Here is a 72,089-nt window from a genome sequence, read left to right as displayed (position 1 = left end):
TGTGTTCATTTAGTAAGTCTCAGAGGGAGTATATGGAATATGAGGTAGGCCTTAAATTGTGAGTTGGAAATAGATACTGGAGTGGAGTGTATGTGGGAAATGTCAAGCAGTTTGCTTCATTTGACCGTTTGGAGGCATGACCAAAGAAATCTCTCGGAAATGTGCTATGCATATTTGACTTCTACGTGGACTGCTGAACAGTCAGTTTGATTGCAGTGCTTATGGTGGGTCTGTGGTGTGCATGCTTGATATTCTTGTGGTGAATTTTCATTCTCAAGAATTTGCTGGGAGCAGTATGTAAATGCAGCCTCTTTTGTATTACCAAGGTCTGCCTCTTTCTCACAAGAGAGAGTACAAATCTACATCAAAATATCACTTGACTTCAAAAGAACAATCATTTTCCACTTGTTTGTATCAAGGGGCAGTGAAGGGTTCTGCATTTATTTCCGAAACAAGGCTTATTCCTAGTGGAAAGAGCTGCCCAAATCCTCTGTGCATATTTGCAAGGCTGCGGATAGACTTAGAACCTCCCAAAATGGTCTTCAGATGAGTGCGACTTCTGAATTTCAAGTGAAACAGATCCCCCAGAAGGGGATATGGCTTGTCACTCAGTGGGGCAAATTGGCTAAAAGCGAATTTTGGAACTGTGACGCTTTCTAAACAGGCTGAACTGAAGCAAGGATTTTGAAATGAGATTAATACCAATCTTAGCCGGAATGCCCTGTGCTCATGAGCATCGGCAGCTGTGAAATCACCACCGTGTGCTCAGGTTGGGTGTGTTTCCCTTGCCCTGATCTCTGCTATGTTTCAGCTCAAACAGACATCCACATGTAAGAATGGGTTACTCAGGGGCATAATGGGCATTTCCCATACCCTAAAAGGACCTTATATTTATAGCAAATGATTTACAATAACACTCAGAGAAAATATATTTCCATCTGTGGCATGAAGATCATTGACATTTAATGTGAACTGCACACAGTTTCATTTTTAGCAACCTTAAAAATAGAGAAACAGAAGCAGTAGCTCTAGTAAAGGCTAATATTTGGTGTATGTTGTCCTTGTCAGTTGTGTGCTAGAAAAGAAAAGAAAGGTATGGGCCCAACAACATCTTTAAAAAATTTTTTTTCCAATTACAGTTGACATACAGTACAGGGTGGGGTAAAAGTAATTTTACAGTTGTATGCAAAACAAAGAGTTTATTCTTGTATTATTTATTAATTATTGTAATATATTCCATAAGAACAACTGTAAACCTACTTTTACTCACCCTATGTATTAGTTTCAGGTGTACAACCTATTGATTAGACATTATATAACTTACTAAGTTTTCACCTCTGCTAAATCTATTACCCATCTGACACCATACATAGTAATTACAATGTTATTGATTCTATTCTCTCTGCTATATTTTATGTCCCAGTGGCTACCAATTTGTACTTCTTAATCCAGAGGTGTCAAACTCATTTTCACCGAGAGCCACATCAACCTTATGGTTGCCTTCAAAGGGCTGAATATAATTTTAGGACCATATAAGTGTAACTACTCCTTAACTAGGGGCAAGGAGCTTGGCACTGCCACCAGGTAGAAACAAGGTGCCGGGCAGGATAAAACCAGGTGGAGGGTTGGATTCGGCCTGCAGGCCTTGTGTTTGCCACCTGTGTAATCCCTTCGTCTTTTTCACCCCTCCCCCTAAACCCCCTCCTATCTTAAAAAGGACCCTTAAACATCTCTTGTAATACTGGTTTGGTGATGAATTCCTGTAGCTTTTCCTTGTCAGAGAAACTCTTTATCTGCCCTTCCATTCTAAATGATAGCTTTGCTGGGTAGAGCAATCTTATGTGTAGGTCTTTGCTTTTCATGAGTTCGAATAGTTCTTACCAGTCCCTTCTGGCCTGCAAATTTCTGTTGAGAAATCAGCTGGCAGTCTTATGGGAGATCCCTTTGTGGATAACTAGCTGCTTTTCTCTTGATGTTTTTAAGATTCTGTCTTTGTCTTTAACCTTTGGTATTTTAATTATGATATGTCTTGGTGTAGGTCTTTTTGGGTTCACCTTGTTTAGGACTTTGTGCTTCTTTTACTTGTATGTCTATTTCCTTCACCAGGTTAGGGAACTTTTCTGTCATCTTTTTCACATGGGCTTTCAGTTCTTTGCTCTCTCTCTTCTTCTGGCACCACCATAATGCAAATATAGGTATGCTTGAAATTACCTGAAAGGTTCCTCATACCTTATACTATCCTTATTTTTTAAATTCTTTTGTCTTTTTGCTGTTTTGTGGGGTGTTTTCTGCTTCCTTATCTTTCAAATCTCTTAATTTGATCCTCTGGTTTTTTTACACCACTGTTGATTCCCTGTAATGTTGTCTTCATTTCAATTAGTATATTCTTCATTTCTGACTGGTTCTATTTTATGTTTTTTAGTTCAGTTTTTATGTTTTCTAGTTCTATTTTTATGTTTCCTCTTCTTTGAAGTTCTCACTAAGATCATTGAGGCTCCTTATAACCAATATTTTTTTAAAATATTTTATTTGTTTATTTTGAGAGAGAGGGTAAGAGAAGGAGAAAGAGAGGGAGAGAAACATCAGTGTGTGGTTGCCTCTCATATGGCTCCCACTGGGGACCTGGCCCAAAACCCAGGCATGTGCCCTGACTGGGAATCGAACCAGTGGCCCTTTGGTTTACAGCCCACGCTCAATCCACTGAGCTATACCAGCCAGGGCTTTATAAGCAATATTTTGAACACTGCATCTGGTAGATTGCTTGTCTTCATTTTTTAAGCTCTTTTCCTAGAGTTTTATTCTGTTTTTACTTGGAGCATGTTTCTTTGTCTCCTCATCTTAGCAGCCTCCCTGTGTTTGTTTCTGTGTGTTAGGTAGAGCTGCCCCATCTCCTGGGCTTGGTAGAGTGGCCTTGTACAGTAGGTATTTTGTAGGGTCCAGTGGCATAGCCTTTTTTATCATCTGAGCTGGACACTCCAGGTATAAGCCCATCCCATGGGCTTGTATACCCTTTTGTTGTATTTGAGCCTTGATTGCTATTGGCAGGTGAATGGCAAGTATTTATCCCCAGGCCAATCAGCTGTGAGGACTGCTCTGCAACTACTGTGGAGAATCAGCTGTGGGGGCTCATCCCCACTGAGTAGGACCTACTTCATCAAGGCTCTAGTGCCCACTGAGTCTGTTCCTTGAGTGTGTCATTTGTGGAGGTAAGGTGGCTCTGGGGCCTCCCAGAGGGTGCAAGCCAAGTTCTGCCACCTCTTGTGTTCTGCCCGTGGCCACTCAGCATGAGTTACAAAGTAAACTGCAGGTAGCCGCAACTTGCGCTGGGCTTAGAGGATCCCAGGTGAGGTCAAGCTGCAAATCAAGGCCAGCTGCTTCTAGTGCTGGCTCTGGGGCCACTTAGTAAGAGGTAAAGGGCATACTGAAGTCAGATGCTGCTTATTTGAGAGATGTAGGGAAGTCCGGGACATGAGCAAAAACAGGCTGTTTGTATGGAAAAGCCACTAGAAAACAGCTTGAGTGGGCCTGCAAGTTGGGTGGGGTAGGATCTCAGCGTGCAGCAAACAGTGGTTAACCAGGCTGATGGAGACTCAGATATGAGTCTGCCAGCTCTGCCAGCTCTGTGCAGGAGGGCTCCAAAAGGGAACACTGATCTCTGCCAGCACTTCTGTCTTGGAGAAAGCTGCCCCTCGGCTCTCATCCTGATGCCATACAACAGTTCCTTCCAGCATGTTCCTGGTGTGTTTTGAGCTGCTCCTCTAGTGCTGGAGTTCAGGACGAGTGATTCCAAGTAAGTCTGTGCTTCTTGATGTGGATGCTGGTTACAAAGGTATGTTCACTACAAAATCTCCACCAAGCTGTGCATTTATGATGTGCACACGTTTTCCTGTGTTTGCTATACTGCAATGAAACAGTTTTAAAAATCCAGGTCCTGTAAAACTTTCTCTTAATAACCACATCAGTGTCTACTTCAGCGGTGAATCCTATGGCTGTGCAAAATATCAGTGGTAATGCCACACGGTAACTGTAATGTACCACAAGTCCTTGCTATGCCAGAGATGCTTGACTTTCAAATACTCGACATCTTAATTAATAGGAGTGAGCCAAATGTGCATGTTAATAGTGCAGAAAGAGGTGGAAAATCCAAAAGTACCCAGGACCAAATCAAACATCCACAAAGCAAGTTTCAGGGTCATTTGGGAAATCTTACTGCCTCCCTTTAAAACCAGAATTTTATTATATTTTCACTACAAAGTAAAAAAATACAGGTGTATCAAGGGAAACATACAATTTCTTCTGAAATAATTTAATAATTACAGTAAGAACATTATTGGGGGGCAGTTTTTCACTCAACACTATTTTTGATGTCAAAATGAAATGAAAACTTCCTTTTGACCTAGAAACATTATATTTGGGGACCTGAAACTGCCCCCTGGAAGCATGGGACATGATTTTATTTCTGGTTTGCTCATTTCTTTACCTAAAGGGACCGCTTTCCGGTCGCTATTTTGCAGGCACTGAGGGAACTTGTGTATAATTCTCGGTGCTGGATACACGTCCAGTCACAGGTAGAGCAGCATTTTACAGTGTGGGAGCGCCGAGCACAGCTCTGCAGTGTGACGCCGACACTTTTCTACACATAGGGCTTTCTCTGCAGACTTGCACACCCGGCTTTAGTATTAAATCTGAAACAGAGAACAGATTGACAGGGACCAGAGGGGACAGGGGAGGGAATTTCAGGGGAAAAGGGGAAGGATTCACAGGAACAAGTATAAAGGACACATGGGCAAAAACTAAGGGGGGTGGAAATGGGAGGGAGGTGAGAAGCACTAGGGTGGTGAGCTGGGATGGGAGTAAAAGAAAACTGTACTTGAACAACAATTTAAATAAATAAATAAATAAATAAAAATAATCTGAGTCCAGGTGCTGCCACTGACTGACCAAAGAAGGCAGTCACTTACTGTTCTTTGTGTAAAACTACGGTTTTTCTGTCATTGTAATGCGATAATATCTATAGAACTTGTGACGGATGCTTTCCCCATATTAAGTATGTGGTTGACACCTTTAGGCCTGACAGTCCTAATGCTACTGATGATGATGGTGATTTAATAATAGTAGCTAATATTTGTATGTGGCACAGCTGTTTTTAGTGCTCTTTCTGCGTATTAGTAGAGGTGGTGGCCATAGTTGCATGCAGATTTAGAATCTTGTTTCAACCTCAAATTAGGATTCATTTAACAATTTTTCTTATTTCACTCAGTTCTATTTCTATATATAAAACAAGAATATAATGTCATAATTCTGTTTTCTTACTTTTTTCATATGTTCCTTGCAGAAGATGGTCTTTTTTTTTTATCAGCACTGATATACATGTTAAAATGTTGAAAAACACTTCCCATTTACCTCTTATTTTAGAACTTACCCCTTCAGCAGACAATTATAGGCCAGTCATGATTCTGGGCCACAGTGAATAAGGGGAGCAGGGTGTTGCCCTCTTGAGAGTTACATTTCAGTGAGGGAGAAAGAAAATAAACAAATATACACAATCCTTGCCAGTTTTGATAATTTCTGTAAAGGAAATCCACAGGGTGAATTGATGAGGGGGCAGCAGAGGTCAAGAGCTACTCTAGACTCAGAGTTAGGCTGGCCCGTGCACTGAGATTGGGAAAGAGTATTTTGGGGGAAAAGGAACAGGGAGAGCAAAGGTTCTTAGGCTGGGACTTGCTTTGCACGTGGAAGGGAAGTTGAGGTCGCTGGGCATCATGCAGGTGTGAGACGGGGAACATTGAAGGAGATGCGGTGAAAGGCTGGGAGGGACCGATGATGGTCTTGGGCTCCTCGAGTGTGACTGGGGTGCTGTGAGTGGAGGGGCTCAGTGATGGAGGGCTTGAAAATATGCTTGTGGATGGTGCCCGGGGAATGAATGGTGCGTAAGGTGCACGGCTGAAGCGCTGGCTCTGGTGGGAAATGGCAGGTGGTCAGGAGACAAGAGACTCCCTGCATAGAAGACTATTTTGATTACAGTATAGAACATCCACCTTTTCTTTATCTTGAGTGAGGTGGGTTTAGCAAAGCCAGCTTTCCTGGTTTGGTGGTTAGTAGCTGTGCTAGTAACTACCACTTTAGTGACCAGTTACTAGAAACTGTCCACGTGGAGGATTTCACAGATGCCCCTGATTCATCACAAGAAGGGCGTTGATGAACCAGCCAAATCCTCTCCTCTGCTCAAGAGAGAATCTCAAACTGACCCTCTACAATAGAATAAAAGTCATTTTTTATGAGAACAAAAATGAAAGTTAGGGTTAGGGTTAAATAATAAGAATAACTTGCTACCCGTTAGTGTAGCCCATAACTCTCTTAAGTAGTTGCTTATGAGTTCATTCATTTGACCAACATAGTAACAATCATAGGAGGTCCATCCCAGGGCAAAGATTACTGGATATTCCATGTTATAGCTGAGAAAAGCAGGGCTGTGAGAGGTTAAGTACGTTTCCAAGTCTCTACAGCTAGAAAGCAGTTGATGTGAAGTATAAATAAATGTTGTCTCCCAGCCCCTGTTACTAAGAGCATTTTCTGTGAATGCTCTGAAAACTGCCCCTTGTGGGGTGCAATCCTGCAGGGATTTTCAGAGCATACACTCCATTCTGGCGCCTGTGCTGGGGCCTGCGTGGGCCATCCCTGGTCCCCATGGCCAGTTCCAGTTCTTCCCAGCTCTTATCACTACCTTTGTTACAGAGGACGAATTTCGGAAATGTGAATATGCACTCCTTATATATAAAATGAGCTGTGATGACTCCTCAGTATTTGTTGTGTACGAATAGGAAGCAGCAGGTAAATGTGAAAGGAGTTGGTGTTGAGCCTTCTTAATTATCGCTCCTGGTTCAGACCTTTAATACAGCCCTGCTCTCGCTGCTGCACCTAAGTGAGGGTTACAGAACCTGGGGCTGTGAATTCAGTGCTTGTTAACAGAGGGCCGACAGGACTGTGGAGTTCGCCTTTCTGCCCTTTCAGAAAAGAAAGCACCTTAGAGCTCAGATTCAGCTGTTTTATGTTACATGCAGCTTACCTGCTGATTTGAATTACTGTAAGAGCGCTCCTCTAAAGAAAAGCCTAAAATGAGATCATAGAAGCATAGCGAGAGAGACAGTGGCGGCTGTGCTCGGGTAGGCTTTCTGGCTTTGCTAAGTCATGTCATAGCTGCTAGGACTAGCATGACAATGCAACACGCCATTGTAAATTGTGCCGTCCCAGGAGTGGTACTGAGCAGAGGTTCATGTGTATGGTGAGTTCCACCTGCATGGGTACCACTGCCATTGCCATCCTTTCTGGCTGCAGGTCTTTAGACTCAGTCTTTTGACCTTTAGGGTCTTCTCATTTTTTTAAATCCTCACCAGAAGACATGAGGACATTTTTTTCATTGCTTTTAGAGAGAGAGGAAGGAAAAGAAAGAGAGAGAGACAGAAATATCGATGTGGGAGAGAAACATGGATTGGTTGTTCTGTTACATGTGCCCTGACCGAGACTGAACCCATAACCCAGGCCTGTGACCTCCTAACCAGGAACTGAACCCATAACCTTTCAGGCTGCAGGAGAAATATTCCAACCACCTGAGCCACACTGGCCAGGGGTTGGGTCTTCTTGTTTTGAATTTGTCTATACCTCACTTTCAGATTTGCCTTCTAAAAGGGACAGCTTTGATCATGTAAATGGTCCCCGAAACTTTGTTGCCAGTGTCCCATTTTATAATGAATTACATATAAACTCCTTTTACTGGTTATCAGCTTTCAAATTATGGTGTCAGAACAATTAGCCAGCTAGATAATCTCAAAAGGCAAACATCACATTAGTAGATCTGCTTGGCCTGATGTAGTTTGCATATTTAATGAGCGTGAAATTCTCATGTAATAGACTTTCGCAAGAACTACGTGGTGTCCATGTCTTTGGTTAGGTTTCCCAACAAAAAGAAACTGACTTCTTGTCTCTATTGTGTGGGCGGAGAACAGAGCGTGTGGAAGAATGAGGTTTTTGGCAAGAAACACATAGAAAAGGAGTCATGTTCCAGGGCAATGCAAATGAAAACAGGCATCATGACTGAGCTAAAAGTGTATGGTGGCAGGTGTTTAGCCAGCACAGTAGGCAAACTCTTTATAATACAAATAGTGAAAAAATCCGGGTCAGGAATGTTAACTCCAGGCAATTACAAACAGAATAAGAATTTTCTTTAATAAGGAACTTGACACAGGAAGCAATTATCCCTGCACAAAACCACATGAAATAGGAAAGTGTGTGGAGACCAGAGAATCTCTAGGATTTAGATTCTAAAATAAGAGCAATTCAAAACACAGTAAACAGAAATGACAATGTCTGGACTATGCCCACTCTCTATCATTAACCTGCTCTCCCACAAGAAGAAATTTAGACAGATATTGGATCTGTGCAGTGTAGTCATTCTGCTATATAACTGATGTTTATATTGACTCATACTTCTTATTTCAGCCATTCTCAACTCAGTCCTCTCTTCTGTAATGCATATAAAACTCTTGAGAATAAATATGGAGGTGGTTATAAACCGATATTGTGCTCAAAGTGCACGGATGTGGAGTGATAAAGTGCACGGCATGCCGGTTACAGAGTTTATTTCTATGTGAATGAGCTGTGTATTCCAAATGCATTCTCAACTTAGTAGTCTGATTCTTCCTTGTATGGCTGATCTTATTAGGGGCCCCTCATATTCCAGCAGTTTTCCCCCATCTCCTAACATGCATGTGATGTTCGCACCTTCATACTTCATAGTAACATAGTGACCAAGAGAATTAGAAAATGGAAAAATTGCTAAGAGGGAATATTCACTTAGAAGAAATAGTACTGAATGTAAATTTTCTGAATCTCAGGGACCTCAACAAGGAAAAGGTCATTTCTTAAATGTTTCATTGAATAAACAGTTATTTATGTCTCATATACCATTTACTGGGCTTGGCCCCAGGGACATTTACATGAATAAAGTAGTGTTACTGTCTTCAAAAAGTTCAGAGTCTAGTTCAGGGGTGTCAAATGCATTTTTGCTGGGGGCCACATCAGCCTCATGGTTGCCTTCCAAGGGCCAAATGTAATTTCAACTCCCTAACAGTTAAGGACAAGTTACACTTATACAGTCCTAAAATTATTTCACACACCTGGTCTAGTAATACAACACAAGGAATAGATGCTCTAATGAGAAGAGTTACAAGATACTCTGATCAGAGATTTGGCATATTGAAGGGTGATTAACAAACATCTTCAAGAAGCAAATGACCTCATATCTTAAAGCATGGACTCGGGAAAGGCATTCAAGAATATAGGGAAGCAACCTGATAAAGTATGAATGCCACACACACACACAGCATTGTTTTAGATAGATTGTTCTCAGGACATTTGCATCAGGACCACCTGTGACACATGTTAAATATGCAAATTTTCAGATATCCCATCATACTTCCTAGATCTAAGACATTAGGAACCAACTTAGAAATCTGCCTCTGTAACAATAATTCATATTATTTCCAAATCCACACTATACATGGAGAAATACTGTTACAGAAACTTAAAATAGCTCATTGTAACTGGTGCTTGTAGAGAATTTTACAAGTTCTATGAACATTGTATCTTAGATATCATCCTGGCAGCTAGCCAGAACATATATTGAATAGAGGTATTTTAAGATTATGAAAGAATGGTTATTACCTAATACAAAGTGGATATGAATCTGGAAAAGAAACAATAGATTTCAGAAACATGTAGAAAAGAAAATTTATAAGATTTACTGCTAAATTGGGTTGGGTAGGAAGAGGTCAGAGAGGTGTGTTCCACATTCTTGGATGACTCACAGAAACCTGGGGGACACAAAGTTTAAAAGACTTTAAGAGGAGATAATAAGTCTCAGATGCTGGTGGTGTATCCAGGTGGAGATTAGCAACACACAAGTAGGTGGGTTTCTAAATTTAGGAGAAAGACCCAGCTGTTTGGAAGTTAGAGGCTCAGAGAGGTAACTTGCATTGATGGGGTTGGAAAAGGCATGTGCGTAGGGTGAGCCAGGCTCAGTGCAGCTGTCGGGGCACTAGCATTCGAACCGTGCTCTGAAAAAACCAGGGGAGTTCATGGGTGCAGCCCAGCTGCCAAAGAGAAGTGGGGCAGAGGGCCTGTTGGAAATCACATCTGCCAGCTCTGCCCACAACTCACTCTCTTTAAACACTAGCAGTAGCTCATTGACTAGGTAGGACCAGCCGTTGGATAAGTATGAATCATGATCTCATCAAAACACAACTTCATTTCTGTCTCTAATTGCCCCTTTAAAATATCAATTTGGAGTCTTCTTTGGCCCTTCCTGAATGCTGCTATAGACTGATGACTTTGCTCCTTAGTCGTAGGTACCAGAGAGATCTTGGTTAATATTAAATCAGGCACATAATCTCAACTACGTAATTAGAATGCTCAGACCTAAACCTTTTAAAAAATTCCAGATTTGATGTAGAATCAAAATCTTTCTCTTCCCTCTGCTGGGCCTGTTTTATGTTGGAAATCTTGAGTGGGGAAGGGGCTGTAACTGGCTTGTGTATTTCTCATCCTTGACTGCAAGGCAGGCTTCTTGAGGTTCCATTTCCCCTGGGATGGGCAAACGGGTAGGTGAGAAAAGGAAAAGGGGGGAAAGTCTCTGGTGAAGCAGTTCCCTGGCCTTCCCCATTCTCTGGTCCTAAGACATTAGGACTGGCTTCCTCTTTTGATGGGGCATGTACATGGGATTTCCAGCAGCTCTCACCTTGAGACCCTCCATCTGTAATGTTCTTAACACCCAGGGGTGCAGCTTTATTGCAGGTGGTCCACTGCACCTCCCTCCTCCAGTCCTCAGCTCACCTGCAGCTTTTTGTTCCTTGGCTTCTTTTGGTGGTCCTGCTGATCTGGACACAGGGCCCCTCATCGTAACTCCTTTTCTCCTGTGCGTACCACCTACAGTCAAGGAAAAAATGCACGCTCACTCTTAGTTTGCATCCCTTGCAGTTGCACCATGACTCCAGGGCAGCAGGACTATGGCTCTAAATTTCTATCTTGTGCAAGATTCCCTAGCAGGACCCAGCCCTGCCCTACTAACCCCACAGCTACAGGGACACATGGCACACTCTCTGAGTGGTGTCTTTGGTGGTTCCCTCCACAGCTCTGTGGTGAGGGTGCCAAATGTGCTAAAGCCTTCCCCCCAAATGGTTTGATAGAACCTCAGAAATCTAGCAGCAGCTATCTCTCCAAAATGCCTTAGCATAAACTACTGACTCTCTCTAGATGCTGATCTCTATTTATCTCCTTTGAGAAAATGGGTGAAAAAGTGAGGAACACGATTGCAAAATTCTTCTTTAGCTTCCGTTTTTGGCCATATGACCGTGGAAGTTCCTGTCTCTTTTATCTTGGTATCTCAGTTGTAGTTTGAAGTTTTGTATCTAGTTACATGGATCATATCAGATTGAGTCGAGAAAGTGACAGTAGTTCCAGAACATAAAGGATACGGCTGAACCAGCTGAGCTCAGGTGACTGCAGCTAAGGGAATGCCCTAGACCTGACTCCTATCCAGCCTCTCCAGACTATGGAGACCTTGACAAGGAATTATCGGAGGTCCAGTTGGTCTTCTCACTGACCCCTCAGAGGCCCAAGAATGATAGTGCGAAGACACACAGACCAAGTCAGAGTCCCATGGGAATCCTAGCACAGGCACTCTTGGTATGATTTGTGACTTACTTTCAGTTTGCTCCATATTTCCTCTAAGTGGCTTGGAGGTTCATGAAGGACAGTGACCAGCACTAGAGAGAACAACCACTGGTGGAAAGAAGGAAATCTTATGGACGGTGTAACCTTAAGGACAGGTAGACTTACCCTTACGTAACTTTTAGATACTTGTTTGTTACTTCTGCAGGTGACTCTAGAGGATCACATGCTATTTTTAAATATATTTTAAGGCCTTAGTTATTATTGTATTTTGTGCTTTAGGAGAAAAACGTCAACCAAGAAGCGAGGACTGTCGTCTTCTGCCATTGGTGCCCTCAGCAGGAGGGCAAACACACTCCAGACTGTAATTTTAAGAGGTATTTAATTTCAACTCACCAGCAGCATTTTGTAAGGCTAGGAGTCTAAGTTTAGACTGAGTTATGGAATCCAAGATGATTACTTGGAGGAAACCCTGGGTAGACATAATAATTGTTTTGCTTCAATAGGAGTCTGAAATCCTTCCCCCACATGTGGTTCTATTAAGACATTGCTTTGTGTTTTAAATTAAAATTTTTAAAATTTTCATTTTAAAAATGAGATTGATTAATTAAGAAGAGAGTCTTAGCAGGAGTGGATGAAGTGTTATAGTGATGATGATGATGTTGATAATTATGATTCATGGAGTAGTTAGCAGTTTTCTAGAACTTTAAAGAAATTTACATGAATACATTTCTGTAATTTTTTAAATGGTAGCACGCTGTGAATAAGGGTTAAAATCATGGTACTAACTCAGGTTGTTGAATCTCCTGGGCTCCAAAACCTAGGCTCTGACCTCCTATTATTCTGCCTGGTTTTGTAGCTGCCAATTCTATGTCACACTCTTTCCTTCCAGTATTCACTGTGTGCATTAGCAGTTCCTTCGGTTTCCATTGTTCCCACTTTGAGGTCTCTGAAACAAAATGGCAATTGTTCTCTTCATCAACAAAAGATAATCTTGAGAATCCCTCCTCCACACACAGGGGTACTTTGACAATTAACCAGCTACCCTCCTTACTCCCCGGTGATAGGCCTCTGTTTGGCTCAGAAGAAAATTATTCTCCTGGCAGTTTGGCCAATGAAGCTGCTGGTTCAAATGACTTTTCATTGTTAGTAAAACATGGGACGCTAAACTTTGGATACTGTCAGAGGTCAATACCACCAGTCTCTCCTGTGATGCCCTTCTCAAGTTCACTATTATTGTAAACCCGAGAAAGGCTGTGCATTTTCATAACCCACAAAATTAAGGAAAGATAAACAGTTTCTGAGTGCTCTGTGAGATGATTTCATCTTCTCTTTTTTTCTTCGTTGAATGAAGAGATTTATTTACATAATAATATGCTTATTAACAATTGTAATTACTTAGCTCTATCTTTCTACCGTTTCATAGTATAGCATATAAATGTCCCCCTTGATATAATGGATATTCTAATACCCGCTCACATTGCACAGTAATGTTCTTTGGGAAGTGCAAGACAATAATGATACATGGCTGCTCAGCTGGGATATTCTCAGCCGGGATAATCCACCGGTACAAAAAGCCACATGCCAGTGCTTGCTTTTCCCTCCTTCTGATCCTCTTCCACAGTTTCATGCTTCTGTGTTATGATACTAAAGGCTAGAAAGGAAATTATCTCACTATTTAATACACCGTAAATTTTCTACAGAATTGATGCTGTGTCATTCATAGATGAGATGCTTCTTGGTGAGGACTGGATCGAGAAGCTAGCTCGGGTGGAGATTTTCTTAAACTTAGTTTGGGACGAAACCCGCTGTCAGCGTGAAAGCCGGTTTATCAGCGAGTGGCTTCCAATTCACATGTTCTTTTTCTTTCTTGGACGGTTGTTTCTCATTTCCATTTCTCTCATCACCCCAGACACAGACAATATAATCATGTCCTAGATGACAGGGAAGAGCTAAAATGAATTTCAGAAAACCCATTATTTGAAATCACCATAAAATAAAATTGAGTATGAATAGCGATACGAGAAATTAAAAGGTAAAACAATAAAAATCCAATCTTGGAAGTTTCAAAACCAAGTAAAGCATACAGTTCTTTCTCATGTAATTCTTTAGCAAAGAGAAAAATAAAATTGTAGGAGTAAACCATAAAAACAATGCCTTTGAGGACTGCCAGAGTGACTGTGTGAGGATCTCAGTGGACCCATGTAATGTGAAAATAATTAAACAAAAACAAGAGTGAAAACCATGTAAAGTCTCTGGAAAACATCATGAGGACATACAGCAAATGGAGACATATTTATTCAAGAAAATGAACTAACTCTCCGTGAAAAGTGTGTGTCTGTTGCATTTGAGCAAGGTCCGGCTCCCAGTCTCTCTCCCCTTCCCTGACTCCATGCTGTGATGTCTCTACTCTGGAATGTGTGGCTGGGAGGATGGAGACTCACCTCACAGCTCCCGGGCTAGGTCTGCAGTTTCACCCTGGTGGGGGAGGGGGGTGGGTAGGCCATGGATATCACTCATTTCTCCACTCTCACGCCAGCCCCACGTTGTGGAAACTCTATTCCAAGCAAGCAAGGCCGAGAGGACTGGGCTCCCTTCTCCACCCGCCCAGCCCTCATTGCTAGGGGGCAGCTCTATCCAGGCCTCATCGGTCGAGAATCCAGCCCTCAACTGCCCCATTCCAGCTTGCTCATCAATTTAGGTTCCATTCTGAGAGAGGTTAGCCAAGATCTGCAGCTGCTGCAGGGACCACTTGCAGAGCTGGAGTGGGGGTCTGTGCTGGTTTCCTCATCCAGCCATGACTCAGCAACGTGGGAGGCTCTGTCTGGGAGAGGAGGTCCAAGAGGACTCAGACCTCCGTGACTCTGCCTGGGGGCACTGACTGTATTTGAAACCGGGCATAGAGAAGGTCATGACAAAGGGCATTTTCAAAAACAATGGGGATCTTGGTGGTGAATGAAGAGGGGTGGGGTAGCTCCACAATACTAACAGCAACCAGTAAAGGGGCAGCCCAAGCAGAAGGTTCATAGAAAGAACCAGGGCAAGAAGATCCACTGGATTCCACTCAGCCCCATGGGTCCAGAGGGCTGTGCACAGATACTAGGCTGCAGGCTGCCGTCTGGAGCCGTGGGCGTGGAAAGTGAGGCCAACTTGAAAGCATTCTGAGTTACTCACAGGTCCATCAGCAAAGGACCCCGAGCCTTATTGGCTGGTGGGGCTGAAGAACAACCTCTGGCCAAATAGTGACTGAAAACAAGCTACTCTGTCCCATGAATGACTCCTAAGCAGCTGGGCTTAAAAATAAAAGCATCGTCTTCCCTGGTTGTCTGGAATACAGCGTGCATACTCCAGGCTGTTCCCTTACGAAGATGGCTGGGGAGAGAACCTCCAGGCTCCGAGACCCTGGAGAATCATCAGTCCATCATCATGGCCCTGAAGTGTGAAAGCAGCCTCCAACCTACAGACACATCCCATGGGAAAGGGTGAGACCGCAACAGATGAGGAGGACTTAGGCATAAACTTAGACCACAGAGTGATTTATGTGGACCCAGGGGAGATCCCTGGTAAGCCAGGCTAGAAGATATACACAAGGGGAGAACAGTGAGCTAGGACACTGGAGGCTGTTTGCCACCGGGGGTGGGGGAGAACACTTCACAGATGTGTTCCAGCCAGACAACCACAGCCACAACAGTGTGTCCAAGGAGAGAAGAGACAGCAGCACCCAGAGTCCCTGTGGTCTCTAAAGTGTTGAGTTTTCCATAAAAATTATGAGGCATGAAAAGAAACAATTCTAACACAGGGCTTTTCAATGTCTGCTGCCATGAGGGAATGGCTATATGATACCTAAACTGAAAGATCTGGGAATAATGGAAGGGTCCCCGGGAATCCAGAAGAAGCACACAATTGGACCTCAGAGCTGGGCTATCGTTCCCTCTTAACGGTGATCCAGTAAAGCCTGACCTCACCATGTGGCCCTTCAGCGGCTCGTGGCCTCGGAAGCCCATGTAAATTATTTTCTTCATTGAAATGCACATAAGCTGTTGGGGTGAAATGCAGGGGAGTGGAGGGAGCTGCTAATAAAGGAGGTGGCGGGACATGCCCGCTAGACCTGCGGGCAGGAACTTAGCCATTTGGGTTTGGGGAAATGAAACACAGTAATAAAATTTTCCCTGGTATTCTGGGCAGTAAGCATGGGCTACACAAACATTATCTATGTGTATATTTTATGATAGCTTTCATTTTGTGATTGATATTTGATACCGTGAGTTTACACCGAGTTTATTTGGGAAGAGGCCAAGTGAAGGAAAAACAGTGACATGGGAATGTTACTTTATAATAAAATAATTTACATGTACCTGTTTTTTTTTTCCTACAAAAAGTAATTTTACTAAATGCACTGTGGTGTGCTGAATAAGTTCCTGGAACAGAGAAGAAAAGCATTATTGGAGGAAATGGTAAAATCCAGACAAAGTCTGGAGTTTAGTTAATAGTGATGTACTGATGTTGGTTTCTCAGTTTTGACAAATGTATTATGGTGAGATGTTAATAATAGGAGAATTTGGGGGAAGAGCGTACAGAACACTCTTTGCAAATTCTCTGTAAATCTAAAATAATTTCAAAGTAAAAAGTTGATTCATAAAGTAATTATGACTCACATGGTATCTTCAGCATGCTGTTCTGCTCTAAAATTTCCATCTGAGAATTGTGGAAGTTTTAGTAAGAGCCAATTTATGTGACATTCTAACAGTACTATAGAATCAAATGTTGGTACGTGGTTTATACAAGTGGTCGCTCTAGCTGCTGCTTATTCTAAGTAAAATTCAGGATGATTTAGTATTTCCTGTAACTGATTAAGTAGGGACCTCAAAGGGACACAGTTAACCTACCACGGAAAAGAAATCCATCTCTCAGCATTGTTAACGTTGACGCACACTCTCAACTGCGAATGGGCTGTATCATCACTCTCTACACTTTGCTTAGGATTCATTTTTCAACTGGAAACTCCTTGTATTGTTTAAGCAATGTTAAATTTGCAGCAATTTTACTATAATTTTTAGTTTGGTGGCCAATGAAAACAAACACCAAAGAACTCCTGGCAAGGTGTTCTGTCACGTAAGTCATAACCAAGGTCTCCTACGGGGATGAAGTCTCCAACCTTCATTTTTCCAGGTTATCTACTCAGGAAGTGAGCAAATGCCTCATAAAACAGCTTGATGGGGCAATTATCACTTTAGTGTTAGAGAGACACCAGAAAGTGCCAAAATCCTATGTTAGATAAAACATTTTATTATAACTATAAACTCACAGTGGCCTTAGGTATTCGCTACAGCATTAGTCATGATTCATTCTCAGCATTTGCCAAGAAAGGGAAGGATGTCTGCGGCCACATTAGATGAAGCAAGTGTGAAGGATTGAGGGACGGGTTCAGGGTACATCGTGTGAAAGATGATGATGGAACAGCCAGGGCCTCACTTCGGTGAAGTGCTGGCGATTTAACATGTTTCACAGAAAATGTGTTATTCCACATTAAATATTACTGCCTATGGTGTTCAGAGCACATGGTGATACCCTGAGTGGTCTTCTCCCAGGGGGGAATATGCAGCAGGCCCTCTTTCCCTTTTTTGATTTGTACCAAGAGTTTGCAGGATAATTCTAAGTTACCTGGTTGCTCTGAACCCACAAGAAAATGACTAAAGTTTGCTGTGCCTTTTGCTTAGTGTAGATTATGAAATTTTTGTTTTGAATTAATTTTACCCTTTTCTGCAATTTTTACTCCAACTATTCCTTTTCCTTTTTTGATAATATAGAAAGTCAAGGGAATAAAGGATTAGTCTGTGAAAAGAATGAAATCTGTATTATTCTTACTGCTTTATTCAAAATACTATTTATGTCAATGCCTCCTCACAATTTTACTGGATTTAAAAAAAAGTTTCAATATCACTATAATTTTATTGTAACTTTTGCATTTCAATTAATATTGCCTATTAAAGTTTTCTGTTTTCACGTGGACTTTTTAATTCTAAATATAGTGGATAAATAATATTACATCAACTGAATGGCTATGCCAGAAGTGATTGAACTGTTAGATTTCTTTCAACATTGTAGATGACATTGTAATCAGCATCTTCGTGCAGATTTATTTTAAAAAATTACTTTCTTAATGTAAGTTTTTCGGAAGTGAGATCATTTCCTGAGAACAGTATCTATGTTTCACTCCCGAGCTGCATCTACATACTGTTCCTAAGGTGTCGTCACTTTGCTCTGCCACTCCCACTCGCAGACACGGAACGAGACGCACCGTCTGTGTTACCAGGACTCCTGTTTTCATTATAGCGCCCCCCCCCCCACTCTTGAAGGACTTTTCTCCTGATGTGATTTTTATTTGCTTAGGTAAAGCTGCATAGTGACATACCGAATAACAGGGAACATTGTCACACAATTAGTTGTAAGGAGTCGATTCAATTAAAGGAGATTATAATCGTAAGACATTCAGGAGTGCCCTTGTTAGTGGCAGTGATAGCAGTTACAGAAACTGGGAGCCTTGGGTTAGTATGGTCCTTGAAAATGATAATGGTCATATTTGCTTCTATTATTATTAGATAAAATGCATTTGGTACTGATTAATGTGCTGATCCTGAGGGTAAAATGAGGTGAATTTGCTTCTAAAATACTTGCTTTCTCAGTGGGGGGCCTTAGTATCACCCACTTTCAGTTTTCGGAAAACTGAAAGTTTGGACTCAAACTTGAAACCCACCCTGTATTGATCTATATTTAGTTAATCATTTTAGTTATTTAGTCCTGACTTACTGAGCAATTAACACATGTCATGTAGACAATGGGAGGGTGGGCTAGACAGATCTGTGTGAACTGTTCCCAGATGAGGCCGAGGCCACTGCAAGACCCTGTCAGTTCCTGCCCACAAGTGCGTGAGGCAGCGGCCGAGATGATTACAAGGTTTTTGTCTGGTAATAAGTAGGCCCAGAGGAGACCCCATGAATTTTCGGTGGGTGCTGAAGAGCATCTCAGAGTTTCTGGGTCACCAAGAATGATGTAGGGTAACGGTCTCCATTTCCTCATTTGTGGAATTGATGTGAGAATTAAATGAGTAGAAAGACTCATACTCAGAATACTTTATAATTATTTATAAATACTTAGAGCATGGAATAGTGCCTGGCATAGAGTAAGTGATCATCATGTAGTATCATTAGTAGCAGCTGTATAGAATTAGGAAAAATGGACTGAAATCTACCCCAGTTCCCCTTGACCATGGGCACCACAAACACTCAGAGAGGAACGATTATAGGAAAGTAATAAGCTGACACTAACCCTGCATAGCGATTATAAACCCCTCTCTGTGTTTGGTGTGTGTGTGTGTGTATATACACGGGCACTACTACAGTTTATTTCAAAGATTGAACATAGCTCTTTGCCAATACTTTTTATAGAAAGCCCTTAGTTATAGAATTCATCTCATTATATTTAAATAAAAGTACCTGAAATGGATCCATTCCTATATTATAGCCACTGATTTCCTGTGTGTTCCCCAGCTGGGTGAGCCCTATCACCGAATTTCAGTCAATGAATAGCCTGGCAGAAAACACAAAAGGGGACTTGATTGGACTCTATTTCATTCACCCTCCAAGGGATTAAAGAATAATGCGGATTCTCTGTGGTTGTTAGTGGGTTCCCTTCTCAGTCTAGAGGTCTGGATATCTTCCCCTGGTTATGCATCAAATATTTCTTACACATAGTTGTATATTTCTATTAAATGTCTGTTGAAACATATGACAAAAAATCTCTTGGTCTACAATTATTTCATGAAAAGAAAAATAAGGCATGTATTTATTTTGTAAGGTCAATTTAGGGAATTTTAATACTCAAGGGTACACGCATCAGAGGAAGAAAGGTGGTTATGATCCAAAATTTCCTATTCTAGCTGTTTCAAAGACCTAACATTACTGTTGTTTATTTTCATGCTTTCTCAAAGTGTGAAAACTCAATTTCCAGAATACATCTAGCTGAGTCTTTGTCTTTGACCTGTTGTGTTTTGGGAATGGGGAGTCGAACATACTTGTAGGAGTCAGGCTCAAGGCTCAGCCTCACTGCCATGTCCGTAGGAATGCTTCCCTCTACATCGTGCACAGTCAAAGGGGGCTCTAGGAGGAACTTGTCCAAGAGTGGAGACATAGGGTGGAATGTGGACGCATGCTGGGGACAATGCGACAGTCTCGCTGTTTGAGAGAAGGAATTCCTAACTTTGAAGCAGCAGGGTATTTGGGTGGAAAGGAAGTCTGTGGAGGGAGAAAATTCTGAATGTGAGTGTAGACTTTCCTTAGCAGTAGTGGGATAGAGACTAAGGCAAAACTCTTGAAGACTTCATGGAAACGATTGGCGCTTTTGAACTTTTGTAGATTTACTGGTTGGTCATTGCCATGGCAGGCAGGTGAGAAGCTTTGAGTATGAGGAAAGGTATCCTACATGAAAAAAGGCAGCTGCAGATTCGTGTCATTTGGTACCATTTAATTCAAAACCAAAAGTAAAATAGAATAAAAATGGAACAAAACAGAGCAAAAGTCCTCAGTGCACTAGGTAACAAACTAGTTGCATTCAAATCTCTCGGTATTGGCCAGAGATAGAGGAACTTGAAGGAGAAAGAACTAATGTATTGCCCTCCAATGTATGATCTAAAATCAATCTATATATTGGCTTGTGTTGTGCTCGTGAGTGAGAAAGAGAGCAGCCATTTGCAAAAATAAGATGTTATAAATAGGCCACTGGTTGAAGGTGGGGAGAACGCAGGCCCACCGCTTGACACAGACCTGTGGCTGGCAGCATGGTTCTCCAGCTCTCAGGGCGTTGTCACTTGTCAATCGATAACATCCATCTAATGGGCCTGTGCAGAAAGTAAACTGCTGTGTCAGGGAATGCCATGGGATTAAAATGAAAGATAATGAACCACCCTTTACTTAGTAACTTGCCACTTTTAGCCCTTCTTCATAATTCTAGAAATTTCTCTGGCTCTTTTGGATTCAAGAGCCAAAGTAGTAAGTGGCTCTGTGGATATTTAAATGCTCGTTATATTGGTTGTCAGACTGAAGAAGCAGTGGGGAGTAAGAACCAGCAAAAGGGGAAGAATGCCCACGTGTTCCATACTCAAGGGGCCCACAAAAGGCATTTAATTATACAGTTTGGGGGCAGTGCAGTTTTATTGGATACATTTCCTATCAAAACATAATTAAAGTATTCTGGAAAATTAGGAAAAGTGGGAAGTAAAATTTATTCCTGATCCTGTCACCTCTCTATTACATTTTGGTGTCTATACTTTGGTTTTCTCTTTTGTATACGTACGTACACGTACTTACAGTGGGATCATATAAAAGACCTGGTTTTATAATTTGATTTTTCCCATATTAATTAATTTTTAAAAGAGACTTCATATTTTAGAGCTGTTTCTGATCTACAGCACAATTGAGTACTACCTTAACTAGAGTCCTCTCAATCGTCATCTTGTCCTTTCAGTGATGCGTATGCCAATAAGGAGGGCCCATTGTTTACAGCGATTCATCCTTCCCACAGTGTTGATTCATCCTTCAGAACTGCTCTGCTGTACTGCACATCCTCATTTCCTTTAAAATGAACACAAGGTATGAATCCTGGTCCTGTGCTGTACAGAATCCCACCTGGAGCGGTCATTCACCCTGCAACGACAGAAAATACTGGAGAGCCTTCTTATGTGCCCCTTCCCTTCCCCCATGAATTTCATACATACTCTGTGGGTTACGTCTGAAATGCTGCAGTACTATTTTAGGACTGAATGTGTCCCTGATCACAACGTGGCAACCACCAAATCACAAGTGTAATCACATCAAGGAGGGCTTTGTCGTTCCATCTGTGGAGCATGTCTCTTGAAACCTGCACCTGCTCCAAATCAGGAAATGCTTTCAGGTTGTCAAATATCAACCGTCAATGACTTCAATGGAATTGTATGGAAAACAAAGCTAATGTGTTTCTTTGAAGACTTATCTGAATTGGCTTGTCCATAGTTATGCTTAATTGTTTCATGGGGAGGAAACCTGCACCATATCACAGAAATAGAAAAATGGCAATGAGGATTTATATACATCTTTTGCTCATTTTCCATTTGAAAGAATAATGATTCTTTTGGTGGGTGGCTGTTTAAAGGAATAATTTAAGGATATATGTATTTGTCTCTCTGAATTATTTAATCTCAATATACTTAGACTGTTGCAATTGGAATCCTCATAGAATCTGAAAGATTAAAACCAGAGTAGGTGAGAATTGACTTCATAACTTTCATTTGGCATTGATAGAGAAGTCGTAAATCACATAAATCAAAGTTATCCCCACAGAATAAGTTATTGCTCTACACTGATGTTATTATCCTTCATGTTGAAACATAAGACATATTTCCTATGAAAATTTGATATCTTCTCATTCCATTCTATGCAAAGAAGTCTACACGATTATTTTTCACTGTGTCTCTAAATTCCTTTTAATCAGTAATCTATGGGACATTACTTTTTAATTCCACAACACTTTACTATTTTATAAATCTCCTTCACCTGAGGTATATTAACATTTCTTATCAGTTAAGAGAAGTGAGATTTAAAATGTGTAACTCTGACTCTCAGATAAACAAATTAGTGGATGAGACGTTGTAGGAATTCCAGGGACAAGACCTGCTTACTGTCCAGTTTTTTTTTCCAGGCTCTGTCTAATACTTTCCTCTTTTTAATGCATTGACATCTTCTGTAACAAAAACTGCCATTCAGATTGATGAGGGCTCACCATAGATGAGACACACACATGGGGTAAAGAACTGAGTGAGAAAAGGGATGATGATGAGCAATCAGAAATTCGGCATAATTAAATGATGCTCTGCTGGCTTCAGCTGAGAGCATTTACAATGAGTTTAATAGGCATTAGGGTCCTTGATGAGATTTCACTTGGCTGTGATGTGATCCTTAAAGGAAGCCTTCTGTGATGTCGGCAGAAATGGCCTTTCAGAGATCAAATTGAGTTTCAGCTGTGATCATTTCTGTTAGCAGTCAGCTTGAATGTTCTCTCTACATGGCAAATTGGGGGTCTTGAAAATGGGAATGACTCTCATGATGAGCTTTTTAAGATATCAGAAGTCAGCTTCTAGGACAGCCTTATGATTAAACAATTATTTCTTGGATGCTTACAATGAACTAATCATTGTTTTAAGACATAGAGGGTCAAAACAAATGGAAACATTAATACCTGCAAATATTTCACACTATATTGGTGATAAACAAACATCAGTAAAATAAACAGTACTAAATTATGTAAAAAGTTGGAAATGAATATTGTTCTCTACTCAGGTAAACTTGAGTTGTTTATATTACTGCTGTTTGGCATCCATTTTTAAAGTACATTTTATTGATTATGCTATTACAGTTGTCCCATTTTTCTCCATTTATTGTACTCTGCCCTACACCTCCCTTCCCACCAGCATTACCCCCACCCCTTAATTCATGTCCATGGTCGTGCATATAAGTTCTTTGGCTTCTCCATTTTCTATACTATTCTTAACCTCTCCCTGTCTATTTTGTACCTACCATTTATGCTACTTACTCCCTGCACCTTTTCCCCCATTCTCCCCCTACCTCCCCACTGATAACCCTCCATGTAATCTCTATTTCTGTGGATCTGTTCCTGTTCTAGTTGTTTGCTTAGTTCATTTTTGTTTTCGTTTTTTTTTTTTTTAGGTTCAGTTATTGGTAGTTGTGAGTTTGTTGTCATTTTACTGTTCATATTTTTTATCATCTTCTTTCTCTTAGGTTAGTCCCTTTAACATTTCATATAATGAGGGCTTGGTGATGATTGAACTCCTTCAGATTTACCTTGACATTTTTGGTCGGGAGGTACTTTATCTGCTCTTCCATTCTAAATGATAGCTTTGCTGGATAGAGTAATCTTGGATGTAGGTCCTTGCCTTTCTCGACTTAGAATACTTTTTTCCAGCACCTTCTTGCCTGTAAGGTTTCTGTTGAGAAATCAGCTGATATTTTTATGGGAACTCCTTTGTAGGTTACTGTCTCCATTTCTCTTGCTGCTTTTAAGATTCTGTCTTTATCTTTAATCTTGGGCAATGTAATTACGATGTACCTTGGTGTGTGCTTCCTTGGGTCCAACTTCTTTGGGACTCTCTTAGCTTCCTGGACTTTTTGGAAGTCTTTTCTTTGCCAGATTGGGGAAATTCTGCTTCATTATTTTTTTCAAATAAATTTTCAATTTCTTGCTATTCCTCCTCTCCCTCTGGCACCCCGATGATTCAGATTGGAACATTTAAAGTTGTCCCAGAAGTTTCTAAGCCTCTCTTCATTTTTTTTTGAATTTTGGTTCCTTCATTCTGTTCTGGTTGAATGTTTATTTCTTCCTTCTGCTCCAAATTATTGATTAGAGTCCTGGTTTCCTTCCCTTCACTGTTGGCTCCCTGTATATTTGTTTTTATCAAAGTTTTCACAGTCTTCACTTTTTCCTCTATTTTGGTTAGCATCAATTTTCAGTGGAGAAGCATTCTGACAAAAATGTCAAGTATCTAATTTTGTTTGTGTCCATTTGTCTCATCTATGATTTACAAAGTATCTCTTTCTCTTTTTTTATGATAAAAAAATGCATACTCCCATTCATACCACCGGTATAGAAATGATAAACTCTGCTTCTATCTTTGCTTAATTCCTTTCCAAAAATCAGTTTCTTTAACTTTACTATTTGGGGCTGTCCCTGGGGCTCAGGAACAAACTTTTCTCATGTCTTTGTCATAATTTTAATTTAACATCTGCATGATGCTAGTTATTGATTTGTTTGCTTGCTTATTATTTATGTATTCCTTCCTCACCAGCCCCAGCAAGAAGGAATTGTTATGAAGGCAGGGACTCTGTAGTTCTTGTTCACTGATGTCTTCATTGGCAACAGCATGGTTCCTAGAACACAGTAGGTGCTCAGTAGTTACCCATTGACTAATTGAGTGGCTAGCCTGTCTAAAGAATGTTCCAAGTTATAGACACTGTGATGTTAGAAGCAACATCACCTGTCTCTTACCATAGTGACATTTTTTATCCATATCTGCCTTCATTGGCCATCTCTTCCACTGGGATGACTTTCCTCTGGATGGTTCTCAGGTGTTCAGGCAAATGCAGCCCATCCAGCCACGTATGATCCTGGGAGGCATTTGTAAAGACAGCTGTGCCTCCAGGGGCTGGTCAGTTTCCCAGTTTCCAGATCTGACCGTAGAGTTAAACATGGCTCCATCCTATGCCAGCTCTCTAACGCTGGGCACTCTCACTAGCCTCCTGCTGCTGCTTCCCCTCAACTACCTAACTAACAAGAACGTCTGCCTCATCTAGTCAGTGTGAGGATTAATAGAGGTAATATATGTAAAGCACTTAGAGCAGTGCCTGACACATAGTAAGTGCTTGATAGATGTTATTATTACATTAGTCTGGGCAGAGTTATGTGCCTGTCTCCCTCTGTTGAGGTTAACAAGGGATCTGCATATATAAAGGTGGTGGCTGAGGTAGATAGGGATTGTTTGCAAATTACTGCCCAAGAGTTATTCTTTTTTAAAGCCCTTTTATGTGAAATGCCAGATGGTTTTAATCCTGAAATTTTTTTTCTACAAATGCCCGTGATGGGAATAGGCATTACCCTATTTCATAGCAAAGTCTGAGGCATAGAAAGGTTAAACGATTTGCTGAAGGACGTAACAAATGAATAGTGACTGGGGGATAGAAGTGATATGACTTCGGTCCTGTGCCCCAGACCAGGCGCTTTCTCCTCGGACGCTGTGTTGATACTTATTATTATAGGCCCCAGTGACCCGGGGTCCTCCCACACCCCCGAGTTGTAGCAGCACGCAGATGGCGCATGTCTGAGGAAGGTTACAAGTCAAATGTCGTTCCATGGACAGGAAGGCTATAAAAGTGAAACACGAGCCTTTCTTTCATTCCACTTTCATCCGAGGCCCATTTTTCTCTTTAGTCACAGGAAAATACAATTTATTTGCTTTGTGGAGATGGCATATCCTGGTTTGAAATTATTTCTGTCAATTGCAAAATAAAGTTATCAACCATGTAAAATGAAAAAAGATCACCGTGGCAACTTCAAAAATAATAAAGTACGCTATTATAAGAGGTAAATTTTTACACTAGCAGCAATTTATAATAAAACATTAAATCCATACTTATTTCATGAAAAATAAATTGGACCGTATTTGTACCCACTACTTTTATAGCCACAGACTATATTAGAGGAGAAAGCTGTAATGCGGAATGAAAATACACAAATAGAGAAATATTCCCTAGAGCTGTTTTTGTGATGGAGATGAAGGTAAGCTTCTTTTGTTAAGGTTGCAGAATGATGCATCACGAATTGAAACTTGGAGTAGAGGCTTTGAGAAAATGGCACTATAGGTTTTATCCAGGGTCGTGGAGGGGGATTAACGGTGTGGGGCTGGGGACAAGGACCATGTAGCTGTGGCACCAGGCAGGGCATCTGGAAATATGTGAGATGTGGCAAGGGTGACACTTCTCACAGGACGTGGAAGGGCCAGGAGCCGAGAATCACACACAGCAGTGAAGCCCACAGATGCACAGAGCAAACAGCCAGTGACAGTGATGACTCAGAGGAGGAGAATGGCTCTGTGCCAGCTCCTCCCCTGGGAGGGCCACAGAGCAGGTCTGAGTTGCCTGGTGGCAGCTGTGCATGAAAAAACCCTAGTGAAGAGCCCTGAGGCTGCAGACAGGGGTCCAGTGGGAGGGACAGAGCCCCGGCAATGGCCCCAAGGGTGGCAAAGTGCCTAAGAGACACTGTTCAGGTCCCCCTCTGTTCTGGAAGAGGAAGGAAATAGTGAAAGGGAAAAATATCAAACAACAAAGAAATCAAGCCCAACTTGTAGCGTAAGATAATCCAGGCTAGTAAGGCCTTTGACCTTTTCAGTTTACATAATAATTTTTTGCAGCAAAACCCACACTACTCTGGCTAATAAAAAGCATACACAGTGTTCTGTGATTTATTGACCATTTATTAGTGTATGTTGAGCAGTTCTTGTCTCATACGACTCTCACAAAAACCCTGCTAGGGGACATTATGATGCCACTCACAGACCTGAGGAAACTGAGTTCCAAGGATGTTTTATGATTTCCAAGGTCACCCAGTGGAAGTGTCCAGACTCCAGCAGGACTCATGACCTTCCTACCTGGCCTACCCATCTCTCCCACTCAGGAGCCCACATGCCTCAGAGGTTTACAATTTAGAATCTAGATGCAGTCATTAAAGCTATACAGCCAATTTGAAAAGGCAGCAATTTCTGGAATACAGACTGTGGATCTGCCTCAAGTATGTTTTTTTTCTACTGAGTGTGTAAGCCCTGCTTTGCTTGTACCTGTCTCCCTCACAGGGGTGGGCGTTGCTTGGCAAATCCCCCCTGTTACATAGGAGGACGCTGTCAGTTCAGGCACTTTGTGCAGTGAGTACACTAAGCCCAGGTTCACACTGACTTAAACAGGAAGTTGGCTTGTTCAGGAAAAGGTACAGTCACTGGGTGAGTCTGGAGCTTCAGGAACAGATTGACCCAGAGACTCAAGTCCTGTCCCCTGAGCCCGACTCCTCCTTTTTGCATGTTTCCCAGCTGTCTTCCCCTGGCCATCAGACAGCTGGATGTCATTTGCTGGTTGGCCTGGGACTGGGCAGAGTAGGAGTAGAGCTCCACTGCGTGGAGAGTGGAAGGGGATGGGGTGGCTCTGGACGGTGAACACTGGGTTCTGGGCAGCAAAACATCCAACATCTCTAATGACACATAAGACACAGCAGGTTTAGTAAAAATCTGAACCGCAAAGTCAGAACCAGGCGTTTTAACGAGGGCTCTGTGTGTGCACCCTGGAAGCTACCTCTAATGTTATAAAGGGCTTCATGGGATGCATTTACTTTATACTCGTGGTGAATAGAGTCCATTCATTCCCCAACACTTTAAGATAGGATGTAATATGTGAATGTGATGAATAGACCCAACAGCCTGGGAAGGTTGCAGTGAAACTAGAAGGCTCCCTCTCCCCCATGATCGCCCTCAGTTCCCCAAATTCTTATTCCTCTTCCTCAAGGTGACCACAATAATAGATTTCCTATTTGATTCTAAAAATAAAAATGCATTAATCTATGTGTGTGTTATTCCTCCAAAATTTCATAATAGAAAAAGAAGAAACATTTTCGAACTCTTTCAAGGAGGCTAGTACAAACCATTTTTATTTTTTATTTTGTTTTTTTTTAATTTTTTTATTGATTATGCCATTACAGTTGTTCTATTCCCCCCCTTCGTTCCCCTCCACCCTACCTCCCCGTCCCCATTACCCCCCTTTAGTTTACGACCATTTTTAAATGTAAAAATAGAGCCCTGGCTGGAGTAGCTCAGTGGATTGAGTGTAGGCTGTGAACCAAAGGGTCACAGTTCGATTCCCAGTCAGGGCCCAGTCCCTAGTGGGGGCCACGTGAGAGGCAACCACACGTTGATGTTTCTCTCCCTCTCTTTTTCCTTCCCTTCCCCTCTCTCTAAAAATAAAAAAAAAGAAATAAAATATTTTAAAAAATAGAAAAGCTCAGGCTATTTTGCTTCTTAATATACTTGCACAAAAAATCTTAACATAGCATATTAAATGCAAATATGTATAAAGAATATACCATGATAAATGAATTTATCTCAGGTACACGAGAATAGTTTCTATCATATAATCCATAAATGTTATCATATTAATACATTAAAATAGAAACATTAAATAATCCCATTAGATGGAAAAGACCCTGATACAATGACTTATTCAATGCAAAACTTTTTGTAACTTAGAAATAAAAGGGAACTTCCTTAACATGATAAATACCATCTATAACAAAAGCAAACATCAGTCTCAAGTATAACTGTCAGAGCATTGTTGTTAAATTAAGGAATTAGACAAAATGTCCCCATTGCCACTACTTTTTTGTTATTTTATTTTTTTAAATTGTTGTGCAATTAAACTCATCCCCATTTTCCTCCCATTACTCTCCCCTGCCCTACCCACACCCCACCTCCCACATTCAACCCTCCCCCCTGTTGGCTTTGTCCCTGGGTCCTTTACACAGGTTCCCTGATGACCCTTCCCCTTCTTTTCCCTGTTACCCCTCTTCCCCTTCCCCTCTGGTCACTGTCAGTTTGTTCTTTATTTCCATGTCTCTGGTTATATTTTGCTTTCTTGTTTGTTTTGTTGATTAGGTTCCGCTTATAGGTGAGCTCATATGGTATTTGTCTCTCACCGCCTGGCTTATTTCACACCATTTCTCATGGCAATTCTAGACAGTATAATGAGAAAAGAAAAAGGAATTAGAGGACTAAAGAGTGAAATGTAGGAAATTAAAACTTATGTGATGAGGATGTTTTCATGAAGACCTAGAAGAGCCTATAACAAGTCATTAGCAATTATAGAAAATATTTCCTCAAGAGGATTAGATATAATACCTTTATAACCAATATCTAATTTATTGCATTAATAAGATAGTATTAAAATTTTCATAGAAGAGCAAAGGGCCAAAACTAGCTAGACTGATTTTAAAGAGAGTAGAAGTTATCCTATCGGAGACCAGGATTTACTAAGAAGTTAATAAAAGTGAGTCAGTCTATCATTGGTGCAGAGATAGACCAATTGACCAATGGGATAGAGAGCCAAGAAACAGACTTACACACTGATGAAATTTTGGAATATCATAAATGGGGCATTTTAGCTCAGTAGAGAAACAAGGTACTACCCAATGAATGGAGCTAGAAATTTAAGTTAAATATATGAAAAAAGATAGATTTCCATCTATATTTTGTGTAATATACAAGAAAATTTAGAAGGATTTAGGGTTTAAGTGTCAAAACAAAATCTTAGTAGAAGCTCTATATGATTCTTTTAAAAATACTGTTGTCTATTTACCTAACTAAGAGATATTATGCAGTAGTCAAAATTAATGAATTAGGCACACACAACAATATGGATGATCCTATGTAATTTAGTATTAAGATAAAAAGTAAGTCTTAAAAATATCTATATCATGATGTCCTTTTTTAAATTTTTAAAATTTTATTTATTATTTTTCAAGTACAGTTTTCTGTCTATTTCTCCCATCCCAGCCCACCCTGCCCCATTCTCCCCACCTCCCTCCCATTTCCACCCCATGATGTCCTTTTTAATAAAGATGTAAAACTAATATTATACAAACACACATAGAATATGTTAAGGAAACTTTTATAGTTCTGTGTTTTACATTCAGGTTTGTTTTCCATTTGAGTTAATTTCTGTAAAGGGTATAAGTTCTGTATCCACACTGATATTTCTGCATGTGGATATCCAGTTGTTCCAGCACCATTTACTGAAGAGAATACCTTTGTTCCATTGCATTGCCTCTGCAACTTGGTTAAAGATCTGTTTACCATATTAAAGTGGGTCTGTTTCTGAGCTACCTATTCAATTGATCTATTTGTTCTTTTGCCAATACCATACTGCCTTGATTATGGCAGTTTTGTAGTAAGACTTGAATTAGGGCAGTGTCAATCCTTCAACTTTGTTGTTCCTCTCTCTTCAGTATTGTGGTGACTACTGTAGGTTCTTTGCCTCTCCATATAAACTTCAGAGTCAGTTTGTTGATATCCACACAGTAACTTACTGGGATCTGTAGATCCACTGAATCTGTAGATCAAGTTGGGAAGAACTCACATCTTGTTCATTTGAGTCTGTCTGTGATTGTGAACTATTTCTTCATTTATTTAGTTCTTATTTGACTTTGTTCCTCAAAGTTTTGTAGTTTTTCTCATACAGAGCTTTTACTTTTTCTGTTAAATATGTATCTACATACTTTATTTTTGGTGGCACTCATATAGATAGTACTGTGTTCTTAACTTCAAATCCCACTTGTCCATTGTTGTTTCTTGCAACCCTGCTATATTCATCAGTTCCAGGAGTTTTTTGCTCAATTCTTTCAGATTTCTACAAAGATGCTTACGTTATCTATGAACAAAGATGGTTTTTTTTCTTCCTTCCCAAGTAGTAAAACATAGGTACAGCAATCTTTATCTTAGTAGCTACTGTTGGCTGATGCCAGCAGCTACCACCTTTTACAAATACAAGTCAGGTGTGTAGCAATGACCTTTTGGAGCCCCTCCTTGTTGTGTGAACCTCTAGGTGTCCACTATATATACTTATTTTTTAATGTTGGAGTCACAAGTTGTCAAAAAGTCTCAAGGGAAGCAGAACCACATAGAAGTGCTCTTCATTTTAATTGTCTTCCATTTGCAAACTAAATCCAGAACCTGCATGTTTATACAACATAACCCCTATTTCTGTCATGCTCCATTATTTATGTAATATATTCTGCCATCCCTGGTTAATTAACTGTCTTTGTCTTTGGTGTGCAGGTGAGTGTGTCTATCGGTCACAGTTTGCTGGTAGGCACCTGGAGAACATGAGAATGCAAACAGTGTGCCTCGCCATGTTCTGCATAAAGATTCGGCTGAAGGCCACTAAAGGGAAACGCAATGCGAGGCAGTGCTTCACTGACAGGAGATGTAAGGAGAAGTCTTAACCAGTCTTTTGAACCTAGTTTGTTGAATTTAATTAAATGAAGTCGGGTTAGAAAAGCAACTATTACAAGGTCTGTGGAGGTTACAATGGTAAGTAGGATGCAGTTGTCTCTCTCCGTCTAAAATCAAGAGAGGCAGGCGGATTTGTAACTAACTATAATATAGTCAGAACGTTACAATAGAGAATATGGAAGAGTGGGTTGATTTCAGTTTCAGTTTTATTTTTGAGGTAGGTTGTGAATTTTTTAGAACTTAAAAAAATAATTACAGACTCTTAAGAAGTTGCTCAACGACATGGAGGGATCCCACGTGCTCGTCACCCAGCTCCCTCCACGGTGCCATCCCCTAGACTAGTACAGGCACCAAAACTGGCCAGTTGATGGCTAACTGGACCACAGACTCTGCTGAGTAGACTTTTAACATATAGAAAGGGGGGCAGGAAGGGTAAAGGAACTCTAGGTTGGGGAAATAGCACTTGGGTGAGGACAAGTCATGAGAGATTTTGAATTATTCAAGAAATCTGTTGAGATTGGTGGTTATCAGAGGGGAAGGGGATTGGTGGGGGTGGCCAAAATGGGCAAAAAGGGCCAGCTCTATGGTGATGAATGATAACACTCCTTTGGTGTTCATCACTTTGTAGTGTATACAGATGTCGAATGACAATGTCATGCGCCTGAGACTTACATAAGGTTGTATACCAATTTTACCTCAATACCAGTATTTTAAAAATAGAAGAGAAGGAAATCTGCTGAAAGGGACTTGAACAAATAGGCCAAGTCTCCACTTTATAAATGAACTAATGAGGAGGCCCAGGAAGATTAGACCACTTATTTATTTCATTTTCTTTCCTTTGTTTGTGACTCAGTCCTGGTACATTTGTCCCCAAACCATGGTTTTCTGTGATGGAATAAACACATGGTCACGCTTTTGTAATCTCTAGCCAGATCCTACTTTAGGCATTTTTTTCCTCTGAGTCCATAGAGGCCAGTGCAATGTCTGGCACATAGTAGATGCTCAATAATATTTATTGCATAAATGAACCAGTGAATTACCTGTTAGCCCCTAGAAACTGGAGGGGGGCAAATCAACAGAAGATAACAAGAAGATAACTCACACTCCATAATTAGCCCACTACAAGGGAAATTCATTACTAAAAGCCAATTTACAGTTAGGGAATATACCAGCTAGAAGAAGGAAGTTAGGCAGAGGAACGTTGTTTTTGAATTCTGATGAATTAAAAATGTACACAGGTGGTTACCCCTGTTTCAGCTACCCTGAGAAGTAAATCTGTAAATAAAAGGCATGCATATCCAGTGCTCAAAACAGTATATCCTCCTTTTCTGCCATTTGAATCTGTGCATCAGATGAACCTTCATAGGGATCATTAGAGTTTTAGCTTAATTCCAAGCTTAAAACCAGAGTCATTACAGAAATGCTGCTCTTCTTGAACAGTCAGTAGGATAGCTTGTTGCCAAATTAAGCCGCACAGGGCACTCGTTAACTTCATCAGCAACCTAACCACTGAACCTCCACCTGACAAAATGCACGTCATGGTGTGTGGAAATCGCAGGGAAACTATAGCCACTTCAAGAGAAGCACAGTCCTGCAGATATTTTGCCTTTCAAGCCAGAGGAAAACCTGATTGCCTGGGAAGATCTTCTACTTCCTTTTGAAGGTGCAGAGCATTACCATGTCAGCACCTTGAAGGGCCGTGAAACAGACCTCTTTCACAGGCTGCGCCAGAGAACTCCCCAAAGGCTAATGGATATGCTCATGCCTCCATTAATAGTGCAGAAAGCAAACTAATTAATTAGAGGATGCACTGAATGAACTCCATTTGTCACCAAATGGCACAGGTGATAAATGAATCTTTAAGAGCTTATTGAAAGCAGGAATCAAGAAGGCAATTGCCAAGGGTTCAACCTGGCGTGTGTGTGAGTATTGCCAGAACAGCAGCAGCAGCATCTTCCAGATTTTCTGCTGGAGAGGAGCATGGAAAGTCTATGGGTTGGGGGTCTGGAGAGGCTGACTCACCAACAGATCTCAAACTGCGGTCGGGTTGCCTCTCTTCCTTAAAATCTGTGGATGTCCCTCTGGCTCTGATGTAACCTGGTGGGAATAGTCCTGTGTTCTGATTCTTGAAAAACGGGCTCAGGTCTGATATGCTGATGGACAATGAGCATGGGCTTCTTCTTGCCATTCCTAGGGAATCTTAAAATGCAGAAGTGTCTGCCTTCAGGCTACTGTGAACTTGGAGTGGGAATGATTCCCTTCGGGTGGCTATGTGAGAGAGACAGAGAAGAGAGAGATTTAGAAGCAATGAAGACTCTTGTAATTTTCATTACATACTGAGAACATCTACTTGACAGGGCTTAGGGATTTACTTGAGTATGATTGTTAATTTCTATGACTATTTTATATATATAGGGTGGGTCAAAAGTAGGTTTACAGTTATGAGTATGTGAAACACAGAGTTTATTCTTGTATTATTATTTATTGATTATTGTATTATCCATATGAACAACTATAAACCTACTTTTGCCCTACCCTGTATATAAATGAATTTTTTTCCCTTTACTATCCATTTGCTCTTTGGCATGCCTTTTAGGTGTCTGGCATATGGAAGAAAAACAACAACACATAAGAAAAATGGATTTTCCTAACAGGCCACTTGTTCCCATTTTCTCCTTTATTTTCTTTATATGAGCCTCTTTTCTCCTGTAACCTGTCATATCACTGCATTTTTGCCAAGGCCTTAAAAACCCACACTGATTCTTCTCTCTCTCTCTCTCTCTCTCTCTCTCTCTCTCTCTCTCTCTCTCTCTCACACACACACACACACACACACACACACAGAGGCTGACTTGCTTGATTACATTTTGTGCCACTAAACACTTTGGAGAGGTCTTGCAAAGGGAGGGTGACCATATTGTAAGTGATTCACCCAAATTGACTCCAAGGCTTGTCTGCAAACCCTACTGTGTCTGTGAAAGTCTGCTGCTTGCCTTAGAAGTTACAGTAGCTGCTATTGAACTACCAAAAAGTGTTCCTAACACCTTGGGGGTTGTTCTATGGAGTCAAATAATGGGGGTAAGCACACTGATGTTGTATGTGTTGCAACTGGAAAACATTAAGAGATGAGTTGGTGCTTATGTAAGGATGCCACACGTCTCGTGTCCTCTGTCTCCATTTTATGGCGTTTTGTGTCTATTTTGATGAAACAGCTGATACTTTACAGATGGTCTTTCTGTGATGCGACTCAATGAGAATGTGGATTCCTTGGCAACGGGGACCATGTCCTCTTCACCTTCTCAGTTCAGCACCTCGTACAAACTTGGCACTCCAGAACCTGGTGATGGATTCGTTAAGTGAATTAAAAGTTCTCCTGCTCCCTGTGTACCCTGAAAGTGGCATTCGCTAATATACATACCTTCTTCCAAGTCGAGTTTTATTAACTGAATCAGAGTGAAGCACGCAGTTCTGGGGACAGCGCAGCTGATCTGGTCTGAGACTTCACAGGCCTTCTTGGGTGGCCTATGGGCGTGGGGACAAATGAAAATGGTCCATGTTAGGACAGCCTCTAATTTGGTTTGTGTCTTATCTAAAAACAATTCTAATCCATACCCAGCATTCCTGACAGCACCACTAACGTTGTTTATATTGATGTCAGGGAAGTGACATATGTATTGAAAATTCCTATTGATTAAGGGTCAGTGGGTGGAGGTTCTATAATTCTGTCATCCCTCAGGTCTATGATTTTAGGAAAGGTTAACTCTTCAACTTATAATGACTTCATGAGTCTGGAAAGAACAGCTTTGTCTCTTCTTAGAGCAGTGATCTTATTCATTGTTTAGATCTTTGTTTTGATTATAACTGTATTTGGCATGTGCTTTGTGGTATGAACAGCACAGAACAGTGGGAGGGAATTGTCAGCTGGATGGCAAAGGAAACACACACAACACAAAGCGCAGGGTACAGATCGTCTCGTGTTTCCCACGTGGGCACCACATTATTTCTGCTGAGGCCACGCACAGACGTGTTCACAGTACAGTTCTGCAGGGGGCATACCTAACACTTGGGTTAAGTTTTCGGGCTGGGTGATGGTGCTTTTGCTCATTGGGTCCTACCCGGACAATCAGAATGGTTCTCCGTCTGTACTGCTTTTTAGTGCCGAGGGATGGCCCTTGGGCTGGACAACCTCAGGGAGCCAAGGCTGGAGTTGGGTCAGCACCAGTCTTCCCTCTCCCCTGCAAGAGAGCACGTCTGAGCCTTGAGTACATTCCAAACTGAAACCAGCTAAGTTTTCACTCCTCAATGCCAGCAGCTTTTTCTAATTAAATATAAAGATATTATATCTGATTATCAGCAGCTTGTGCCTTTTCATAAACCAGAACTACAGATGCTTTACAAAAATGATTTTTACAATGGTTAGGAATTTACTCTCTCCATCATTCGTGATATTTAGTATTTGTCTTTCGGAGGTACACGTCCATGCATTTGTTTTTCTATAGACTCCAGAAACTGTTGTTGACATTGGCTTGGCCTCTTCCAAGGATCAAGCTGTTGGTTTGCAGCTTCACACTCCCCCTTCTGTGCTCTGCTCCATCTTGGTGAAGCCAGGACTCTGAAAGTCACGCTCCTGCTTTGCCATCTTCTCCTGGCAAGACTCTGCCAATAGGGGTGCTGAGGGAGACCGCACAGCGGGGGGAGGAAGAACAGACTTGTTCTTACGTGTTTTCTGCTGCCTTTATTTCTTAAATGCATTCTTCTTGAGATGTAATTGGCATATAACATTATGTAAGTTTAAGGTGTATGGCTATTGAGTGATGCATTGATATAGTATGATACAATTACCTCTATAGGGAGCCAACGCCTACCATGTCACATAATTATCTTTTTTTTTTTGTGGTGTAAACAGTTAAGGTCTATGCTCTTGGCCACTCTGAAATTTATAATACGTATTGTCTTTCATCACCGTGTTATGCGTTAGACCTCGAGGCCTTATTTATCCCCTGGTTCCAGGTTTGTCCCCAGAGACATCTGGCCAACTCCGCCAGTCTGACTTCTTCACCCAACAGCAGCAGTTCATCGAAGCAGCTATTAACTCCCTTTTGGAACTTAGCAATTGTGAAACTAGCCTTAGAGACATCTAAGTGTCCCCTTAGAGCATTAGCCCTAACCAGCCAGCTAGTGTCCCCTCTTGAAATGTCTGCGTTTCGCCCCCCCCCCCAACTCCTCCCCAGCACGGCTGTGGCGGCTGCTTCTGGCAGGTGCTGCCTCCACCACGTTGCAGTGTCTCGGGCTTTGCTTTGACTTTTCAGTTAATATAGTTAGCAATTCTTTATACCAACCTAATTCTGCATGTTATATCCTCTCTATGAAAAGAGCTATTATGAGTTGTGTCTCTTGATGGCATTGTGGCTGACACAGACCCGTTAGTCACTCAGCCCACGTAGCCTTTTCTGGGTCCCTGCCTGAAGCTGGTCCTAGACAGTGCTCTGTCCTGCTGTTCTGCCCTCACGACCGAGAGGCCTGGGCAATTGATTTGATGGGTTTTGGTAAAGGCCTCATGGGTACATGTGATGAGTCTCAGTCCTTCGGTAAAAGGCCACACTTTCCTTACTCTCAAGGCTGGGTAGCCCCCCACATCTCCAAAGGAAAACACTCAAGGTTGACAGCATTTCCCTGCATTTTGTGTTCAGTCATCTTTCACACAACTTAATTAAGTCATAGGCCTTGGAAGGAAAATTGAGAAATCATTTAGTTAATTTGCTTCAGGCAGGACTAAATCTCAATACTTGTGTAATTTAGTTGTTCCATCAAAGCTAGACAGTAGGCGCTCATAAGATGAGTAAATGAAAGAAATCCAAAACCTAGGCGTAATAGATTGTAATGACTTGATAAGAAATTTCTTGTTTGGATAGATGATTTTTTCCTCCAAATCTATATTTTTTCTAAATTTACCTTATGTTTATACTTCCTTTAGTTAATACAAATATTGAATAATTAAATATTCAACTATTTAAAGAGATATGAAAGAAAATACTATACAATAATCTTAAAATCTCTGCATCATTATCTAAAATAGGCTATTTAAATTTTTATTGGCATTTTATAACATACATAAGTTTCTATATTCTTAAATGTTACTGTTATTTGTGGCTAAGTCTGTGTAACTGTAGGATGGATAGTTAACCAAGGCAGGGAGGAGGATGGAGACGTGTCTCACCCACTAACTCAGCAGACCCAAGTCTGGTCTGATATGAGTGCCAGGTGTTCTCACAGCACAAGGACCACCACGCTAGTGCAGGAGGAGGGGAGTCCTTGAACTTCTGTATGTAGTGTTTCCACTCTCTGGGAGAGAAAGCCTTTGAAACTGTGCTTTCATCCCAAGGTCTAGAAGGGGAAGAGGAGGGGGCCCACAGCGCCCAGAGAAGAAGCCCATGAAAGAACTTTGGTTGATTGCCTACCTCTGGTCACTATCTGTTGTACAAGGGATCCCTAGTGTTTACAGAAACAGCCCATAAATAACTTTGGGTAATTGCATCAACTTTAATTAACTGCCTCCTGTCACATAATCTGTTTAATAGCAAGATGAACAAATGCAGTATGGAGCAAGATAAGAATTCAGGCTAATAGACCCTGTACATAACTACGTTTGGGTAATCACTTTTCCCCGAGAAAGCTGGTATGACCTTCACCTGTCGGTCAATATGTAACTCCCTCACCCCCATCCTGTGACTACATAAGTCCTCAGAACAAAGGATCTGATGCTCTTGCTGCCCTTACCTTGCCCTATCCTGAACCTATGCCTTTCATGCCCACCTTAGCAAAGCCTGTGCTATTCCATGAGAACATAGCACTAATAAACCCCGCTTGCACACTAGTAGACTTGCCTAGTAGACTTGCACACTAGTAGACTTGCTTGTGTGCAAGTAGACTTGCCTTGTAGACTTGTACACTAGTAGGTGTGTTTTTACTTTGTCAGCAAGATGAACTGAGTTTCTCCTGTAATATAAGGGCACTGCAACTTAGATGTACAAAATATACAGCATGAATTTCCCAATAATGGATTACATCATGCACCGAAGCTCACATTCATGTGGTTGTCAGAAATCCTTTAATCTTTTTCATTAAAACATCTCAGTCTCTTCTTCTTTAACAGTCTTTGTGGGTCGTAACTCAGAGGTAACCTATGTTTCAGAGGTAAGGGAGGTGAGGGGCCCTCCCTTGCCTGTTCTCCCTCCCAAGATACTGATGCAGGGAAAAGTTGACAGAGCCTCCTGGCACGAGGAGAGTTGGCTTTGTGTCTGGTGTTCATTCTCTCCTCGGGTACAGATGCTGTTTCTTCTGCTTTCTCACCATTGTCCTAGGTTCTCATTGTGTCCACTGTAATGTGACCTGGCTTGTTTGCTCAGTGCCTTTCCATGTTGTTTTTGCCAAAGTGAGCTGGCCTGAAATTTGGTGTATGATTTGGCAAATGATACTAGTCCTTAATCTTACAGAGTGTGTGGTCCCGCGATGAGACTTCCTTCTGCATGTCCTTCCTCCGCTACCCATCAGTTAGGCCGTGCCATTCACTTCCTCTCTCAGTCCTTAATGTCGTAGTGACCCCATGAGTCGTCTGCCCAGACCTACGGTCTAATTCAGGATTTCTGGCTATGCCACAGGCCTAGATTTTATCGAGTTAATACAGGGACTTTCCATGTCCCTATATTAATACAGACACAGAAATCTCATATCTAACTCTTTACTGAAAAAGAAGGGTGGGCCTTGCTGCCATCATTGCCCCTTACTGGGAGGTGCCCAGACATGGTGAGCTTTGATGGGACCCAGGCTTCTCCCAGCACCCTCGTCTCTCAGAAATGCCACTCCTCCTTGGGTTTGGGAAGTTCGTCAGTGGAATTCAATTTGTTTTGCTTGCATATCCCCAAAATAATTTTGAAAATCTATTCAATCACTACTCATACATTTTTAGTTTAGTTTCATCATAAATCAAAATAGTTGCAAAGGATATAGGTTTAGTGTGTTGTAAATATTGACATTTTGAAATAGAACTGCTGCATCCCTTTAAAAATGTATCTAATGATTGTAAACTCAGCCTTGGCCTTGTGGTCTAGCTTTTGTTGTTGTGTAGTTTTGCATTTGCTGCCCCTTCTTCCTATGACTTTTATTGCTAACTGATGTGAAATGCTGCAAGATCTCTCAATTTCCTTCTTACTTTAGTCCAGATTGCCTTCTTTTAATCTAATTTTATTATAGTTACTCATCACATGGAATGTAAATTATTTTACACTTGTTCTGAATGCTGTTAGCTGGACTTCGGTGGACTGGAATTCCTACAGAAACTCAATCTTGTTACTGTCTTATTTGTGATCATGAGAACTTTTTGTGATCTATTTGTGAACTATTTGTGATCAGATATGGAACTATATTCCACATTTGGCAAGAAAGGGGACTCCAGTATGCTAGGCGGTCATAGAAGACACGATGGATATTCAAGTGTAATTCCATCGCTTTGTATAAGCCTTGCACTTGCCAAGTGGTCTAGGATATAGTCTCAGTTAATCTTCAGTGTGTTGAGACATGTTATATTCAGTATTCAGAAGAAGAAACTCATTGTTATCTACTTGTTTGGTTGTTTGCAGCCACTTAAAAATCCCTGGCCAACTACAGCACTTGAACAAATCGGAACTTGAACATAAACTGGATCCTCTTTTCCCATTAGGTATTTTTACTTAAAGAGTGAAATTAGGATAGTAATTTTTATTACTATCCTAATAAAAATGTTATCTGTTCAGTGCCCAAGAACCCCCCCCCCTGGGAAATATGAACATTAAAAGAATTCCAGATTTAAAAAAAAATAATAAAATAAAAATAAAAATGTATCCAGTGTAATTGAATTCATAATGATTTGATATTCACCATCACCTATATTAAAAACATTGAACAAACTCTTCTTTCAAAGTCACAAATTCTCTCGTGGTCCTTTACTTCTACAGGTTATATTTTATTTCACTTTCCCCCCAGAATTTATTCTTACCTACTTTAATGCTTGAAAGCCTTTTAATTACCACCCTATGGTAGGTTGCAAAACCAATGCTAATGCTTCAGCCATTCTTTGCCACACGACTCAGTACTGTCTTCCCAGTCTGGCCTGGGATTGGTGGTGTGACTTGCCTTGGCCAATGGGACGAGGGGAAATATGAGTTGAGGCTTTTGAGCTCTTGAACGACTGGGCTTGCCTGCTGCTGGAAGGCAAAAGACACCCAAAGCACAGATGAGTACCCCCAGGTCAGTCACTGGTGAGAGACACAGGTGTGCAGGCCAGCTCAGCTCAGAATAAGTAGAGTCACCTCGCCAACCACTGGCTTGTCCAGAGGAGTGACAAAAGAGTGTGGTCACTGTGTGGTCTTGAGGTGGTGTTGCTTTTTATGCAGCATTAGTATAGTAAAATCTATAACTGATCCACCCCACTATACTTTCCTATAAAATTAATTTTTCTCTTTCTGTGACCATAGCTCCAAATGATAAAACATAATGTTTCTTCATCTTTATCAATCCATTTTTATAAGCCCTTGGTTCATCTAAAGAACCCAATATATTATAAAATTTAATGAGTATCTATTAAAATGGCAGAATTTTTATTGAAAATCCATTCTATATAAGAGAGATGAAGATATTTTTCAATTATTTTAAGAATTTATGGTTGAATATTATGTGTGATTGAATGAAATGAGACTAACACATCTAGTCATTAAAGAAGTTTCACAGATGCAAGTGTTCAGAATCATGTCCACCTACTCAAGCAGACGGGAGCGGCAGTGTTTTATTATAGCAGTGTCATTCAGCTGCTTTACGTCTCCCCTGGTTACATGCCAAACTGCACAAAGTGATGTCTAATCAAGAGTATTTTTAGTGATTTAACAGTTGACAATTCTAGAGACCCCACCTGAATTTTTTAACTTAAAGACTGAATAGCTACTTGATTTACAAAGTAATCCTTTTAATTCAGTTATTAGAGGCATTTACTTTCTCAACAGGAATACCAGTCTTTCAAATTGTCTCATGTATTGTGTCCCATAAGTTTTGACAACTAGGGCAACTTACCAAAAGTACGTTCCTGTTTTGTAAAATGGAAGGACTATTCTAAAAAGAGAAGGGGTGAGATTTTTTGTGAGTTCTCGGGCCAGTAAAATTTGGAAGGAGTACATATGGAAGTGGAACATCTGAAAGTTAATTTTACTTAACATAAACCTTCAAAAATTATTGCCCTTGGAAAATATATGTGCGTGTTCTCTGGGGAAGCGTACCCTGGTGTTCAGCTCACTGCTCTTGCGCAAAGCAGAGAAGTGAGGCTGCGTCCGGTCTCGCGCACCCACAGCCTCCATCAGCCACTTCCCCTCTTTTGTTTCTGTAACACGTTGCGTGTGATGCTTCAGATTTCAAACTCCTCCAAAAGACTTGTCCCAGGCCAGGCCTGGGTTGGAGTGACATCAGTTTGATGTCCTCCGGTTCACCCAAACTTACCAGGGTGTTTTCATTCCATCCCAGCTGGTGTTCAGTCCATACTGTTTACCGTGATTCTTCTATCTCAGACCTTCCCGTTCCTTCTCTCCACTCCATGTAGAATGTCCCACCTACAGTCTTGGAAGAACGTTCTTCTTCCTGTGGGTTAGACCTTTCCCTTAAATAAGGTAAATAACATCCTCCGCCCCCGCCCCCCAACACAATTTCAGCATCGATTCTTTGCATTGACTCTCTTTGAAAAGACTGGGCACAGAAAGTCATTGTGGATTTCTGAGAGCCCGGGAAGGGTTAGATTAACTTCGCGGTGCCAGCTGTCTCTGTTTTCCTTTTTGGTTGGGTAGCAAGCTTCACAGATCAATTTTATACAGAATAATTGAAGGAGGAAAACAAAACCCCACATAAAGTCAAAGAGCAAAACAAACCCTCTGCAAGAAGGTGGGAAAATTACATGAGATTCCAAGCCACTCTCCACATTTCTATAACCTTTAACCACACTAAAGTGTTTACATTGTGTTCTGACCTGTGCTCTTCTGAAGTATACGTTTTATATTCAGCAACACGTTCTGCTTAATTATGCACGCATAACCATGCCTCATGCCAGAGGGACCCCGCAGTGCGGCTGCCTGAGCAATTATCAGCACACCATCAATACTGACGAGAGCATTGCAGGAGGTGGGAAGGAGGGTGTAGAAGGCGCCCCCTCAGCCACAGAGTAAAGCCTCAATTCCTCAGTGTGGGATCTGCAGCCTCCCTTTATGCATTGCCACTAGCTCTTATGTAAAACTAAACCTGTGCTAAATGCTCCCTCATCATTTCAATGCATTCTAACACCTCTGACATCCCACTTCACTTGCCTGGACTCCTCCTTCCCTGCTGCCCCCTGAATCCACCTGGCCATGCAGATATTCTGCGTCTTCTCACAGAGACCATGCTCTTCCAACGCTTTGGTTTTAATTTGTGCCTCCAGCACTTTGTCAAAGCTGTTCTTACAGATTTAACTAAAGCTGTCTGGGTTTTCAAATCCTGTGGCTCTCTCTCTCTTTCTCTCTGTCTCCCATGATGTTTCAGTCTGTTTTCCACGTATCTCCTGGCTTTCTTATCTACCTTTTGGCTGCTCCTTCGTTTTCTAACATCGTCCTTTCTAGCAAAAGTGCTGCAGTCTTTGGAGTTCCCTTCTGGGTCAGCTTCTGTCCTCATATTGTATCTGCACCTTGAATGATTCATTGGGTCTTTGTCTTCTGGAACCAGGTGCTAATGGCTGCCTAGCTCATCTCCCGGGACTGCAGGCTCCCAGGTATGAGCTCGAGCTGCAGGCAGTGAGGTCGAAGGGGAAAGGGTGGAGGTGTGTCGTGAAAGATGCGTCAGCCTGATTTCAGTCCTCTTTACTCCAAACCAAACCTAAATTGTGGAGAAACATGCTCTATTTCAGTCCTGAGCTTTAAAAATCTTAGACATGAATACTCATACAAATCAAAAGTTTCCCCATTGCAGTACCACCCCTTTTTAAAGTATTTTATTTATTTTTAGAGAGAGGGGAAGGGAAGGAGAAAGAGTGGATGAGAAACATCAGTGTGTGGTTGCCTCTCATGTGTCTCCTACTGGGGACCTGGCCTGCAACCCAGGCATGTGCCCTGACTGGGAAGCGAACCAGCAACCTTTTGCTTCACAGGCCTGTGCTCAATCCACTGAGCTACACCAGCCAGGGCAGCACCACCCCTTTAAATGCCTTAATTCCTCTTCTGCTTGTGTCCAATGAATTTCCTCAATCAGAGTCTGAACACCGAGAAGGTCTGTGAATACTGGTGGGTAAACCACCCCAAACGTGAATGTGCCCAGCGCCTCGCGAGCCGTTCTTCCCTGGGCAGCAGACATTGAACTTCTCTCTTCCCTCCCAGCAGGGCCCCCAGCTACTCGCAGTGGAGTTGCATATCGATACCACTGTTTACGAAAAAATGACGAAACTGCCTCGGAAAATACTGGTGTGTAACGTATGCCATCATTCATGCACTTTCCCCATCTGCTCGCTGGTTACGTCAGTACAACTGATACCCAGTTGGCAGGATCTTCCAGAACAGGATGTGTATTTCTGTAAAACTTATATATTACAGAGGGTTTGAGGCAACAGGTTTAAGCACATTTTGACTGAAAATAAAGTGCTTTAATTATCTGGCTGCAACACGAGGGTTATATTTTTATATTCATGAAAAGGATATGAAGTAGTGGCCAAATTCCACTCAAAATAATGATCAGGTTCTTCACACTATGGTATTCTAGTTAACATTCTAACAACCAAGTGTTACTTTTCTGTTTTTTAAAAAAAGTTTTCTTTGTATCTGAGTGAGATTACTACGGTGTCAGAGATGGCACGATGATCACTGTAATGCCACCAGTTTTCTCTGTGGCAATTCCTGTATTTTTACACCAGTATTTGTTAAATTCAAATAGGCAGGTCTTTCTGTGATACTTGAACTCATCAGATTCTCAGATATCTTTTTTTAAAAAAAGATTTTATTTATTTATTTTTAGAGACAGGGGAAGGAAAGGAGAAAGGAAGAGAAACATCAATGTGTGGTTGGTCTCATGCGCCCCCTACTGGGGACCCAGCCCCAAATGCAGGCCTGTGCCCTGACTGGGAATCGATCTGGTGACTCTTGGGTTTACAGGCCGGCACTCAATCCATGAGCCACACCAGCCAGGGTATCAGGTAACTTCTTGATTCTTCCACAAATAATGATGCAAATACATTAGTTTCTCTTTTGTGCCTGTTTTTGCTTACACAATTTTTCATAGAAATAATGTTTGATCTGAGAGCATCTGCAGCAGATGGAAACAGTTTTCCAGTATTTGACATATTAGTGTTGCTAGTGTGTCAGCTGTTCACTCAGATTCGGTCACTCTTCTTGGTGTTAGCATGTATCACTTTGTCTGTGGCTTGGGTGAACGGTGAATTGGCTCTATCCGCGTCATACTTAAAGTTTCTGTATGTAAGCAGCAAATCCTCCCATCACTTATTCTACCATTATTTAAAAAATCATGAGATCCCATTGTCCCAGTCAGCACGTGAGCAGCCGCCCCATCTCCTGGTTCATCGAGCGCCTACTGTGGACAGAGTCTGAGGATTCATCATCTCATTTAACCCTTAAACTCAGTGTATATGTTGAGTGTGATAAAACTGAGACTCAGTTTTGTCGTATAAAAACAGATTAAAAAAAGAGGCTAAATAGCTTCCCCAAAGCCACAAACAAGTGCATGAGGCAAAGCAGGCTCAAAATCACGACTTGGTCCTGAAGCCTCGGGCTTCCCGTTGCTGCCGCCACTGCCTGCATTTGCAATCCGAGCCCCCCCCACACACACACAAATCCAGTATGTGAATCCATGATTCATATACTGGATTTAATTATTTTGTTCTCATGACCATTATCCTCCTGTAATTCTTTCCTCTCCCGATTACTTCTTTTAGAATTTGCATTTCCTTCAGGTTAAGTAAACATCAGGAGGGCACACTCAAACTATTTTCTCTACTAAACGGAAGGCAGTGGTATGGGAGCTGCATATCTTCATCTGCTCCCTCGTTCTCTTCTGGTGTCAAAACACCCGGAGTGTGATGTTCCCTGTATTCGGAGAATCTTTCCCTTTATTACTGTACCTAACCTGCTGATTTTTTATAGTAATCCACGCCTCAGCTCTCTGTCTCCTTCCTCTGCGAACGCTTCCTGAACTTGACCTGTTGTGTCCTGGAAACTCTGACATCTCAGTAATAATCAGTATACTTTGCATCTGTAACCTGGATTCTAAATATTGTTCTCCACTAGAAAGAAACTAGGGTTCTTGGAGATATGGCTGATTTTTACAACATTCACCGGAACACGGGACTCAGTTAGGAATTGTCCATAGATACCATATCTAAGGGAAATTTTTGATAATATTTTCAGTCTTAAGAGTTTTGTCTCACAAAGTACTTATTAATTACACAAAGAAGATGTATTAACTATAAAGTGAAGAAAAAAGATTAACCCAAAGATCAAAATTAACAGCACCGATCGGGGGTAAACAGATGTAATGTGCCTCCAGTTATGATACATTAAAAATAATAAATCAAACAGAGCATTGCCTGCATATATCATAAGCAAACCAAAGAAACCCAAAGTGAGACATATTCTAGAAGAGTATCTGCCAACTGTTTTGATAAAAGGACAAATAGAAAATATTTTATATTCTTTGAGTGGTCACCTATGGTTTTTATTATGTCATTTCTGTGTTTTGTTTTAAAACTTTAAAAAAATATTTTATTGATTGTGCTGTTACAGTTGTCCTTATTTTTCTCCCATCCCACCCAGCAATCCCCCACCTCTCTCAGGCAGTCCCTCTGCCTTTGTTCATGTCTATGGGTCAAGTGCATGGGTTCTTTGGCTACTCCATTTCCTATATTGCACTTTACACCTCATGGCTATTCTGTGACTACTGGTTTGTACTTCTTCATCCTCTTACCTCTTCACCCATTCTCCCCAAAATATAGAAACCAATATTGGCTCTCTGGCTGTCCATAAAAGAGTCAAGAGCTGGATTCAGCCTATAGGATGGAGTTTGTCAACCGCTGTTGTAGAGAAGAACTGTCCTGTATTCTTCCGAAATAATGGCTTGAAAAGCAAGGAAAGGCTAAGGGATTGTTTCAGGTCATGGGGAACTAGCGAGACATTCAGCCCTAATTCCAGACTTCACCCTTACGAAAAAACAGCTGTAAAGGATGTCTCTGAGGCAGTTGATGGAATTGTAATATAAATTGTAGCTTATATGAAAATCATAGGTTATATATCAATGTTAACTTTTCTCCTACATACACTATGTAATATAGTGTATGTAGGAGAATATTAATGCCTTTAGTCAACATACACTAAAGTTGTACATGGAAAAGGACAGTATACACACCACATACTCCCATGTGGTGTGTATTTGCACACAAACACACAGAGAATGAAAGCAAGTGAGAATGTGGCGAGGCATTAAAACAGGGGTGCTGCGTAAAGAATGTCATGGCCAGCGAGTTCTGAAATGACTTCCTGCCGTGCACACCCTGTGAAAGCCCACCTCCCTGACTGTGGGTGAGACCTGGGACTCTGAGGATGGCACTCTGTGACTAGTCTGCGCTCTCTGGCCAATGGGAAGGGACCTTGAGGATGCAAATAAGATCTCAAAGTGGCTGTCTTACCTTCATCAAAGGGGGATTATCCAAAGTCAGTCCGAGCTACACAGGGGAGTCCTCTGCAAGAACATCCAGATGACCCCTTTCCGCTGGCTTTGCAGAAGTAAGCTGCTGTGTTGTGGGAAGGTCTCTGAGGAGGCCACCTGGTAAGACACGGCCTCTAGGAGCCGAGCCTGTCCTAAAGCTGACAGGCAGCTGGAAAACAGGGACCTTCGTCCTTCAGCCACACGAAACTGAACTCTGACTGAACTCTGCCAACAGCCGTGTGAGGGCAGAAGACGATTCCATTGTCCAGAAAGGTGCACCACCTCATACGGCACCTCAGCTGAGAGACTGAGCAGAACTAGCTGTGCCTGGTCTCATGACTCACATGAATTATGAGATAACACATGTGTGCTGTGTTAGCTTCTAAGTGTGTAGCAATTGGTTACACAGCATAGAACACTAAATACGGGTAAACCCTCCTATAGATGCTGTAGATTTGAGACTGTTTCGGTGTAAAAAAGATGCTACACACCTCACCTGTCCGTGCCACCTTCTCATTGCCCGGCTTCTAAGGCCACCAGCTCAGCTGGTTAGCATAATCAGTACCTCAAAATTTCCATTTCAGCATCTTCCATAAGAATGGAGAATAAACGATAATAGCCATGGCTATTAAATGTCTTCAAAATCTTATATTGTGTTTTATTATTAATATAAAAATTGCAGTAAAGTATAATGGATCTGTTTATTTTAATATGATAAAGTTTATGTTTTTGCTTCTGGCTACGATGAAGAAATCAGGGTTGGGTCTTCCTTCCTACCTTAAACAACTAGAAAACTGAATGAAATAAGAAACAACTGCTTCTAATGCTGAACAGCAAGGAGCAATTGTCCTAATCCCTAAGAGAAGGGGACAATGAGGTGACCCATGACATCATCCCAGCTTCCATCTTGAAGCACTTTGTGAACCCCACTGCAGGTTTGGGGATCTTCCACAGAGCCCAGGGGTCGGATGAGTTGTGGAGACCCAGACACAAGTGTGGGGTGGCTGAGGTGGCCCCCAAAACAGACAGAATTTCATAGAGGCAAAAGTGACACAGAGAAACGCTTCAAGACATGTCATGCTTACCTTGAGTTTATTTACTGAATATTGACCTACACATTTAAGAGGCTGGGAGAAAAACTAGGAAGCCTAAATTGAAAAATTCTGAGAGATCCCCCAAGCCTGGGAGATAGATAATTGTGTTCTGCGAAGGCAAAGCTAAGAGACTGTGTCAAATGCCCAGTGTGTTTAGTAAGAACCTGCAGCAGTCCAGCCCTAGCAGGAGGCAATAAGGTGTTTGTATTTTGGCTTTACATATGGTGACCTTGCTAAACTCATATTTTAGTTCTAAAAGTGTTTCTGTAGAATCCCTGGGATTTTCTGTTACCTAGATGATGCTTTTATGTGCATAAAAGACATTTTCCAATCTCTAATCCTTTAACTGTAACAGCAGGACTAAATCTTAAACTATCCAAAGGGTAGCTTCCATAGGATTTGTCAATAAAAGGTTTTTGTTTTTTTAACGTACAACAGAGTAGAAGAAAAAAAAATCAAACTATATTGAACAATGGTTTTTATGTTGAAAACCATTATTTTAAGTCTGACTTTTTACTATGTACGAAATATAGAAAAAGCAAAAAGCATTTAGCTGCTGTGGGCTTCTCATTCCAATTCATAAATGAGGAAACTAATACTCAATCCACAGAACTACCGCGAGACTTGAATGAGAACGTATACATATAAGGATCCTGTGACTCATAAGACTAATAGATATTTAGCCCCGCTTCTCTTTCAGCCAGAAATGTGGCCTTCTAAAAATATTGTGAATATTTTTAAATAAAAAAATTTCAAACCAAATAGAAGCCACTCTTTCGAAAGAACAGCATTATTGGGATTTTTTGTTTGTTTTTTTGTTTTGATTTAATTCATAAATATTCTAAATTTATTTTAGATCAATATTAGAGATATAGAATGAAAATATTTTAGTAAAATTCCATATTAACCATTAAGAAACTCTGTTGATGTTTATGTTGACAGTTCACACACACAGACACCCACATGCAGAGAGAGGGGTGTGCACAGACATGCAGCAGCCCCCCCTTATCTGCAGGGGATACATTCCAAGACCCCCAGTGGAAAACACAGAGAGTACTGAAAACCATATATGTATAATTTTTTCCTACACATGTATAGCCCTTTCACTTAAAGGAAGCACCTTCCACTTCTCTTTAGCAGGTCTGAATCGCCAGCATCACTACTCTTGTGCTTTGGGGCCATTAGTAAGTAAAACAAGGGTGACTTGAACACAAGCACTTTGACTCCTCCACAGTCAGCAACCACGTCAGCAGCTTGGTGACTGATGACAGGTGGGTGTTTGAGTCAATCGATATAGGGAGGTGAGCCAGGTGTGAGGTCTGTGATTGCTCTGACACACTCAGTGCCCTGGAGATTCCAGAATTATTTGATAGATGTCTCCCATTTAGGACAGAGGCTGGGTTGCCGGCGAGCAGAGCTGGGTTTCGGTGACATAGGAGCCACTGGCCCCTGGTGCAAAATGTAAGGGGGCCCTAAACACTCAGGTACCACGGAGTCGGATTGTAACGCAGTACTTCACATAACCAGATATTTAATGAAAAAATTCATGATGAACAAATAGCAACCTTTAGAAGTTATTCATTTATTCATTCATTCATTCATTTTCTGTTCCAGAGTGAGAGGAAAGGGGTGGGGGGGGGAGAGAGAGAGAGAGAAACATCGATGGGTTGCCTCCCATACATGCCTGGTCTGGGGACAAAATCCACAGCCAAGGTAAGGGCCCTGACCGGGAATCGAACCTGCAACCTTTCAGCTTACAGGACAACGGTCTGATCAACTCAACCACACTGGCCAGAGTCAAATATCAAACTTAAAAAATAGACTGGCGGTTGCTTGTTTCACAACCTTACCTTATGCTCCATGGGAACAGCCTGTGGTTGTCAGGCATGGCGTCTCTTGCTGGGGGGTCACTGAACTTTGACCGGGATGTGTGAAGTCACTGACCTTGGGCTTCATAGTCATGTGTGCTTATTGTGGAACTCCTGTCTATTTCTTTCACTCGGTTCATTGTATGAGAGGGTGGTTTGATGAGTGTGAATAGGGACACACCTTCTTCCTTTGGTCTGGGGCTCCAGTATGGTTTTTCTCAGTATCTCCCCTCCACTGTCAAGGTTAGGTGTCTCTCACCTTTATTTTGGGCCAAGGGCGTCCCTCTCTACACTTTTGCAGCTCTCCCAGCAATCTCTCACTGTACCTGTTACCTGATGCTTATCAGGTTGGTTGGGGCAAGGGTGGAGTCCTTTATTAAGCCTCAGTCCTAGGCAAAGCACTGTGTCCCTGGCTTGGGAGTGTGGCTGCTTAATGCTTCCGTTCCTCACCAACTCATCTTCTCTTCCTGCGACTCAGCCAGGGAGAGAGGGAGGGTGTTTTTTGTTTTCTCTTCCCTCTCACACCAATGGGTTTGCCACAGTGCCCTAAAGATGGCAGTTTTGTTGCTCCTTCCTTTGAAGTTTCATGCTTTGGTTCTTAGGGGAAACAGGAGAGAAGGATTTGAGTGGGATCTTTTGCTCCTCCGTCCCGCTGCTGTTCTGTACCAGGAGGGGTGCTTCCCCAGAGCTCATTCAGGGAGGTCCGGTGAGAAGGGCCTGTAGTGGGTACAAACTTTTCCCTGTGCATCCTCCCGGGCTTCACATTCTCATCAGCCCCTACCGAGACTCCGTGAATTTGGGAACAAATCTAGCTGAATTCTTTGTAAGTGTCTGGCTGCATCTGACCTTGATGAACAGATGCTTCTAATCCCTCTCTCCCCATACACCTCCACCTTTTCTTTGATTTTGAGCTGGTTCATCGTTCATCACCTTGCAACCTCAGCTTTCTGGTGGGTTCAAGAAAAGTTGAGAATGTGCAGCTTGTCATTTTTTTGTTGTTTTAGATTTCTACAATGATCATAGAAACCATAAACACATACATATTTTTTTTCAAATAACTTGTTGTACCCTCTTAGTCTTTCCAAGTTCAGTCTGAAAACTTGAACCTTACTTTATGTCTTTTATCACTTAGTTAATTTGTCATTTAATCATGCACTTCTTGCTTTCTTTTTGTTTCTACTCTAAATTCTTATAAACTAAACGTTTTTCTTTAACTTTTCACATAGTTTACAACTGTGTGTGGATGTCAAGAATGGCATATCAATCTTCATATTCATTATTGTCACTGCTTTGTAATAATAGATGTACAGTGTAAGGACTTGCTTTACTTTAGAACACCTTAGGCATTTAGTTTTTAAAAATACAGAGACTAGCCAGGCTAACAACACTTTACCAATGACAGGTATTAGAAAAGAACTTGTCCTTTAATTAAACTTATTTTTCAAAGGCATACACAAAATCTAATGCTGTTATGATACAGTGGGTTCACTTAGGATTTGGATGAAAAAGAGCATTTCCTTCTTTAAAGAGAATGCAGATAATTAAAAGTCAAGTGGGTGGGGAATTTGTGTGGAATGGGCTGCTTATTCTCTCAGCGTCTACCGAGGCAGTCACTTGTAGACGGAAGTGGGTCTGCTGAGCGTGGAGCCAAAGGCTGACATTACTTGGAGGACCATCAGGGCCCTCCCTGACAGCTGTGTCTGCTCCTCAGATGCTCAGGTCCTTGTATGAGCTGCTCTGCCAGTCTGTGTCACAGGCAGACAGACCATCCTCGTTCAGTCTTTGCCCAAGACCTCCTGAAGGGCCTGTCTTATGCTTTGTATAAAGAAAGAGTGTAAAAACAGGGAAGGGGCTATTTTTCAGGTTCCTTGGTTGTGATCGCATTATGCTTCGGTTATTATCCTGTTTGGATATTTATTTTCATAGACAGCTCTGGCATGTCTCCAGAAAATCTTTTGTTATTTCATACTGATGGCTAATCCCAACTATTAGTGGATCTCGCTTCTTTCTAAGTCTTGTGGACCCTTGTGACTTCTCTTTCAGTAGTGATCACTACACTCTCCCACACACATTTTAAAAGTTGTTCATAGTAAGGGAGGCCATGCGTCTGTGCGTATTGGGGGCAGGGAATGTATGGGAAGCTTTGTACCTTCCACTCAGTTTTTGTTTGAACCTAAAACTGCTCTAAAAATAAAGTCAATGGACCAAAATTGTAACAGGTGATTAGCTTAGTTCATGACTTTACATATTACAATTATTTCATGTAATATTTGTGTAGGCACAGTTCAAATAATTTTTACTTTTAAAGACTTCTCTTGATAATTACTGGATACATTTATAGTTCCAAAGAACTGTGCATCTCCAAACGAATTTTATTACTTGATTCCTTATCAGATTCTATCTAATAATGTGCACTTGGATAGCTCTTATTTTGACACTGTGCGTTCTTCTGGATAACAAAGCTGTGGTTTCCTCTGCACTAACCTGTTGTAACCCTTCATAGTTTTAACTGGCTTTCCTCATGCAGGTCAGGCAGTCAGATTTCTGACATTGGTAAAAATGGGAATTCCTTCTTGGAGTTGAAATGGTGGGTAAAGATTCCAGTTTATTTTTTTCTTTTTAAAACAATAAGCAGTGTGTATGGTAGGAGATGAGTTCTCCTGTGTTTTGTTCCTCACCAAAAGATGATGTCTTATCCTGAAATCCTTCCTCAAAGGGCATTTTTAAGGTTCTGCACCTTTAAATACAGCACGACATAGAGGTTCTGCAGACTGATGGGCACCGTAGGACAGGTCTGGCGAGAGGGCGGTGTGGCGTCCTCACAGTTGGCCCCACAGGATTTCCCCTGGGTTTCTAATGACAGCACAGCCTACAACAACTGCAGGAAAGCAACCAACATATTTATTGCCTTGCATAAATGTCATAGTCATATGCTCAGGATTTGCTCACATGAGTTATTTTTTCCCCTCGCATACCGATGTCATGAAACTAGTTGAGTGAAATATGGAACATTCACACCGACTCTTGTGAATGCCTCCCATTCCACAACTGTTACAACCACACAGTTCAAAGTACACATTCCCTTCTACATCCTCACAGGCTCCCAAACCTGTTAAGTGATGGGCCACCCATGTACTGCTTCAAAAACATGCCAATAGTGCTACTGCAGAACACCATAAATTCCATTTACACCAGCCCAGTGTGAATGCAGGGACTCATTTATTATTAATTTTGCAAGTTTTCTTAAAATATTGCAGATTAGATGGGATACTTGTATTTCTGAATGGAGAAAATGATTATGATTTACAAGACACCTGATGTGACTAGTCCTTGTAAAGTTCCCACAGTGAAAATGTGACAAAAACTGAGTGTCATTCATCAGCATGTGGCTGTTGGTATGAGTCACAGGTTTTACCCCTATTGCAGTAGAAAGTCTTGTCCAATTCTAATTTATAATAATGAGTTTAAAAATAATCATGCCTTAAATTCCCACTATCTACACATTCCTTTGCATATTTTGTGTTAACTTTTCACAGTTAGGTACATGGTACACATGTTTTAACTAATGAGTCTTTGGGATTCCCGTAAGAATTGCAGCCCCAAAAGTATTGACAATGTTTGATCAATTTCCTCCACCCCAAGATCTCTGGAGTTGCCAAAGTAAACGATAATTGCAACCTTCTACTGCTTAAATGAGAGGGAAGCTTTATTATTTTTAACAAAATCTATAGCTTATGTTTCTAGCAGATATGTATCCTGGTTTGTGGCGGCTTGGGAGTCTCTGAGTGTCACCAGGCTTTCTCTCCTCATTACGGCCATCCAGGGTCCAGCATCAGGCCTCTGTAGTGTTGTAGTGTCCACCATAAAAGCATAGAATGTGGTGCACTGGCAGTTGGCTAAAATATAAAGCACTAGTCCCAACTCCAGTGACCCCCGGAAGCGTGCTGGATGTTTCCATATGGGTAACTTTCATCATTTCTGCTGAACTGGGGGGAGGATAGTCACTGCTACTCAGAAATATCGTGTGGACACCATTTCCACAGGTGGGTAAGTCTTAGCATGTCACGCACTTCCTATTTCCGTTGCTAAAAAGCAGGAAGTAGGGAGTAGCACTGAAGTTAGCCGCTGCCTGTACTTCAAACATAACAAAAGGTCTAGGATTGGTTTTCTCCATCATAACAGGGTTGGTGTCCCAGGACAGCATGGGAGCTGGTGTAACAACATCCAAAGAATATGCCCTTTGCTATAAATCCTTTACTTAGATATCCCCTGAGTTCTGAGAGCCAGGGCCATTTCCTTTATAACAAAGCCCACTGTGATTAGTGCAGACAGCAAGGTTTATGTGTCATCTAATGATTTAAGGCTGCAAATACCAAGTTAACGTGTGTGTGTATGTGCATGTTAAGCATTTCCAGTACGTCTTGGGAACTATCTCTGTAACATTTAGTTCTTCATTGTCACCCGGTGATACACAGCTAATCATGGGTTAAGTTCCAGGTATTTTTTGCCCTGAGGCTGCTGTGTGAAGTTGCCTCCACTGCAGCTTATTGTCTCTCCGCAGTGGGATGTTCTTCCTTTGGAAGTCAGTTGTTTACTAGTTTGAAGGGGCGTGCTTGCTCTGTGCTCTGGTTCTCAATTTTGCTTATCCATGAATTACTTTGCTAGCATTCCCAGAATTAATGGAATCAAACAACTAAGCTCACAAAAGATTTGCATCAAAATAAGAATGTCAATTTATTGACTTGTAATGATTAATATAAGTGCGAAGAGTATAGAAAACTGTGCCAGCTGATCAGTTCCATTTCACTCCTGCAGGAAATTCTATAGAGAAAGTCAAACAGAACAAATTACTTAGAACCAACTGAGTCAGAGAAAAGCAACTGGATAGTTTTAATGGCTGTGATGTCTAATGTATGCATTTTGATTACAAGAATCTGTTTGCTATAAGGACCAGACTTTTGAGTCTTTGCCTTAATATAGCTACCCTACTGAGCAAAAGGTAGACCATTTTATTCTGGTTAGGATAATTTTATCATCCAAGAGCAGGAACTGTACACAGGCACGCCTCAGAGATATTGTGGGTTCAGTTCTAAACCATCATAGTAAGGTGAACATCACAATAGACTCAGTCACAGGAGTTTTTCAGTTTCCCAGTGCATGTCAAAGATTTGTTTACACTGTACTGTAGCCTATTAAGTGTGCAGTAGCGTAAGTCTGAAAAAACCACAATGCACATACCTTAATTAAAAAATGCTTTATCGCTAAAAAATAGCCATCATCTGAGCCTGTCAGAAAAGGGCACCAAGAGACTTGTCCCATGCAAGGTTGCCACAAACCTTCGATTTGTGAAAAACACAATTTCTGCAAAACAACAAAATCTAGCACAGTAAAATGAGGTATGCCTTGGAAGAGGACCCTTCAGGAGGAAGGGGAAAGTCCCAGGCTTAAGTGGCAGACAGAGAGTGAAATTACTGAAGTCCTAAAAATTGTCCATTCGACCCTGAGAAGGGAGAAGAAAGCACAAGCAGGAAGTGGCAGAATCTGGCTGCAAGAGTCAGGGTGGCAAAGAACCCAGTGGACATCGGACCAAGTTGAAAGTTAAGGGTTCTGAGGACGAGGGTGCTTTGCTCATGGAGGTCCCAGACATGGGCCCTCTGCCTCGTGGCGGTTACATAACAACAAGAAAACCTCATCCAAATGAAGTAAATAGCAATTAAGGCTACATCTGTAATTGGTCTAATGAGGTTCCTTTTCGGGACAGGAAATCTGTATTTCCAAGATGCAGATGCTTGGCCTTGAGTGCACGGGGCGAGCTCATGAGGTAGTCAGTGTTCGTGCCCACATGTGGACTCACCATGGGTGTGACCACTGCAGAGGCCGTGCGACATGGGTGCACTCACTGCAACTCAGACTTCATGAACAGCGTCTCTGTGATGTTGTGGTTTTACGGAATGGTAATCAACTCCTGGTAAAGGTCCAAGCAAGTACAGTCGTTGCTCATTTGCACAGTAACTGTATTCCTAGAATAGCCTATGTATATTAAGCCATGCAAAAAATATCTTCTATGTATTCTGAAAACAGAGTTATGCTGTACAGATTTAGGAAGTTATAAACCGATATTTCATCTCTAAGAATGTCCTCTGGGAAATCTGACAGTCTGACAGAGCGCAGGGCAATCCTTCAATTGTGTGAGACGGCAAGTTCACTGCAGTGCAGCTGGTGTCCCTGACCCTCATACATTAAAGTGCAGGAGTGACTGTGATCGGTGTGATAACCGAAACACCCTTTTAGAATTCCAAAGCGCTAGAGGTCATGACACAGTCACTGAAAACAGTTCCCCTAGTGTTCATAAGTGCATTATTTTCAGGTATAGAAAATAATGCAAAATGCTTAGCAAACTGGAATTTGTTTGCCTCATATGGTGTATCGATTTGTGACTTTTTATTTTTTTAAAGATCGTATTTATTTTTAGAGAGAGGGAAAGGGAGGGAGAAAGAGAGGGAGAGAAGCATCAATGTGTGGTAGCCTCTTGTGCGCCCCCTACTGGGGACCTGGTCTGCAGCCAAGGCAAGTGCCCTGACTGGGAATCGAACCAGTGACCCTTTAGTTCACAGACCCATCCTCAATCCACTGAGCTACAAGAACCAGGGCTCAATCTGTGATTTTTGAAAAATTACATATTTGCATGAAGTTAGAGCAACAGTTAAGGACAGGGGTCAGGAGTTAGTCAGAAACAAATATCAAAAATAGAGTTCCTATATGAGTCAGTCAGAAGAGTTGTTAATTTCTAAATATTTTGAAACAAAGGAGGTGAAGGTATTACCTTTTTCTGGGAGGATCCAGGTTAGCATTAGATTGGAGATGTTGAGATTCTAAAATACTTACGATTTGGAGATTAGGTGGAGATTGTGTGGATAAAAGCACATGGAATCCGGGGAGTAACACATAAGATTGTCATGAGCGTGTTTTCTGGAAGCCTGAGGTCTCAGCGTAGCTGCAGCTCTGAACCTCTGATTACTGAGAACACGGGTTCTGACGGCTCTGTTTTCTCGGTGGACTTCAGATGCTGATGCTTTTCTGGCGACACTGGTTAGTAACTCCACAGGTTCACCATGTTCCTCGGCCACACACAAGGGCTGGTAGCTGTGACCCAGAGCAGGGACGCAGAAACTCTTGAGCCCGTAGCCAGAGATACGATGTGCAGGGCTGTGCGAGCTGACACGCGGCCCGGCCCTGCTGGGCTGTCCTCAGACACGGTGCGGAGGCAAGGAGGCTGTTTGTTGCCTGTTGCCTGGCTGGACTTGGGATTTCATTTGCATTTGAATTTCTCTTTGCTTATTTTTTCCATCCTTTCTGTTGTCTTTACCACTAAGCCCTGTTCTTTCTAGCATAAAACTGTGTTAACAGATAGGCAGAGTCGAGCTTGATTGAGATAAATGGAAAGGCTAACAATTTTGCCACTGGGGGAATTGGGCCTTCCCATCCAAGTCTTTCCCTTTGGGGACATGGCCTCTTTCTCCACCCCCAACCCCCATTGTCTGTTCCTGGAGCTTGCCCTGGTTTGGGGTTGTATCTACTCCCCTCCCACAGCCAGGCTCCTGCCAGCCATCCACCATATACGATACTGCAGTTACAAGCTGTTCTCAGAAAATCCACTCAAAATAGCCGAGGAGCAGCTGCTCCTGTGATATTTCAAAAGGAAGAAATGTGTATTTTCCCCCCACAGGCTAAGGGGCTGACGGTTTCACATAGAAAGAGGCAAACGAAGCCCTTCAGCTGAAATCTTTTTGTCTCACTCTCTAGCGCCAATTGCAATGTCTGGGTAAGTGGGCAGGAAAATGGCAGGATGGTTCTGGAAAAAATATGCATCATTTGGTTGAAGACTGTTCATTTGCTTCTCACATTTTTGCAACTGATATTTACAAGTAGATTAACAAGAGCTAATTTGTGGATACAAATTAGGGGGGGAAAGGCCAGTTGAATCCAATGAACATTTTTTAGCATTTTTTCACTCATTTGTCAGTCACCTAACGTATTTCTAGTGGTGTGGCATGCTTCTTTCGCTCTTGAGACTTGAAGGCTTTGAGACGTTTTGGGAGAGGGGCTAAGCATCCTTCAACGTTTTTCAGCCGCTCTGTAAGTAGCTTCGTTCCGCCCTCTCTCACCCCTCCCCAGGAAGCAGTTGTAAACCCACTGTGGCTGTCAGCGTTGGAACAGAACAATTAGATGTCAAGGATGCAATTAGTCTAAGATTAGAGCATTAGAGACTCAAAATCATGGCATCTGAGACCAGGCAGCATGAACTAGTAATTAAGAAACCTCTTTCCACTTATTAGCCCTTGGAGAAAACGTATTTATGTATTTCCTGGGAGATAGTGTTTAGCCACCGTACAGTTAAGTTTCACTTGAGCACTTGACGTGCCCCGTCTTGACTCTGGAAGAGCGACACAGTGTCTGTGGAGGCGACGCTCCTGGAAGGGACCTGTCACAGCCACAGATACCGCTGCCTCCCAAGTCAATGTACGCAGAGGATCAGGCAGGGCTACAAATAATCGCACTTCTCGTCCCGCGCTGCGGGAGCGCCCCAGGCATTATAAATTATTAGAGAATTCACATGGACATCATGCAATGCCACAGGAGTTCTGTCATGATTTACCCTTAATTAACGCCCACCGACTATATTTCAAAGTGCTGCTTCTCTGTCCCACTGCAGGCTGTTAGACAAATCATAAATGCTATCAATATGCCTGCATGTATCTAAGCGCTGGCTGATTAAAGTGCGATCTGTCCCATAATACCATCTTAGTGTGATACGCGGCTCCGATTGCTGACCTGGCGTGACTTCTATCTCAAGCTGTCGCGTAGTCGATTATTCTGAATCACTGCAGTGCCTCCGTGCGCAGAGGACGACAGTGTTGGGTGGAAACACGACCCCGTGATTTAGAGAGAGAAGAAAGGTAAACGAGGGTGGAGAGTGTGGGCACTTTTCTGTGCCAAGGAAAACAAATGGTAAAGGTTGTTTATTTCCAGCGACAGATCGAATTTTAGTCTGGCCTTACCAATGGGCAAATAGGAGGTTCACCCTCCTATTTCATTTTCAGAGGGAAATTGGGCTTGTTTTCTTCTTCTTTTCCATGCCTCTGTCGTCTCTTTTTCCCCCTCTTTCCTCCCTTTTGTCAGTGTGTATTTGTTGAATGAATATGGTATGTATTTCCTTAGTGGGCCAAGGAGAAGTAAAATGCTTTAAATGTCAGGGCATAGCATAAGCTCTCTCTCCACTCACACTAAATTACACTGTAGTATAAAGCAAGTCAGCACATCTTAACAAGTACCGCATTTTTCAGACTATAGGATGCACTCCCCCCCAAATTTGGGAGGAATAATGGTTGTTAATGCTGCTGTTGAGTTCTGTTTACATTTACATTGGCAAAATACTGTTATTTATGTTATTAAATATTTTACCACATTTTTTGCTTCAAAAATTTTTTTCTATTTTCCTCCTCTAAAACCTAGGTGCATCTTATGGTCCAGAAAATACTGTAGTTGGCCTTCACTGTAAAGGTATATGCCAAATAGAGTGTGATAGGTTGTTATGGCTGAGAATCTCCTTAGAGATATTCTATTCTAACATTCTGTCAGGAGAGTGAGGCCAAGATTACCAAGTAAATTGTCCAACACCAGACCTTTGGGAGCAACAAAACCAGGACTAGAGCCCTCCCCTCTCAGAACTCAGCCAGCAGGCGTTCTTCCCTCCTGCACTTGCTTCTGTCCGTTGCTGGCCTGGAAAATGAACACCACGCGAGATAGGCTAATTTTCTTCTCGGTAGCTTAAGCACTCATTCTTCTTCAAGCGAAAACTAATGAAGAAACTATGCAGAGGTTAAATCTTGCGTGATAGAAAAGATACAGAACTAGAATAACAGGAGAAGCAGCCATGCTGCGTGATTTGGGGTAAAACACTTAGATTTGAGTTGCAAGGTAAGTGAGTGTCGCCAAGCTCAAGTGCTTTGTGTCACAGAACACAAGTGTGTTATTTGGACGTGAGCTTTTTCATGTTGCCATCAGAGGAAGCCCTCCCCACACAGTGAGAAAAACCTCACACGAGACTATGTGTTCGTTTAAATGTTAAATGCTAAAAATGTACAAATGGTCAAAAGTCTCCTCCAAGTGATTGAGTAAAAAGCAATGACACTTCATCATTTTCTGAAGGTTCAGTAAGCATGTTATAGCACTGATCAGGCAGGAGAGGCTAACATAGAAGAGAGGTAAATAATTAATTGCAAATTGAGAGAAATGCTGGCTGTGAAGCCTGGACGAAGGAAGAGGAAGTCCCAGGGGTGTGGTTTTTACAGATCCCTGCCTAAGTTTTGGCCAGGTGAACTCAAAACGGAGAGTAGGTTTGTTTGCTCCTCACTGTGCCAGGGTGACCCCCAAGCACCTTCCCCAGCACAGGGGCTAACGGGAGCCCTGCAGCAGACAAAGCCTGCATTGCAAGGAGCTGAGCTGCCCAGCAAGCCCGGCTGGGTGAACAGAATCCTGGATTTACGGAAATTTGGGGGAGGCTGAACTGATAAACCTCTACACACATCAGATACCCTGGGAGGAGTCCTAAAAATAGAGCCAGGAAGCAGTGTGCGGTGGAAGAAGAATGTGGACGGCAGGAGCAAATGTGCAGGTCTTAGGAGCTGGCGTGATCTCGGTGGATGGCGTGCTCCAGACAGCTCTAATGCGAGTGAAACATGACAGCTAGTTCAACTCTGATGTTACTCTTCCTCGTCATTTTGCCTCAAATGGTGTTTTTAATGTAAGGTATACGTGTAGATACTGAAGTTTTAAGACGCTTTTATTTTGGTAGAGAGCTTATTTTCCAGGGGGGAAAAAAATCAAGCCTCTGACTATGTTTTATATTCTGTGTCCCTCTCAGCAGGCCCTGTATGGAGAAAGCCTGGGAAAGTTAGGTGTTCATGCTGCCCTCAGTGGTGCCTCCTGGTGGCAGCTACCGCAGGGTTAATTTCCAAAACGGAACCAAGAAGTCTCTGGGCAACGCGCCCTACTAGTCTAGCTTATTTGAGGATAAAAAAATGTCACATTCATTACCTCGTTTCTCATGCAAACAAACTGATAAATCATTTAAATATCAGGCAGCTTCAGAGAAATCTATTTTTGTTTATTTTGAAAAGGGTGTATGAAGGGCTCAGCTGATTTCACAACAAATTCATAATCATTCATTCAACAGATACTTAGTACTTTCTTTCATGCCAGAACTGTGAGACAATTCAATTGCAATACATTCCTATATTTGTATTATTTGTTTTACTTAAAAATAATTTTAAATTTAAAAAAAATTATTTATTTATTTTTAAAAAGAGGGGAAGGGAAGGAGAAAGAGAGGGAGAGAAACATTAATGTGTGGCTGCCTCTTGCATGCCCCCTACTGGGGACCTGGCCTGCAACCCAGGCACGTGTCCCGACTGGGAATCAAACTGCTACCCTTTGGTTCGGAGGCCTGCACTCAATCCTCTGAGCTACCCGAATCAGGGCTACTTAAAAATAATTTTAAATCTCAGGGATTTTGTTAGGGTGAGTTGAATAAAAATAAAAGTATTATATATTTTTTAATATTTGCATAAAGGAACTCTCTGAGAAACCCAAGGTGGCAGGAATGAAAGCATCAAAGAGACTGAAAAGAATGCTGAGGGAACACTGAAGAGACCTTGGCGGAAAAGCCATTGCGTTCTCAGGGGGCACCAGCCTCCCAGGTAGCCCCAGACGCTCTGCATCCTGAAGATTGATGGGTTCCCTTGCTCCCTTCACTTAGGATTTCTAACAGGGACTCACTGGGCACGGCTCCAGCTTAAAGCAGAGCTGTGGGGAGAACATTTTCTGTAGCACTTTCTCTTTTCCCAATGAACCACATGGAGCTCTCTTACTGTTGGAGGGTCCCTACACAGGCAGGACACAGGACCAATTGGATCAGGAAGTCCGATGCATCGGTGATAGTCTTCATAATCCAAGGCTGCAACCGAGAACACCTTACTCAGTCTGTTCTCAGTCTATGCACCGTCTAGGCAATGCATTCCCTCAAACGGTTACCTGCCTTTGGGCTGTGGAAGGGGTATCTGAGGGCTGAGGGAGTTTCGTTGTCATTGCACTGGACATCCCCTTGGAGGTGCCTCTCCTGAGAAAACCCATTAGACTCTCAGGAACGTCCCTGTTCCTGATGGACTCTCAAAGTGAGCTGCACCTCCAAGGGAGTTCTTTTTTAAGAGATATTAGTCCTTATGCAAAGAGACGAGCCCCATGCTGAACAAGTAAGCACCTCCAATCTTGAGGAGATGCCCTCTGAGTCCATACGGTTATTACCTCCAGACGCATTGGCTGTTTCTGGCAGGAGATCTCAGTGGGTTAGACCAGGCTCTTCCCCCTAGCAGGTGTCTACTGTTCAATTCTGTCACCAGCCCTGTTCCTTAATGTGGCCAGCACTTAGCTCTAGAGTCTTCTTGTTGTTTTGGAAGGTTGATGGACATCTTTCCACAAATGATTCTGAGCTCTGTTTGCCTAGAGATTAATAAGTGACAGTGATCCCAAGTTTCCCCACTTGGCACTGGAAGAGTCACAGCAAAGACCTGGCTGATCACCAGGCTTTGAATTTGAAAGAGCTGCACAGAAATGTGTGACTTGAGTCAAAACTCTAAAAAGTGTGTGTTGAATGAATGAGTGAGTGAATGAATTCAATAGTCTTTGAATCCTTACAATGAGTTGAACTTTGTGGCAGGTCCTTGAAACACAGAATAAAATAGGATAATCACTGACTTCAACTCCAGTGACTAAGACACATAAATGCATAATTATTGTACAGAGTGACAGGTGCTAAAAGGGATACCAACTGTAGAGAACGGAGAGGGAGCACCAGCCTGCCTGGCGCAGTAGGAGACTGAAAAGTGCCATCTTTTAAGTGGCATTTCATCTTTTAGTTAAGGCATCGCTAACTCCCCAGCAATGGTACTTCCAAGTTATTTCTGTCCTGTGTCCCTTGCTTGCTTCTACAGGCTTGACACAATTAGCTGAGAGTAGTTAAATCGTGGCTTTAGAATGCCTTTTGCCGTGACTATGCTCTGTACCAATTTACCAATTGAACGTGTGTTACTGAGCTCATAGTTGATTTTGTAAATGTTTAAAACTTTGAGTTGCCCAATCTGTCACACATACGTGCAAACATAGAATTTTTAGCAAGAGATATCTATTGTTTTAATCTCATCACTCTTGCCCTTTCTAACGGCTTATACTTTCCTAGACAATCATGCACTTTATTCAGGTTTTAAAATATATTTCCAGAGTTGGGACAGTCACCAACAATTATCTTCACTTCTTTATATATTCTATTCCTCTTTATTCTCATTTCCTATTTATTTTTGTGATTTTGTGCTTTCTATCTGGATGGTTAAAGTAAGCTGATCTATTTACTGACTTTTTCCAAAGAAAAATGTTCTGAGTATATTCATTAAAATTTTTTTAATCTATTAATTCTGGCTTATGTAGTTATTATTTGTCTCCTACCACTATTTCCACTTCTGTTTTAAAGTGTGGAATATTTCATTTCTTATTTTTCTACATATTTTCTTACTTTACCTAAGGCTCTGGATTTGCTTGCGCAATTTTAGCCATTTTCAGTATTATGTAACTTATTTATTTATTTATTTTTTTGTTCAAAAATTTTGAAAGAGGATTTTCTCCCAATTTAGGTCAAAGAGTTTTCCTCTCCTAAATTTTTGCCACTAATTTATACTCTTGTACCATATTAAGCATTAATTTTGGGCTGTTTTATTTCCCCTTGTGAAATTTATTTAAAGTTTTCCTTATTGACTAATATATTTTAATATTTAGAAAATATTTCAGTGACATTTGTAAAAAACCAAATATCTATATGAAATATACTTTTTTGTTCCGTACACTAGTAATTAATATAAATAAAATTACTTACTTTGTCAAAAATTTCAAACAGTTCTCACCTGCCTGTGGTATATTTTTATTATATGTAAAAATTCTTTGAGTGACTCAAAAGACTGCCTAGTCCAGGACTATCAAAGAGTATTGACCAGTTCTCTGGAGGCTTAAGAAGTTTTCCAAAGAACATTAAAAGGGTTTCTTTTTCTTGTTTTTTTAAAAAAAATTTCTATTGCAGTTGACATACAATGTCATACTAGTTTCAGGTGTATAACATAGTAATTAGGCATTTATATAACTTAAGAAGTGACCACCATGGTGAGTCTAGTACCCACCTGACATGAAAGATTTAATGTTCAAATAATTGTAGATAATTGGAGGTTAACAAAAATTTAGAATTACCTTACTCTGGTGTTCTCCACACCTTTAAAATGCTAAAATATGAATTGGGTATCTCTAATAGGAAGCTTTATTATATTAGTGCTGTTTTGTGTAGCATTGGAAGTGAAGGAAGATGACTGCATTTCACTGGAGTTTTTTGACAAGAAATTGTAGGAAGTGAAGATTTGTTTTAAGACAATAGCCTTTGATCGACAGAACCAAGTTTGGATCAGGTGTTCTGACAGTGTGGCCAAGTACCACAGTGAGTATACTAGTAAATACTGAATTATCTTACATTAAATTACAGGGGAAGTGAATGAAACAATTTAGCCATCTGAACCGCATTCAGCCTCAAAAGCTATTAGATTCCAATTTTTAACCTGAATCATAGTGGCCGAGTTTTCAAATGCTCTGATCTACCTGAGGTGTATTACATATAAGTAAGTATTATTTCCATACCACAGTGGAAACACACTTATTGAATAACTGAGCCCCAGTTATGTGCTTAAGCACCATTTAGTGCTAAACAGGACATTCATTAGTAAGTTTCCTTATTGGAACTGATATTTTTAGTCCAATAGAAAATCAGTAAGAAATACTCAGTAGTAAACAAAGTAATGAATAAAGTCAAAGAAAGTATGCGACAGAATTCCTTTGGGTTACTTTAGATTGGTGTACGTGGAAAATTGTTCCAGATGGCAAGAAGGCTCTTTGAAAGCAGACTTTGAATGCTGCATTCTTGAATCAGTCTATTTCTTCTGGATGCTAATACTCATGCAGCTATTTCTTAATGACTTGGTACAGAAAACTTGGCCATGGTGGCTAGTGGTCTCAGATCGAGCATACAAGTGTGAGGGGTTCTGAAAAGTGTTTAGAACCAATCTGTGCTAAGTGGAACCAGCTTCTGCTCATCGGAAGGCTAGAAGCAGTGGTTCTCTGCAGGGCATCTTTCTGTTCTTTGTTCAGTGGGGACAGATATGCTCCCTTCGTGTTTTAAGCTGACCTGTGGAATCACATTCACCAGTAAACATGTTCACAGCATGTAAAATTAATGGTTTGGTTCTGGGAATGTTTGGTGGGTATTTAGTGGAGTGCTTTTTAAATAACAGTAACAACAAAAATATTTCTTATCATGTAAGATATGTCAATACATGGTCATGTGGCCTTGATTAAGTTAAAATAGTACTTTCTTTTACATGTGTGGTAATTCCAAGAAAAACATATGAGCACATTTTAAAGCACATTTCAGTGTATATATCTCAAGATAGATATTAAGCGGATCTCACAAAAGCATCAGGAAAATAGACACAAAATCACAATCTATTGTAAAAGTCTGTGTTACATTGTTTTTTGCTTTACCTTTTTCATAATTATTGCCAATATGATTGCTTTTGAGATGGAGAACTATTAATAAAGGAAGTCACAGGACATGTAACTTTTAGAATTTACAAAAGCCATGGGCAACTATCCCTGCTACATATTCAAGTATGAAACATTTAGTTGCAAGCAAATAGTAGTCACTGCAATGTGTGATGGGACTGTGGAAGTACGGCAGACTATCCCTCATAAATATGCAAGAAACTGTCTGATCTCATGTCACTTTCAATGCTACTAACTGTAAATGTTCTCCAGATATGGACTTACAGTTTGTATTTCTTCTTTTGTGAATTTTCTGTCAATATATTTACCAAATGATTTCCCACTCTTTTGATTCATGTCTTTTTTTCTCTTCATATCTGAATGAGCTCCATTTTGCCATATTTCTCATAGGATGTAAATACCTTTTAAAAGATTTTATTTGTTTATTTTTAGACAGAGGGGAAGTGTGGGAGAAAGAGGGAGAAAAACATCAGTGTGTGGTTGCCTCTCATGCGCCACCTGCTGGGGACCTGGCCCGCGGCCCAGGCATGTGCCCTGACTGGGAATCAAACCGGCCACCCTTTGGTTTTAGAGCTGGCACTCAATCTACTGAGCCACACCAGCCAGGAGGATGTAAATATTTAGATCAAAATATAATTTTTAAAATTTCTTTAGGTACTTAATACATTTGAGTAAATGAAAAAGGTGCCAGAATATAAGCTTATTTTCTGTTACAAATTATGTTTCTGCCTTTAAATTTGTTTATAAGTTCATATATATGGCAGTCTCCTTGTTTTATGGTTTTATATTTTGCTTTTAACATTTAATGTGAACAAATTATTACACTTTTTAAAAAATCATTAAGCAGGGCTCAAATGAGCTATGGTAGTATTGGGAATTTTCCTGGGATTTATAGTCTTTTCTATTCTACTTTTTCAAGATTATTTTCCTATGCTCCTTAAAAAAAAAGTTATTTTCTACTTTACCTAATGACGTGGTGGATTACAGTTTTAGGTATATTATGTCTGATTATTCCTGCATTGCTACAGGCACGTGCTTTTGGCTACAAGTGTATAAAACCATATTCTTGGGACATCTCTGCTAGTATTTTACTTTTAGTTATATTTGAATGGTTTGCAGTTTTCTGGGGATATAAATTTTTGATATACTGGTTATGTTTGATTTTAAGAATGATTTGAAAATTTTAATATTTCCTTATTGTGGAACAGTTTTATCAAGATTATTTGAAGTTAACAATGATTTCTTTTAAAACTGATGTTGACACTATTTTAGAGAGAGTCATTGATCATTTATTTCTTCAGTATCCAGCACAGTTATTCTTTTATTCATGTTTCTAATTGTTGATTTAGTTTTGATTGGACATCATGAATTTCTCTGATATGTTTACATGTATGATTATAGAGACGTACAAATTATTTCTGCAAACTTATGGTTTATAATCTCTTTGGTAACATTAATTTTTAAGTTATGAGTTTCTCTCTATTTTTGCCTGATTTGCCCTGTTTTATTATTTATGTCCCAAATCATAAGTTTTGGGGTATATTTATAAAAACCAACTTTTCAATTTAAAAAACTTCAAATAAGTCTACTTTTTAGTCTTTTTTCTTTTTTGCATTCCTTAAAATCTTTCATTTATATTTCAGCATCTTATATTGTCAGTCAATTTGCTGATATTCTGTGGAAATCTTATGTCTGTTTTCATGAGGGGTAGTCATCTGTATTTTTTTGCAATCGCTTTATTGTTATCAGGGTAATTTTGGGCTCCCAAAATGAATTGGTAAGAGCTCCCTTCTCTCATGTTTTTGGAAGAGTTTTTGTAGAATTGGATTATTTCTCAAATGTTTGGCAGAGTATACTAGTGAAACAATCTGGAGCTAGATTTTTCTTTGCTAGAAATAATGTAGCAACTTTTATTTGTTTTTTATTTCTATGCACCATCCATGCTAGTTATTTCATTTCTAAGCTTTCTGCAACACTGCCTCTGACTTACCTTTTTTTAGATTCTGTGCAAGCAGTTACACCTAATGAATTGCTTTTTTATCTTAATCTCATCATTTTCCCATTTTATTCAATAAGATACATAACCTTTTCAGCTATTTTGGATGACTCTCCTAATTAATATGTCGGATTTTGTTCTTTTATCTTATTTTATTATTGTTATGCAATATGAACTGTATATTTTTTCACTTAATGCTATTTAATTATTTGGAACAATTTTATCGTATTTTTCATTCTTTCAGCTATCATTGTTTTTAAACACAGCTTCAGCAAATAAGATGCAATATTGAATTCCCACAGTTACACATACACAGATTACACTCTTTTAAAGATAGCAACATTAGCATTAATAATATTATCTTTTAAAGATGACATTAGTGTAACTGCTTATTACCTTTCTGTTTTATTAATATAATTTTTAATTTGTTCTGTGATTGTTATTGGTAAAGTGTACTTTCTTTGTTATTTTTTAAAGAAATACTTGCGACACCTGAACTGTATTTGATAACAACATTCACTGCATTTCCTCAGACTGTCTTCAACTCTACATTTAAATGGTTTTGGGGCTTTCTCCCAGTCTCTTGCTACACAGCAACATCCCATTGCTTTGAATTCTTTATGGACCAAATATCATTCATGTAATAGACTTCTGAATGAATTATTAATGAGTAGTTTGTAAATATTAATGAGGACTTTCCTATCTGATAATGTTCCTTTAGGTGCCAAGCCATATGAGAAACAAATTAGCTCAGCATGTAATTTATGACAATAATTTTTTTCTCCTTAAAACTCTAAAGACTTTGACCACTTCTGTATTTTGTATTGTGGGAAAAGGTCTGAAATGGGGTCAGAGTTTCTCGTTTTGTGGATAAGTTGATTTGTAACTTTCAGATTATGTACCAGTAACAGCTTCTACAGTGAAGTCCCCCCACAGCAGCAGGTCCTTCCATTACATTGTATCATTGCCTCTGTTTCCCATTTGTTTTTGCCTCAGGAACACCAGTGACACCTACGTGCATTTCAGGTTAGGATATTTATGTGATCTGTCAGAATTGCTACTATTTATGTAATGTTTGTCCTTAATAATGTATATTCTCAAAGGGTATTGTCAAACACTTCATCCATTCCAAGGTTTTATTTTTTTCTGCTGTTTCTGCTTAGGGACTGTATGGTCTAGTTTTGCTTTTCTTTTTTCTTTTTTTTTTTAAATGAGCCAAAGGCATTATTTAACTCAACCAATATTTATTAAGTGCCTTTAATGGCACTTGGGGACATCAGTGAACACAAAAGACAAACATTTTTGTGCTCCGCCAGCTCATATTCTGTGGCTGGAGAAAGATAACAAGCAAAATGAGTGTGTAATACAGCAGGCGGCAGTTAGGACTTAGAAGAACCAGGTGGTGAGTTGAGAAATCCTAGGCAGGGGGCTTGGCCTCCCCAAGAAAGTAAAGTTGGAAGAGAAACTTGAAGGCACTGAAAGACAGGAAGAACAATCAGACAGAGAGAGCAGCCTGGGAAAAGGTTAAGACAGGACAATGTCCAATATGTTCCCAGCACAACAGAGAGGCTAGTCAGCCTGGAGCAGGAGGGGCAAAGGCAGTAGGAGTGATGAGAACAGGGTGACGGGGAGGCCCACTGGGTAGGGCTGCATCAGCCTCCCTAAGAATGTAGTCATCTAGCTGCCTTAAGTGGTCCTCTGACCCCGCATGTCATTTACTCCTGAAAGGTGAATAAGGTGTGGTGTTCATCCCCACTTAGTGGGCGGGGTCCCTAGGTCCCTTCGAAAATCACCCAGATGCTACTGTAATTTTCTTTCAAATCTTCAGCTGGAGCACGGGGACATCATCAGACTTAGAAGAATTTGGGGGGACCTGGGTCTCTGAATCATGCCAAGCCGGGGGATATACTTCTGCATGGAAGTTTCTTCTCCGTTCTTGTGAAGGTTCCGAACGAAAGGCCGACTTTCCGTGTTGGTCCAACTTGAAACTGAGTTACATGGCGGGGCTGGCGCCCTTTCTGGTCTTGCCGCCTTGCACATTAGGGGTCATCTCTGCAGGATGAGGGAGGAGCTAAGTTACAGCGCGGCCTGTGGTTCCCGAGCCTGGTGTGGCCACTGACTGCTGTGGAGACAAAACAATACTCCACCGTCCCTATTCTTCCCCCACTTCCACACCTGTCATTCAAACCAAGAGTTTGACACCTTCTTTCCTTATTTCCGGTGTCAGTGCGCTTCCTTCAAAGGCAAAAGAGCTAAATTTGTCCCTTACCATTTTCCCCAAATTTGGGAGGACTCGTGTCGCCCTCCCAAATTTAAGGCTCATGTAGAATTTATTCTTCAATTTCACATCTTGTGTCTGGGACCTTCCAAAGTTTCCAGCACTTATTAAATAGTTTCTTTGACAAATACCATGTAGGTATTTGAGTTCTATTGCGTGATGCATGTGTGAAGGGGAGGGGAGGTGGCGCGGCGGACGGACAGCATAGCGATAGTTAGGCTCTTGTACAGAAGTGTATTTGGCCCTGGCTGGTGTGGCTCAGTGGACTGCGTGCTGGCCTGCAAACCCAAGGGTTGCTGGTTTGATTCCCAGTCAGGGCACATGCCTGGGTTGTGGGCCAGTTCCCAGGAGGGGGCTCATGAGAGGCAACCACACATTAATGTTTCTCTCCTTCTCTTTCTTTCTTCCCATCTCTAAAAACAAATAAAATGTTTTTTTAAGTATATTTGTTTTTATTGCTGTAGAATAAATTACCATAATCTTAGTGACTTAGAACAACACATCTGTATTATTTCCTACTTCAAACAGGTCAGAGTCTGGGCACAGCTTGGCTGAGTCCTCTGACTGCTCATTATCTCACAGACCTGCAGCTAAGAGTAGATGTCACGCTGGCCAGGTAGCTCAGTTGGTTAGAGTGTCATCCTGATATGTTAAGGTTGTGGGTTCCATCCCCAGTCAGAGCACATATAAGAATCAAACATGAACGCAGAAATAAGTAGAACCAAAAAAATGATCTTTCTGTCTCTCTCTCAAATCAATAAATAAAACTTTTTAAAAAAGGGCGAATGTCATCTAGTGCCTTAATTATTCACTAACCAGGATGACTATGGAATATATTAGTCGCCAAAAACCCAACATTGTAGGAACCCTAAGCTCATATGAAGCACTGGAAGACTCTATGAAAGTGGTAGACATGGCCTCTGGCTGCAAAGCAGCTGACAGCGGTGAGCGGTTTAGGCAAACAGCTTCTGGAAAAGCCCACGCTCTCCTCACTCTGATGAGCCCGTAGGACGGGTGCAGGAAGTCACGGCGTTCATTCATTAAGAAAAGTGCCTTTCAAATGTCCCTGCACTCCAGCCCCAAGTGAGCTGACTGCAGGTCTGCCTGTTTTAATGTTGCAAACGAACAAATTTTGCGAAAAAAAGCAAACAACTTTAGCAGCAGGTGGCTGAAGCACAGCCTTTGGAAAAGCTGCTAGGAACCATTTTTGCCTGTGAAATAAAACATGGTCACGAGCCATGCTGTTTGCAATTATTGATTCAGCGAAAGAAGTCACCTTATGTTTAATTCAAGTTGCAGCCCTGACACGGACAGGCTTAGAACAATCATGTTTTACAAACCCGTTTGTTTGAGTGATTCTCCTGTTGGCGTTCACACGGAGCCCCATGGTGTTATATTATCACTCCCTGCAAGTGCTGTTGGAAGACGGAAGAGAAGGAAAAGCACACATTGCTTTAAGCAACTGAGGTTAGACTTCGTGGGAAAAAGGCAAAGCAGAGTTAAGAGATGCAGCTTTGTCCTTTCTTCAGCCTGCTTCAACTGTCCCTTTCTGCTCCCACCATGTCGTTGGTGGGGCTACGGGGCACCCATATGCATCCTTTTGATGGCCTTCTGCTTTTTATTCCTTTGGAGGTGGTGATGAACTGTGAAATGGCACAGAAGTCTTTTCTGTTAGCTCTATGTTGGACATCACAGTGTTTTTCAGAAACTCTATTTCTATCCTTCAAGCGTGAAGGCTCTGTGCTAGATGAGAAAAATGCTTGTCAAAAGTTGTCAACACGCAGGAGATTCTAATTCTCTGCTACCCAATTTTCTCGCTGTTTACATTAGGGAGGGCTCCTGGAAGTTGCTCAGAAATTGCTGCCAATTAAGCTTCTGCCCATTTGGTAGAAGGAATTGTGATTTTGGTGGCCTCCATGGAAGCTTCTCTGATGGCATTTGTGAAGGTCTACAAATAAGAGTAGAGAAAAAGGTTAAACTCCTGCAGATTCTAGATACTAAGAAGTAGCAAGTGTATCTCGTTTTGAGCGGAGTTCTA

The sequence above is a fragment of the Artibeus jamaicensis genome, unplaced genomic scaffold, assembly GCF_021234435.1.
Source record: "Artibeus jamaicensis isolate MK-2021 breed Jamaican fruit bat unplaced genomic scaffold, CSHL_Jam_final contig_354, whole genome shotgun sequence".
In the NCBI taxonomy this organism is placed as follows: Eukaryota; Metazoa; Chordata; class Mammalia; order Chiroptera; family Phyllostomidae; genus Artibeus; species Artibeus jamaicensis.
This window is presented reverse-complemented; position numbering follows the sequence as displayed.